This window comes from Lycium ferocissimum, chromosome 2 (assembly GCF_029784015.1).
Source record: "Lycium ferocissimum isolate CSIRO_LF1 chromosome 2, AGI_CSIRO_Lferr_CH_V1, whole genome shotgun sequence".
NCBI classification, from domain to species: domain Eukaryota; kingdom Viridiplantae; phylum Streptophyta; class Magnoliopsida; order Solanales; family Solanaceae; genus Lycium; species Lycium ferocissimum.
Window position 1 is genome coordinate 36,713,441 of NC_081343.1, and position 72,089 is coordinate 36,785,529.

General features: G+C 37.2%; 3 protein-coding genes across 5 annotated transcripts; 2 read left to right on the forward strand and 1 right to left on the reverse strand.

Moving 5' to 3' along the window:
• Positions 1–24,278: 24,278 nt before the first annotated feature.
• On the forward strand, positions 24,279–32,440 carry LOC132036023 (phosphoglycerate mutase-like protein 4). Its single transcript, XM_059426246.1, has 7 exons — positions 24,279–24,497; positions 25,090–25,210; positions 29,714–29,764; positions 30,325–30,435; positions 31,398–31,529; positions 31,953–32,028; positions 32,115–32,440. Exons 1-7 carry the CDS (start codon positions 24,316–24,318, stop codon positions 32,336–32,338), a joined length of 897 nt encoding a protein of 298 aa, XP_059282229.1. The 5' UTR covers positions 24,279–24,315; the 3' UTR covers positions 32,339–32,440.
• Positions 32,441–38,336: 5,896 nt separating this feature from the next.
• Positions 38,337–45,182, forward strand: LOC132036032 (CDPK-related protein kinase-like). Of its 3 annotated transcripts, XM_059426263.1 has the most exons (11): positions 38,340–39,003; positions 42,202–42,332; positions 42,553–42,594; positions 42,728–42,836; positions 42,935–43,013; positions 43,176–43,472; positions 43,556–43,668; positions 43,807–43,914; positions 44,004–44,066; positions 44,149–44,316; positions 44,593–45,182. In XM_059426263.1, the coding sequence occupies exons 1-11, from the start codon at positions 38,536–38,538 to the stop codon at positions 44,731–44,733; spliced, it is 1,719 nt and encodes a 572-aa protein (XP_059282246.1). In that variant the 5' UTR covers positions 38,340–38,535; the 3' UTR covers positions 44,734–45,182. The 3 variants fall into 3 exon arrangements, with proteins under 3 accessions (XP_059282239.1, XP_059282252.1, XP_059282246.1); XM_059426256.1 differs by having other exon boundaries at positions 38,337–39,003; positions 44,149–44,735; XM_059426269.1 differs by lacking the exon at positions 44,149–44,316 and having other exon boundaries at positions 38,338–39,003.
• A 9,540-nt stretch (positions 45,183–54,722) lies between these two features.
• On the reverse strand, positions 54,723–57,942 carry LOC132036051 (uncharacterized). Its single transcript, XM_059426282.1, has 5 exons — positions 57,317–57,942; positions 56,772–57,031; positions 56,111–56,204; positions 55,876–55,987; positions 54,723–55,153 (listed from the first exon to the last, which is right to left on the reverse strand). The coding sequence occupies exons 1-5, from the start codon at positions 57,450–57,452 to the stop codon at positions 54,961–54,963; spliced, it is 795 nt and encodes a 264-aa protein (XP_059282265.1). The 5' UTR covers positions 57,453–57,942; the 3' UTR covers positions 54,723–54,960.
• Between the last annotated feature and the right edge of the window lie 14,147 nt (positions 57,943–72,089).

Sequence of the window (72,089 nt, forward strand, 5' to 3'; positions counted from 1 at the left end):
ATCCCCAACCAATGGAATAGGATTTATGAACTAAAAGGGGGAAATTAGGGATCTAAAGGTCCCAACATGAAATTAAACCTCTAGGTGATCAATTCCCATCATTAGCAAGCTAGAATAATCAACAACACCCTATTTTGGACTCTAGGCAAACCCCCCAAATTTGGGTATAAACCCTAACTTTCAATTCCACAAATTAGACTCTAATTAGGAAGGAATTATCAAATAAAGGATTCTAATCATCAATTCAATGCTTAGAGAAGCTAACCCAACCAACAAATCATGATTTAGAAGCCTAGAAAGAATATTCATTAAACCGACTTTTAATCTTCCATCACTTAATGAACTAACAAGATAAAGAGATTCTAAAATGATTAGGGGAAATGGAATAGCAAAAAGATTAGAAGAACTTACCACCAAGAATACTCTAGAATTGCTCCCCCAAAGCTCAAATTTCGGAATAGGAATAAATGAGGAACTTAGGGTATTTAACACTTTATTTAATGAACTAACTGCCCGTCACCCGCTTTCGCGACGATATTACCGCTCCAGCGGCGCCGCCCCAGCTGTCCCATGACCACTACAGAAGTCATGCCCAAATGGCAAGGATCGCGCTTCAGCCCGGGGTGACCGCTATAGCGGCACATCGCCGGTGCTTTGGTCCGCCAAAGCGGGCACCAGACACCAGAAAATTTTCCAAGTTTCACAATTTAACCTGAATTTCAGACTAACTCCCGAGGCCATCTGCTTACAAAGCACATACACAGACACACATAAAAATATGCTAAAAATATACTCGTGGCCTCGGAATTCCAAACGGAGGTCTCGTTGACCAAGTCAACCCCCGATACCTCAATTCTAACTTTGCCACCCAAGTTCCAAAATGCACCCAAGTGCATTGGGAACCGAACCAGATATGCATACAAGTTCTAAATGACCATCCGGACCTCTCGGAATCGATGGATTTCCTAAAAAGGTTCGTTTACCCAAAAGTCAACTTTGAGTCAATTCTTTTTCGCTTTAAGCCAATTTTTCCCCAAAAGTCACCAAAATCAACCCGGACACCTCAGGAAGCGCATCAACGTCAAAAGTGAGCTAACCAAGCTCGAGAAAGGGTGAATACTATAACGAACAAGCGGGTCGTTACAAATTATTCTCTTCTTAGAGTTTTCTTTTCCCCCTCTCAACCAAGACATCAACAACGTTCTACATCTTTTTAATTTGAAACTAACTTTGGATTGTTCGAAGCCCTCTAATTGTTCATGCCAAGACCTTGCCACTAAATTATTAACAACAGCCTTTTCACTCTATCTTTTATCCAAATAGAAATGTCATTTTTTCCTTATAGGACTAGGTTCAGTATTTAGTAATAGAGGAGAATGATCTGAGGCCTCAGTATTTAAATGAGTTACTTGTGCCAAGTGAAATTCTACCTGCCATCCCGGTGACACAATAGTTGATAACATCCAAATCCACTCCTCAAATGAGAAAGTGTACAAGGTCATATGCAATATAATTTAACCAACTATGAGTTGGGGTCGAATCCCACAGGGAACAATATACTAGGCGATCAAGAAAGCAAGGAATTATCACCAGCTAAGCTAAGCCAAAAACTTTTTCGATATTTGATTTTTGATTTAAAAACTAACAAAGATAAAACTAACCTAGAAAGCCAGTAAATGATCAATGGCCACAAGCATGGATACAAGGAACTCTCAAGTAATGATCCAATATACTTTATGATTTTACAACTACGAGCAGGTTTATGTTAATAGATAATGATTGCTAAAATCTCATTGAAAGTCTTCCAACCAAATCAATGAATGTCACTCTAAGTTTTCCAAGCCTTAGAGTGTGATATTAGGCACAATCAATTTAACCTCAAGTAACTATTCTATTCCTAGCTCAAGTTATTAGATGAGGTTTAAAGCCTCAAATCCTTGCTATTTACTCTTTTCCTAACCCTGAACTCTCTTTTCCAAGCAAAATAAAGGTAACTAGGCACAAATAATGTTTGCAACCATTAAGAGACATGAAATCTTGAAGAATAAATAGAGAAACATTAACCCACTTCATTAGAAATAAAAATCATTCAATACATAAGCATAACAAGAGATATAATCCAACTTTGCAAATGAATATGTCCATAAACAAGATCAAAATGATGGAATAAAATGCTACACACTTAGATATACATTACAAAGCAAGAGTTGAAGAAATGGATAAAGAATTTCTCATTGTGTGCTTCCAAATCTTCAAACCCTAGGTGTAGTTTCTCGCTCCAAGCTTGAAAGATGGACAAAGATGTGGCATATTTCCCCTAAGTCTTCCTCTTATAATTCCCCCATTTTCCAAAGTCAAAATATGACAAAATAAGCCCCTAGCTTTCAGTTTTGCAAATCTGACCCGTTTTTGCATTTTTAGCCACTTTTTTCGTTTTCTTCAATTTGGCCTCTTTTGACTTGTTTTCACTTGTTTTCTCTCCCGATCACTTCTAAATCACATAAACCTATAAAACACAAGTAAACGACATTAAATTCACTACTTTATCAATCAAACATAGCAAAAATCTAAGATTAAAGAAGAGATAAGTTGGTAAAATACCAACTTATCAATAGCCCAATGTCTCTCCTGAATAATTCCATCGTTTTCCCTGAAACACCACCAAGTCCAGGGCTTCCCTTTAAATCCTTAATCCACTGCACCTATATCCCAGATGAAATTCTTATTAAAGTCTCTAAAGGAAGATAGTTCTCTAGTTCTCTATTTCTAACTCCTAACTTTTCAGAGTTATCAATAATGTCGTTAAAATCACCAACTATAATCCAAAGAGGGCCCCAATTAGTCGATTTTATACCAAATTCTTTCATTTGTTCTCTACAAATAACTCTATTAGTACTCAAATACACAAAAATGCACCAATATTTAGAATCAGCAAAATGATCATGCACCAAAGTTTTGATATAAAAATGTGAAGTGTGAGATTGACATACCTGAATTTCATCATTCCAGAACAAGATTAGGCCTCCAGATAAGCCTACAGGGTCCACAGTTGTAGAATAAGTCATGTTAAGTTGTCTTTGAACTCGCTTAACAGTGATGTTCGTATTTTTGGTTTCATATTTAGGGAGTGGAGACGTATTGTCTCCTTCAAAAAAGGAACTGTCAAGAATCCCCCAGCCTCGACAATTCCATAGCATAGCCCTCATTGTGTAGAGGGAAGTCATTTAGGGCCGGCCTCTCACTCCACCACAGTTTTGTTCTTTTTTGTTTCCATATCGGTAAGTAAAATAATAGGACCCTTTTATTTATCCCCTATATTTTGCACACCTTCTTCTGAAATAACAACATCATCAATGTTTTCATTTAAAATCTTTATCTCTTTATCATTATTCAAACCATCAGAATCTCCAATTAGTCTAGTCATCAGTTTTAATTTTTTCTTTTTCTCCCTTCATTATATTTGTCATTCATTAGTTGAGATGGATTAGTATTGCGTTTAAAGGGTCAATTGTTAAAGCGTGAGATGAGGCTTTATTATTTGGAATAAGATTAGTAGTACATACCTGGTACCTTTCTCTTGTATGACGATGATTTTGTATTGGGCAAAATACGAAGGATACAGCTGAACCAATACGGTTGAGACATATGGAATAAGGGATAAAACACTAAATGAGCCCGCATTGTTACTACCGGTTACGGAATCGTGGTACCGGAGGAAGCGACAGGTCCAGTGTGGCACTACACGTTCTCCGGACCGAGGCGCAACGTACGTCCATTATAAGGCGACAACGTTACGGACTCAATATTATTACCTTTTATTAGCCCTCTTCATTACCCATTATTGTCACTCATTAAAAGCTCAATATAAACAGGGCAGTGATATATGGAAAATGTGTCCCCTGCTCTAAATATAAATAGAGAAAGCCATTCCATTGTAAATGAGAGGAGATTCAAGCTAATATACTCAGTACTCACTAGTATACTCTGTGCAATTTATATTTTTAATTACTTATTTATCAAGTTCCGGAGCCACGGCCTACGTTGGACAAAGGAACCTCAGCCCGGAATTAGCATCAGCAACTCAGGCTATTTCTTACTCTTCACTGTATTTAAGCACATTTACATTATTTCAATATCAATATCTTAGTCATATTGGTTGCCCTGACCACGTATATAAATTCAATTGAACCGTTTTACGGATAAACAGTTTGGCGCCCACTGTTACGCCGGGACAGTTGTGGTTATCGTTGTCACCATCATTTGTTTCACTAACTTCGTTTAAGTTTTCCTGTTTCTTCCTCAATATCCATTTCAGGCATGACATGAGTTAATGGGAACCCAAAAGCTGTGGACTAACAGGCCAACCTCCCACTGGGACCAGATGGACAACCCCATCCAGATGGCCTGCAATCACCGCATGTAGAGAATCAAACCACGGAAGATAAGCATGACCTCGGCATCAGGGAAGACGAAATCCCTACCGACGAACCTATGGCGGAAACCATCCAGATCCTACGGGGACAATGCCACGGAGTGATGGCAGAAGTGGATCGTTTAAAACAAATCGTTGAAAACTTCATGGTAACATAGGCAGGCAGGGCTGCACCTCCCACCGGTACGCCTGCACCTGCAAACAATTTGAATGCCACCGATGTGCAAACAGTGGGAAGGAATGGAGATACCTCCAGAAGTGTACCGTCTCCTGGGGATCCTTTCCAAAATAAAGTCAAACGGTTCATGAGAGAGATCACCGAAAAGACGGACCAGACTTTCAAGGAGGCTGAGAAGAATTCGAAGGAGTTTCAGAAGCGCCTTAGTCAAATTCGTGGGGCACCTCCAGCCGTCGAAGGGCCCGATTCAAAGAAATACAACCAGCGGGCATACGCAAGCGAGGCGGCTCTAGAACCTATCCTGAAGTGGTTCCAGATGCCCGATATTCCCAAATACGATGGCACTACCGACCCGCAGGATCATATCACGACCTACTCTATAGAGATCAAAGGCAATAACTTACAAGAGAAGGGGATCGAGTCTATGGTGATCAAAAAGTTTGGCGAGACTCTCGCCCAGAGGTCCTTGACGTGGTACTCCCAGCTTGTGGAGCATTCGATGACATCATTTTGCCATGCTAACTGATGTTTTTATTAAAGCCCATGCCGGAGAAAGGAAGGTGAAGACCAAAAAGGCGGATATCTTCCACATCGCTCAGGGTGAATCAGAACGTCTTAGGGATTTCGTTACCCGATTCCAGAAGGAATGCATGCTGCTACCCGTCGTACCAGATGAATGGGCAGCCGAAGCTTTTACTAAGGGTTTGAATCCTTTGAGTTCAGACGCTTCCCGGAGGCTCAATGAAAGTCTCCTAGAGTTTCAAGCCATGACCTGGGAGGACGTGCACAATGGTTATGAATTTAAGATCCGAGTAGAAGATGACTTGCTGGGGGCTTTATCTTCAGCTTCCCCTGCGAAGGCAGACAAAGATTTCGAACCAGATCGAAACTCCTTAAAGAATCTTTTTCGGCCGTACCCTTCACCAGAAGCTACTAGTAGTGGGTCCGGTTACAGGTCATTAGAGAAGCCTGGGGAAGTAAAAAAGATAACTTCGGGAAGAACGAACGAGGGTTGCAGCCCAAGAATAACCAGTCTGGGTCCCCTCAGAAGGGGACGGAACATCCCAAGCTATTGGATTACCATTTCACCATTAGCGAATATCAGATGGTGGATGTTCTGAAGACCCATCCGGCTTGCGATCCGACCCAAGTCGAGAGATCAGACCCTCTGGTGCGAGTTTCACGGGACTAATGGGCATAAGACGATCGACTGCAGGTATCTCCGGGAGGAGGTGGACAACATGCTTGCCAGGGGACACCTTCGGGAGTACATGAGCGAGAGAGAAAGAAATAATTATGGCAGAGCCAACCCTACCGAGGAGAAGGATGCGCCAACCGCACCCCCGCACATAATCAACAAGATTTTTGGAGGAGCTATGATAGCGGGGACTAGCTTCACAGCGACAAGAAAGATGAAGATCTCGGTGACGCGAGAAAAAAGAACTCGAGATCTTTTAGAGGATAATGCGATTACCTTCTTCGACGAATACGCATCAGGCTTCGCTTTGCCTCATAAATGATGCTCTTGTCATCACTGTACTCATCGGGAGCTTTCAAGTTAAGCCAGTCATAATAGATCCGGGGAGTTATGCAAATATCCTCCGTTTAAAGGTGGTGGAAGAGATGGGGCTTCTGGAAAAGATAACACTGGCCGCTCGGACGGTGTCCGAGTTCAATATGGCTAGTGAGACCACCAAGGACGAAATTGATTTGCCCGTGGAAGCTGGTAGGGTCTCAAAATTGATGAAGTTTTGTGTGAATGGCGGTGATATGTAGTACAACGCTATTTTCGGGAGGCCCTGGCTCCATGACATGAAGGTCGTCCCCTCAACGTTTCATTTGCTGATTAAATTCCCTACTCCGGACGGGATCAAATAGATCCGAGGGGAACAATCGGCAAAGGATATGTTCATCGTAGAGGAGCTCACAGCCGTGGAAAGGCCAAACAAACTGGCCTTGTAGCAATTACAGAGCTAGGGACCCGCCCCAGACATAGATCAAAAGGCATCAACGGAAAGCAAAAATGATGAGAAGCATGGAGAGGTCGAAGATGATTATGGGGTCCTAAGGTATTTTCAGACGCTGGATGATTCGGACGCCACCAAATCCACTGCTAAGGAGTTAGAGCAGATTGCATTACATCCGGAGCTTCCAGAACGAAAGGTATACCTGGGCTAACTGTGATTGTTTTGCTTGGTCCAATAAGGGAAACAATACTTACTTACTTAAGGGATAACTGTGATTGTGTTGCTTGGTCCAATAAGGATATGACAGGTATCCCATCAGACGTAGCAACTCACAAGCTTGGACTAGATCTCAGCTTTCCGCCGGTGTGACAAAAGAAGCATCCCATAGCGGAAGTGCGCAACAGGTTTGTTAAGGAAGAAGTAACTCACTTGTTAAATATTGGGTCCATACGGGAAGTCCAGTTCCCGGACTGGCTCGTAAATGTGGTTGTAGTAACAAAAAAAGGTAATAAGTTTAGGATGTGTATAGATTTTAAAGATTTAAATAAAGCATGCCCGAAGGATTCGTTTTCGTTGCCTAGCATCGATCAAATGATTGATGCTATAGCCGGACACGAAGTAATAAGTTTTCTCGATGCTTACTCCGGGTATAACCAGATAAGGATGCACCCAGAGGATCAAGAGAAAACTTCCTTCATAACTAACTTTGGCACATATTGTTCTAACGTAATGCCTTTCGGATTAAAGAATGCCGGAGCCACTTATCAGAGGCTCGTAAATAAAATGTTTGAATAGCAAATAGGAAAAACCATGGAGTTGTATATAGATGATATGTTAGTTAAAGGTCTCCATGTAGGAGACCATATTAACCGTTTGCAGGAGACATTTGCCATCTTAAGGCAGTATAATATGAAATTAAACCCTGAGAAGTGTGTATTCGGAGTGGGGTCCGGTAAGTTCTTAGGTTTTCTTGTCTCTCAAAGGGGAATTGAAGGCCATCAAAGACATTCTGGACCCCACTCCGAATGTACTTTGGAAGATAAAGGCCATCGAAGACATTCCGAACACTTTGGAAGACGTGAAGGCAGTGCAACGGCTCACCGGTCGAATAGCCACTCTCAGCAGCTTCATATCGAGATCTTTGGAGAAGTTCCATAAATTATTTTCCCTGATCAAGAAGAAAAATGACTTTAAATGGACACCGGAGTGCCAAGAGGCGTTTCGCGACCTCAAAGCATACTTGTCTTCACTTACGCTTATGTCCAAACCAAATGACGGAGAGTTGTTGCTAGTTTATCTAGCGGTATTAGAGGTAGCCGTAAGTGATGTACTTGTTCGGGAGGACCAAGGTTTATTACGTGAGTCGAGTAATGTCAGGGGCCGAAACTCAGTACCCACTCTTAGAAAGGTTGGCTTTCACCTTGGTAATGGCCTCGCGTAAGCTCTGGCCTTATTTTCAATGCCACCTGATTGCCGTGGTGACCACCTTTCCTTTAAGGAACGTGCTCCACAAGCCCGAACTTTTAGGGCGATTGGCGAAGTGGGCGGTTGAGCTGAGCAAATTTGATATTGAGTACAAACCCCGCACTATAATCAAGTCCCAAGTCCCGGCTGACTTTGTCGTGGATTTTAGTTCAGGCGTGGCCCCCCAGGCTCAAAGGGAGGCTTCCCTAGTCCAAGGGGCTGAGTCCGAAGTATGGATGGTCTACACAGATGGGGCATCCAATGTAAAGGGCACAGGGCTAGGAGTTGTACTTCGTACCCCTACAGGGGATGTTCTGAGGCAGGCTATTAATAGCGTGCCTCTCAATAATAATGAAGCGGAGTATGAAGCTTTGATTGCAAGTCTAGAACTAGCCCGGGGACTTGGTGCGGAGATCATTTAGGCGAAATGCGATTTTCCTCTGGTGATGAATCAAGTTCACAGAGTGTTCGAGGCCAAGAAAGAACGAATGCTGAAGTACATGGAGAAAGTCCTGAGGTTGCTGGCTCGATTTTAGGAGTGGACAGTAGTGCATGTTCATCGAGAGGAGAATGTGGAAGCTGATGCATTGGCCAACTTAGGCTCGTCCACAGAGTCAGTAGGCCTGAACTCGAAATCTGTGGTCCTGTTGCTGCATTCGGCCTTGGATCAGCAAGGGTATGATAAACTCAATTCCACAAACCTCGTTTGGGATTGGCGGAATGAGTTCTTGGATTACCTCAATCACGGAAAGCTACCGGAGGATTCAAAGACTTCTAGGGCTTTACACTCAAAGTCGACCCGGTACTACGTCATTGGTGGTCTGCTCCATCACATGTGTTTTTCCAGCCTGATGGCAAGGTGCATAGGGCCGGAGGAGTTAGATTACATCATGCGAGAGGTTCACGAAGGCATCTATAGTAATCACTCCGGTGTAGATTCGCTCACAAAGAGGTTGCTCCGGGCTGGGTATTTTTAACCTCGAATGTAGGGGATGCCAAGGCGTTCGTCCAAAAGTGTGACAAGTTCCAGCGGTACGCCTAAATGTTGCATCAACCAGGCGAAGAATTGCACCCGATCATCTTACCCTAGCCATTTATGAAGTGGGGGATGGAGATAGTAGGTCAATTACCGACGGGACCAGGTCAGGTGCGGTTTGTGTTAATGGTAACGGATTCCTTCTCTAAATAGGTCGAGGCTGCTTATAAAAAGATCCGAGAGAAGGAAGTAATTGATTTCATTTGTAACCATATAATTTACCGGTTTGGGATCCCTAAGGAAATCACTTGTGACAATGGTCGCAATTCATTGGAGCCATGGTCACAAATTTTCTTGAGGAGTTGAACATTAAAAGGATCACTGCTTCTCCTTACCATCCCAGCTGAAATACCCAGGCTGAGTCAACGAACAAGACGATCATCTTGAACTTGAAGAAAAAGTTGGAAGATGCCAAAGGGGCATGGTCATCCAAGTTGCCAAAAGTACTGTGGGCTTATAGGACCATGGCAAAATCAAGCACCGGTGAGACTCCTTTCTCCCTGGTGTACGGAGCGGAGGCGTTGATTCCGGTGGAAGTCAGAGCTCCTAGTCCACGGTATGACTGGGCACAAGAACATGCCAATTTCGAAGCAATGTCAGTTCAACTAGATTTATTGGAGAACGTAGAGACCTTGCGTACGTCCGAATGGTAGCTCAGAAGCAACAAATGGAGAGATATTATAACCGTCACACTAACCTACGCCATTTCAAACTCGGGGACTTGGTGCTACGGAAGGTAACTCAAAGTACTCGAGACATAAATGCTAGAAAGTTAGGTCCGAACTGGGAAGGCCGGTACAAAGTAATCGGCATTGCCGGTAAGGGCTCGTACAAGCTGGAGGACGGAGACGGTAAGCAAGTTACAATTAATTAGAATGTAAGTTTCTGTTACACCTCGTAGTCATGTACGTGAAATCTATTGGGCAGTAGTTGGTTAAGATTAGACGTGGTGCATTCATCTTGTGGTTACGAGGGTTTGAGTTCATATAGTAACCTATGGAAGACTCGGGGACCAAACAAATCAAGGAAATTAAGTTTGTCGAAAAATTTGAAACAGGATTTTGAGTCAACTTTGAAGGGGCATATCTCCACGTGTGTTAGGAGTTTTAAGGTGTTTCAAAATCCTAAAATGAAGTTCGTCGAGTCTAGATTATAATGCAACAAACTGCTCGTCGATAGGATATCAGAGTAGAGAATTATAGACGCTACAAACTGAGCTGATGAAGCAGAAACAGAACTACACGATACCGCTACGGTACGGCTACGATGCAAGCTCTGATCTTGCGCTACAGTCGCCACCTCGGCCCCTATATAAAGGGTTAAAACCTTATTTTTTCATCCAAAACTCTTCTAAAAATTTCCAGAAAATTCAGCAAGTGAAGAGCTCTTACATCACATAAAAAGTGAGGATTTTGAGTCAATTTCAAGTTACGGCGTATTAATCAAGGTCCTGACAACGCGTAGTCTCGTTTATAATTTCACTCTGCGTTGGAGTTTACTGGGAAACAAAGTAAATATTGAAGATTTTGCTACTTTAGTAAATATAAGGCATGAATCCTTGAATTTCTTCCTTCATTAACCTTGATCAAGGAATAGTTGTAAGAATAAAAGTCATAGTTTGTTGTGTTGAGGTTGTTGGCTTATGGATGAAGTTTGAAGAGAAATTTGTATGAAATATATATATAATTGTCTTGTGGAATGTTGAGGATGTTGTTGTTAATGTTGTTGGTATTGTTTGGAAGTTGTTTTAGCATTTGGAGGAAGTCGACGATATATAGGGGAGGCCCCCAAATTTTCGTAACCTAAATTTAGTCTTCCATGATTAGTACTCATGAGTTGATGGAAAGGCGATGAAAATATGATTAATGATATATTTATCGATATATATATAGGCTCGGGTGAAGGGCAAGCCTCAATATAAGGAATTCTTTAAGTGGTGGCTCGACGGATAAGGTATGTAAGGTTTTCGTTTTCCTCTTCACTTGGCACGAATCCAATTAGTACATAAGCACGAGCGTTCCATAATGAATTCCATTTCATTCTTATGCTTTGTATTTTCAATCTTAAGGTTTTGTCGTTTGCTTGGTTTCAAGACATTATTTCGCTCATCGTCATCGATTAATCCTTTGGACTCGATATGAATTCCATGAACTATTCGGGGGTTAACGACCTTATGTCACCCCGAAAGACCAAGAATCAGATCCTTGATTTCCCATTCAAAAACTAGCCTCAGAACGTCGCTGCAGAAGGAAAAACAGAGTTCCGCACAGAAAGCTTCAGGACATTGCGCTTTCCTTCCGCATCGCGGAAGAAAAGCGGAAGCCCTCAGAACCTTGCGCTTTCCTTCCGCGATGGAACTCTGCGCAGTCCTTTATTTTCAGTTCAGTCCAATAATGATATATACGTATATATAGATGTATTGCACTATTTTACTACACCGTGCCGCGCTATAGTCGGCCGGGCATGGCGCGTAGATGCGCACACCACTGCAGTGGGCATGTTATGATGTTGCCCCGGACGCGGGAGGCCCGGACGCGGGCTAATGATGATAACATCGAGCCTTAATGGCCGGGCATGATTTTATATATGACACCGAGCCTTACGGCCGGCATGGATACTAATATATATATATATATATATATATATATATATATATATATATATATATATACACACACATATATATGAGCATACAAATGATTTCATCATGCATTGCATCTTGTGCCATTTCCAGATGTTCGGTTTTCCTTTGCCTGTATTAGTGTCACATTTTTTCTTAATTATGTTGTTTCCCTCCTGCCTTACATACTCAGTACTTTTATCCGTACTGACGTCCCATTGCACGGGACGCTGCATTTCGTGCTGCAGACTCTGACAGATTTATCGAGGAGCAACCCCAGTAGGGGACTCTCCCCGGATCCGGCGGTGTTAGCAAGTGCCACTACTCCGGGCTTGCTTTCTTTTGGGTACTTTCTGTTAGTTTAATATATGTATATAAGTATGCTCTTAGAGGCTCACGGACATTGTGGGATATGTAATTATTATGTGTGGCCTTGTCGGCCTTGTTTTGGCTTCTTGATATGTTTCTGACAGCCTTGTCGGCTTTATGATATACTTTATGTGTAGCGACCTTGCCGGTCACTTACGTACATGTGTGTTGAATTATTAAGTATTTTTCTATATTGCCTTTCCTTTTCGCGAGCAAATATTCTTTGAGTTCTGGCACGTGAAGGCCAAGTAACGGTTAAGTCAGGTGACTTTGGCCTACGGGTCGGAGCCTGTCATACTCCTCATCGGGGGTATGACAAATTGGTATCAGAGCAGTTCAGTCCTAGGGATGTCCATGAGCCGTGTCCAGTAGAGTCCTGGTTATCGATATGTCGTGCACCATATCTATAGCCAGGAGGCTACAGGGCATTTAGGAAGATACTTTTCTTCATGATCTAGATCGTGCGATAGAGCCAAGTTAAGAATGCAACTATCTAATCTTTCCGTGTTTAATTTTCAGCAATGCCTCCGAGAAAGAAGAAAGTCGACGTAGAATGCGGGCACCGCCGGGAAGGCCCGAGCAGTGTACCGCACCTGAGTTAGGGCATAGCGAGGCTCAGAGCACTACTCCTATGCATGCTACCTCTACCCCATCAGGTGCAGGAGAGCAAGAGAGGGCTCCGGCTCCTCAGCCTCCGGCTCTCCTCACCCCGTCGCTACGGAACGGGACTGCGAGACGCGGTCGCTTATTGACTAGATTGGTGGTCGCTCGGACTCGGCGCGGGGCAGGAATTTCGGATAGGGCTGTTAGTTCCCGTGTACGCGATTTTTATACTTTGGACCCTCCGGTGTTCACGGGGACAAACCCGAAGGATGACCCTCAGAATTTTATAGATCGAATGGGCCGCGCTTTGAGGGTAATGCATGCTTCTGACACAGAATCAGTGGAGTTAGCTTCATAGACTGTGGGACGTGGCTGCGATATGGTATGAGTCTTGGCAACAATCGAGAGGGCCGAACGCACCTCCAGCAGTGTGGTCGAATTTACCAGAGCCTTTTTAGATCATTATTTGCCTAAAATTTGAAGTTCGTAGAGCTAGAGCGGATGAATTTCTATTACTTCGCTGCGAATAATATGAGAGTTCGGGAATATAGTTTGAAGTTTAATTCCTTGGCCAGATATGCCCCGGCGATGGTAGCCGAGATGGAAGACAGGGTACATCGTTTTGTGACGGGACTTGGGCCTCACTTGATTAAGGATTGTATGACGGCTTCATTACAGGGTGGTATGGATATTGCTCGTATTCAGGCGTACGCTCAAAATTTGGAGGACCTTGAACGCCGACAGCGGACCAAGCAAGAATCGAGAAGGGGTCATAAGCGGGCCGGGCCGATCCGCGGGTTATTCGTGTGCTTATCGGGGAAGATTATAGGCCCCATTCTTATAGAAAATTCGATCCTTCAGTGACTAGTGCACTTTCCAGGTTCCAGAGGCAGCGTCATGATAGACCCAATTATTCTGGACCAAGTCGAGACTCGAAAGCGTCAGTTCCTTCTTCTTACAGAGAATCTGCCTGGCCGGTGCCTCCATTGCCCCGTTGTGATCGGTGCGGTAAGGGCCACTACGGCCGGTCGCCAAGGAATGGGGGTGTGTTACTCTTGTGGGCGGCTTTGGTCATGTTATGGGAAACGTCCGTCTTGTGGTAGAGAAGGCCCGGCTCGGCCGATGTTCGATCGCGGAGTTCTTCATCTTGTCTTCCGCCCTCCGGACAAGGTTCTTCTTCGACCCCCGTAGGTAGAGATAGGGGAAGGGGTCAAGCATCTGCTCCCGGCGGTAACCAGAATCGTATTTATGCACTTGCAGGACGGCAAGATCTTGAGTCGTCTCCAGATGTTGTGACAGGTATTTTATCCATTTGTTCTTATGATGTCTATGCATTGATCGACCCGGGTTCTACGCTATCTTATATCACACCTTACATTGCTGATAAATTTGGTATAAAGCCCGAATCTTTGTCCAAGCCTTTCTTAGTTTCTACTCCGGTCGGGGAACCTGTTATTGCAAGACGAATTTATCGTAGGTGTGTGGTTACGATATGTGGTCATCAAACGATTCTTTATGATCTAGTGGAGTTAGAAATGGTGGACTTTGACGCTATTATGGGAATGGATTGGCTAGCCTCTTGCTATGCCAATGTGGAATGTTGGTCCAAAATTGTGAAATTTCAGTTTCCGGGTGAACCAGTTCTTAAATGGATGGGCAATACCCCAGCACCAAGGGATAGGTTCATTTCCTACCTTAAGGAGTGAAAAATGATTTCCAAACGTTATATTTATCATTTGGTTCGAGTTAGGAGCACTGAAGCTGAACCGCCAACTTTGCAATCTGTTCCTGTAGTTAATGAATTTCAGGATGTATTCCCCGATGAATTACCAGGCCTCCCTCCCGAAAGGAAAATTGAATTTGCGATTGATGTGTATCCGGACACTCAACCCATCTCTATTCCCCCTTATCGTATGTCCCCCGCCGAGTTGCGCGAATTGAAGGTGCAATTACAGGACTTGCTAGACAAGAGCTTCATTAGGCCCAGCACTTCTCCGTGGGGAGCACTAGTATTATTTGTGCGCAAAAAGGATGGCTCACTAAGAATGTGTATTGACTACCAGCAATTGAATAAGGTGACTATTAAAAACAAATATCCATTGCCTAGAATTGATGATTTGTTTGACCAGCTATAGGGCGCTAAATGCTTCTCGAAGATTGACTTAAGGTCAGGGTATCATCAGCTACGGGTAAAAGGGGAAGACATTCCGAAGACAGCTTTTCGAACGAGATATGGGCATTTTGAATTCTTAGTTATGTCCTTCGGATTGACGAATGCTCCTACTGCATTTATGGCGCTAATGAATACTATATTCCGACCCTTCTTGGATATTTTTTTTATTGTATTCATCGACGATATCTTGGTATATTCTCGTTCGAAGAGGGAACGTGCTGATCACCTCCGAAAGGTATTGCAAACATTGCGAGATCAAAGGCTGTATACCAAATTTTCCAAATGTGAATTTTGGCTAACTTCAGTGGCTTTTCTAGGCCATATTGTGTCCGACGAAGGTATTAAAGTTGATGATCGGAAGATCGAAGCCGTTAAGAATTGGCCCCGACCAACAACCGCTTCGGAAGTCTGAAGTTTCTTGGGTCTTGCTGGATATTATCGAAGATTTGTAGAGGGATTTTCTTCTATAGCAGCTCCTCTTACAAAATTAACTCAGAAGGGGGCCAAGTTTCAATGGTCGAAGCACAAGCGGAGTTTCCGAAATTGAAAGATAAGTTGATATCCTTTCTGTCCTCACCCTTCCATAAGGCACCGAGGGTTACACCGTATCCGTGATGCGTCGCGCGCGGGCACGGATGTGTGTTGATGCAAAATGGTAAGGTGATTGCTTATGCCTCCCGACAACTACGGAAACATGAGCAAAATTATCCAACCCATGATCTAGAGCTGGCGGCAGTGATTCACCCTTTAAAGATATGGCGACATTATTTATATGGAGTTCATGTCGATATCTATACGGACCATAAAAGCCTTCAATATATATTTAGGCAAAAGGAATTGAATTTGAGGCAACGAAGATGGCTCGAATTGCTAAAGGATTACGATGTTGAGATTTTATATCACCCTGGCAAAGCTAATGTTGTAGCTGATGCCCTAAGTCGCAAATCAATGGGAAGCTTATTGCATGTGCCAGCAGAAAAATTGGAAATGACTAGAGAACTTCATCGCTTAGCAAATTTGGGAGTTCGCTTACTAGATTCGGAAGACACTGGAATTGCTTTACAGAATATATCCCAATCGACTCTTACCTCGGATGTAAAGACTCAACAATATGACGATCCAGCTTTAGTTAATATTAAAGAGGGAGTGCAGCAAAATCGGATCTCAGCCTTCGAACTGGATTCGAATGGGTTTCTCAAAAATCAAGGTCGATTGTGCGTTCCAAATGTAACTGGGCTTCGGGACAGGATCATGTATGTGTTCATTACTCCCGGTATTCAATTCATCCGGATCCACCAAGATGTATCATGACCTCAAAGGCTTTTACTTGGTGGAATGATATGAAGAAAAAGATATTGCTAACTTTGTGGCTCAATGCCCCACTTGCCAACAGGTAAAGATCGAACATCAGAAACCCAGTGGCTTATTACAAGAAATGGAGATCCCAGCATGGAAGTGGGAAGTGATTAATATGGATTTTGTCACGGGGTTGCCCCGTTCTCGCCGCAAATTCGACTCTATTTGGGTGATTGTTGATAGGTTAACTAAATCAGCCCATTTCTTGCCAGTAAGAACCACCTATCTTTATTTGAAGACTATGCTAGGCTGTATCTTAAGGAGATTGTACGCCTTCGGGCATTCCGCTGTCAATTATTTCGAACGGTCGGAAGTAGCGCGGTTTACGGTAAAGTTCTGGAAATCTTTTCAGGAAAGTCTTGGTACTCGAGTAAATCTTAGTACGGCTTTCCATCCGCAGTCAGACGGGCAAGCTGAGCGAACTATTCAGACTTTGGAAGATATGTTACGAGCCTGTATACTGGACTTCCAAGGAAGTTGGGATGATCATTTGCCTTTGATAGAGTTTGCTTATAACAATGGTTATCATGCCAGTATCAAAATGGCTCCGTATGAAGCTCTATATGGTAGGAAGTGTAGGTCCCCTGCCGGTTGGTTTGAGGTCGGAGAAGCAAACTTATTTGGGCCGACCTTGTTCATCGAGGCTATTGAAAGGTAAAGTTTATTCGGGAACGATTGCGTACGGCTCGAGTCGGCAAATCGTATGCGGATGTACGACGATGAGAATTAGAATTTCGAGTAGGTGATTGGGTGTTTCTGAAGATATCACCTATGAAAGGCGTGATGCGGTTTGGTAAGAAAGGGAAACTTAATCCCCGATACATTGGACCTTATAAGATCATCCGAAAGATAGGACGGGTGGCTTATGAATTGGAGCTACCAACAGAGCTACAAGCGGTTCATCCAGTTTTCCATGTGTCCATGCTTAGGAAGTGCATTGGAGATCCATCCAGAATCGTACCTGTTGATGATATACAAGTTACAGAAAATCTGACATATGAGGAAGAGCCAATTGCTATTCTCGATAGACAAGTTTGCAGACTCCGAAACAAAGACGTGGCTTCAGTGAAGGTTCTATGGAGGAGTAAAGATAGAGAAGAGATGACATGGGAAGCCAAAATAGAAATGAAGTCCAAGTATCCCCATTTATTCCCCGTCACAAATGATACTACTCCGAAAGAATCCTTGCAAGGTTCGGCTACATCCGCAAATCACGTACAAGGTAAGAATTATATTTAAACCCCCCTTGAAACTTAATAGGATGAGAAGTATTATTCTAATCACCGTGCAATCGCGCGTCATTAATTACCGTATCAGGCAAGACTGGTGGCTAGGATTGTGACTTGTAGGAGAGATACCTTACTAACGTTCCGTACAAATTATTAGCCCTCGGGTACTCCAACATTCGAGGACGAATGTTTTAAAAAGGGGGGAAGAATGTTACACCTCGTAGTCGTGTATGTGAAATCTATTGGGCAGTAGTTGGTTAAGATTAGACGTGGTGCATTCATCTTGTGGTTACGAGGGTTTGAGTTCATATAGTAACCTATGGAAGACTCGGGGACCAAACAAATCAAGGAAATTAAGTTTGTCGAAAAATTTGAAATAGGATTTTGAGTCAACTTTGGAGGGGCATATCTCCACGTGTGTTAGGAGTTTTAAGGTATTTTAAAATCCTAAAATGAAGTTCGTCGAGTCTAGATTATAATGCAACAAACCGCTCGTCGATAGGATATCGGAGTAGAGAACTATAGACGTTACAAACTGAGTTGATTTAAGCGAAAACAGCTCGCAACAAGATCCGCTACACAAGTCGGCTGCGATGCTGCGGTGATGATGTAGCTACGGTCGCCACCCTCGACCCTATATAAAGGGTTAAAACCTTATTTTTTCATCCAAAAATCTTCTCAAAATTTCAGAAAATTCAGCAAAGTGAAGAGTCTTACATCACATAAAAAGTGAGAATTTTGAGTCAATTTCAAGTTACGGTGTATTAATCAAGGTCACGACAACGCGTAGTCTCGTTTATAATTTCACTCTCGCGTTGGAGTTCTTGGGAAACAAAGTAAATATTGAAGATTTTGCTACTTTAGTAAATATAAGGTATGAATCCTTGAATTTCTTCCTTCATTAACCTTGATCAAGGAATAGTTGTAAGAATAAAAGTCATAATTTATTGTGTTGAGGTTGTTGGCTTACCACGGATGAAGTTTGAAAGAGAAATTTGTATGAAATATATATATAATTGTCTTGTGGAATGTTGAGGATGTTGTTGTTAATGTTGTTGGTATTGTTTGGAAGTTGTTTTAGCATTTGGAGGAAGTCGACGATATAGGGAGAGTCTTTGCCCAAATTTTCGTAACCTAAATTTAGTCTTCCATGATTAGTACTTATGAGTTGATGGAAAGGTGTTGAAAATATGATTAATGATATATTTCTCGATATATATATATAGGCTCGGGTGAAGGGCAAGCCTCGATATAAGGAATTCTTTAAGTGGTGGCTCGACGGATAAGGTATGTAAGGTTTTCGTTTCCCTCTTCACTTGGCACGAATCCAATTAGTACATAAGCACGAGCGTTCCATAACGAATTCCATTTCATTCTTATGCTTTGTATTTTCAATCTTAAGGTTTTGTCATTTGCTTGGTTTCAAGACATTATTTCACTCATCGTCATCAATTAATCCTTTGGACTCGATATGAATTCCATGAACTATTCGGGGGTTAACGACCTTATGTCACCCCGAAAGACCAAGAATCAGATCCTTGATTTCCCATTCAAAAACTAGCCTCAGAACGTTGCTGCGGAAGGAAAAACAGAGTTCTGCGCAGAAAGCTTCAGGACATTGCGCTTTCCTTCCGCATCGCGGAAGAAAAGCGGAAGCCCTCAGAACCTTGCGCTTTCCTTCCGCATCGCGGAAGGAAAGCGAAACTCTGCGCAGTCCTTTATTTTCAGTTCAGTCTAATAATAGTATATACGTATATATAGATGTATTGCACTATTTTACTACACCGTGCCGCGCTATAGTCAGCCGGGCATGGCGCGTAGATGCGCACACCACTGCAGTGGGCATGTTATGATGTTACCCCGGACGCGGGCTAATGATGATAACACCGAGCCTTAATGGCCGGGCATGATTTTACATATATGACACCGAGCCTTACGGCCGGGCATGGATACTATATATATGTGTATATATATATATATATACACATATATATGAGCATACAAATGATTTCATCATGCATTGTATCTTGTGCCATTTCCAGATGTTCGATTTTCCTTTGCCTGTATTAGTGTCACATTTTTTCTTAATTATGTTGTTTCCCTCCGCCTTACATACTCAGTACTTTTATCCGTCGACGTCCCGTTGGGACGCTGCATTTCGTCTTTGCGGACTCGACGCATTTATCGAGGAGCAACCCCAGTAGGACTCTCCAGATCTAGCGGTGTTAGCAAGTGCCACTACTCCGGGCTTGCTTTCTTTTGGGTACTTTACGTTAGTTTAATATATGTATATAAGTATGCTCTTAGAGGCTCACGGACATTGTGGGATATGTAATTATTATGTGTGGCCTTGTCGGCCTTGTTTTGGCTTCTTGATATGTTTCTAACAGCCTTGTCGGCTTTATGATATACTTTATGTGTAGCGACCTTGCCGGTCACTTACGTACATGCGTGTTGAATTATTAAGTATTTTTCTATGTTGCCTTTCCTTTCCGCGAGCAAATATTCTTTGAGTTCTGGCACGTGAAGTCCAAGTAACGGTTAAGTTAGGTGACTTCGGCCTACAGGTCGGAGCTTTGTCATACTCCTCATCGGGGGTGTGAACGGTTTCCTCAAAAGATATTATGCTTAACGGGAAAGCGTGGCATGTGGCGCTACACTCTTTTTCCCTTCACCCGATTTTTGTCCCAATTGGGTTTTATGGCAAGGTTTTTAATGAGGTCGTGCTACTTGTCGATATAAGGTTTCCCCGGAGGCATCGTATAATGTTTGGAACCTCATTCTTTGCTTCCAAACATTGGGGTGCTACACACACACACACACACACACACACACACGATATATATATATATATATATATATATATATATATATATATATATATATATATATATATATATTACGGCTTAGTAATTTGAATGTCACCACCGGGACTACACAGTTGAAGTTGTATTCAGACTGACCACACTAGATGGCAGTCGAAGTTCTGTTAAGCTCAAGGTAAAGCTAAGGAAATAAACGATTTCTTACAAATTTTCTTACTTTTGAAGTATTGTTGCCATGTTAAGCAAATTTCTTTGCCATGATAATCAAAGTACGGTAAACAGACATATTTAAACGTTATGCCAAACAGTACATTTGCGCCAAAACGGATAAGGAGACGTCCTTTCCTAAGCACTGAGACATAAGGGCCCTCTTTTATAACAATTAAAACCTCTAACAAAGAAGTTAAGTCCGAAAAAAAGTTTTAGGGACTTGTCCGCAAATAGTAAAAGTACGATTCGGACGAATATCGATTTCGGAAAAGACAATCGAAAATTGTCTTAGTTCGGACCCTTCAGGAGAAAGGGCCGGTAGCACCCAAAGACTCAGGAGTAAAAATCAAACAGTTAGGCCTGGTCTTCAAGGTAATTTGTTTGTTGTTCAAAAGGCAGTGTGAAAATAAAGTGCAAATCAAAATCAGAGCTTCAAGCAAGGGAATTATTATCAAACTGTCTCTTAAAAGCCCGAAGGCAAAACAAAAAATGAAATTGTTCAAAGGAAAAACATAGATGAAGGCGTGCAAGCCCTCAAGTGAATCAAGCATAGGCACGCAGGCCTGACAAGACTACGGGAAATCAAGGAGAAGGTGGTACACCCTCCTCAGGAGTGGGGCTCCTAGATCTTTGTTATCGCAACTACTTTCTTCCGACGATTTTAGGCTTTCCATGGCGGACTCAGCAGCTGCAAAGTCCACATTAGCATCTAGCAAGGCCTTCCCCAGATCTAATTTCTTGTCTAGAGCCTCCTGGAAAGTATCCTGGCGAGACTTTAGATAGCAAGATCCCGCATCAGATCGGCTGTATGATCCTGAGCAACCCAACGACGCTGTAGGTTTTCCCACTTTGCTCTAAGTCGGGCGCGAGAGGCTTCAGAACTTCTTTGCTGTCCCCGAGCAGCTTCTAGTTCACTCAACAGATGATGGACTCGCGCCTGGAGGGTTTGGAGGTAGGAATCTATGGCTTGCAGGGAATTTTTCTCTTCGTCCAGCCGGTGCTTAGTCTCATCATAGTTCTGACGGAGGGAATGCTTCAGGGATTCGAATTCACGGCATCTTATCCAGAGCATTTTGACTTCTCGACTTAATTGGCGATTCTCAGCAATTTTGGAGTCCGGCACCTGCAGTTTCCCTGCCTCAGCTATGGCGGAGGTGGTGGAGGCATGGCAAGTGAGGATTTGATTGGCAAGCTGATACAACATCTTTTTCAGACCATCAGGCCCTAGTTTAGCGGCTGAAGCCTCACTGGCTTTGTTGGTGTTGTAATGCAACAATGGAGGGTCGAGGCCTGCATGATCCGAAGGGTTCTTTGGGCCTCTTTGTCCAAAGGGAGCATCCGTTCCTGTCATCCCTGGTGTCGGAAGGTCCTTTTCTTCTCCCTCAACATTGATCACGCCTTGGCTGTCCTGTACCTTTCTGTAAACTTCAATAAAGCGGCGGGGAGTTCGCACACGGGAGCCTATTCCTTCAGCCGGAGTTTCGATAATCCTCAAAGGGCTTCGGACTCTATGTTTCGGCTTTCGGTATGGTGAGTGGCGGCAGTCATAATGTTAGAAGAAGTCGTGGCGCTAGACGGGATCTTCCGAGTTGAAGATCTTCGGGCAAAAATCCCTATTTGAAGTTAAAAGGTTCAGTCAGGAAAAGCAGAGGAATGTGAGGAAGTGGATTCAAACTAGATTTAAAGTCTTACCGTGATTTTTCCCTCTCCATCATGCAGCAGTCAAACTTTTCCAAGTCCTGGTTATTCCCGCGGTGATTCTCAGTAAATCCAGCACCCAATCAAACATACCCGACATGAAATCCAGGGCCACAGGGGCAACTGTAAGGTTTGAAAAGGTTACGCGGAGGCGAGTAAATTTTTGATTGAACAAAAGAAAAAAAAATAAGAGAGGCAGGATTTACGAACTACGAGTATAATTCCATGTTTCTAGAAAAGGGCTCCGGAGAAGGATGGTGGAGAAGATCTGTTTGTATCATAACGAACCGATCATACCAACCTCAGTCGAAGTCGTCCTCGACACTGGTAATCAAACTGCAAGAGCCCCGGGGATATAAGTGGATCATTCCGCCCCGGAAGAGGCGTGGGGAGTAAAGCTGCATCAGATAGTCAACAGAAAAAGCTAGCCCAGCACGGTCGGTGAGGTTTTGAATACAGTAGACAGTTCTCCACAGTTGGGGAGCAAGTTGGCCCAAGCAGACTTGGTACCTGCGGCAGAAGGCCTCGATCAAATACGTACCGGCAATTCGAATCCGATTGTGAAGGGATAAGTATGGACCATGGAAAACCCTTCGACTGCTTGAGTCATCCTACCCTCAGGGCCAACGATAAGGGTTATGATGACGGGACCCCAGTTGCAATCGTCATAGACTTGGGGTAGATCATCGGTAGTGATCAGGGACTTAATTTCTCCAACCGATTCGTGGCGAGTATCTATGAGAAAGTCTCCCCTATACACGCAGTCAATAGGAAAAGTTTATGTCGAAAGGGATCCTAGGTCAATTTCTAAGGTGATGTCAGGAATATTTTCGGTTAGGGAATTGCCACTAGAACGAGAGGAAGAAGGGGTTGAATATGCAGGGCTTTGTAATGATAAAGTGAATATGCAGGGCTTTGTAATGATAAAGCCATGGCTGAAGTTGGTTTTCTTTGCGAAGAAAGGTTTAAGGCTTTAATAAAAGAAGCTTGAACTTCGCATAAGGAAAGAAATAATTTACTTGAATGATGGGAAAGATTCTGAAGTTTTATAAGGAAGGAAGATCTTTCAAATTTCGTGAATCGTGGCATCAGCAGGGGATGTGAAACGCCAATCATCGCCAACCTCATTGATTTGTGGCGTTTGACATTTCGAGTGAAACATTGTAGCGTTCCAAGTTCCCGCATAATCGGAACAGGTTCAATACTCTTCCACTTCCCGAGAAAACCTATTCGAATCCCAAGAAGTGGGGGGACTATCTGTATTGGGCAAAATACGGAGGATACAGCTGAACCAATACGGTTGCGACACGTGGCATAAGGGATAAAACACTAAATGAGCCCTCATTGTTATTACCGGTTGCGGAATCGTGGTACCGGAGGAAGCGACAGGTCTGGTGTGGTGCTACACGTTCTCCGGACCAGGGGCGCAACAGTCGTCCTTTATAAGGCAGCTTAAGCGTTATAGATTCAATATTATTACATTTTATTAGCCCTCTTCATTACCCATTATTGTCACTCATTAAAAGCTCATTATGAGCAGGGGGGTGATATATGGAAAATGTGTCCCCTACTCTTAAGTATAAATAGAGATAGTCATTCCATTGTAAAGGAGATGAGATTCAAGCTAATATACTCAGTTCTCACTAGTATACTCTGTGCTATTTCTATTTTTAATTACTTATTTATCAAGTTCCGGAGCCACGACCTACCTTGACAAAAGAACCTCAGCCCGGAATTAGCATCGGCAACTCAGGCTATTTCTTACTCTTCATTGTGTTTACGCATATTTACATTTTTCAATATCTTAGTCATACTGGTTGCTATGATCCAGGTGTCCTTGACCACGTATATAAATTCAACTGAACTGTTTTACGGGTAAACAATTTTGTCGTGGATTTCCATCTTATCAGCGATTGTGGTAACATGATGTATACCGTCTTGCAACTCCTCCGTTTTAAGCTGGGCGCCTCCTCTGAAGGACATTCCCCTCAAAAAAATGACAAAAAGGGGTCGCCTCTTTTTTCAGCCCAACAAAAATTTTGCACCCATTTAGTGATATATTAGGCTGGCCCAGATCCATAAGCCCATCAAATTTTGGTTTTTCTTTTTTCAGGACTAGCAAAAGTTTACAAATCATGTAAAACTTGAGCAGGAGATGACATCATTAATAAAGCCTGACATTCATCTGATTCTCCGCCACTCTCAGAATTATCATTATTATTGTTGCTCAAAATTGTTACCAATTTCCAACCTTACTATTATATCGGCCTTGAGATTCAATTCGATCCCTTCTCTTCATTACAATACTAGGATTCCTATGGCTGATTCTACTTCTAGGTCTGCAATTACATTGTTTACCTTTCTTTTTATATAAGCATTTGCTATACGTGCACAATTATATATATATCAGACCCCCACTTGTGGGACTACACTGGGCATGTCGTATTTCTTTTTTAATAATTCGTAGCTAAATTGCTCATAGCTAACAGAACAACAACATACCCACTGTAATTTCACAAGTGGGGTCTGGGGAGGGTAGCTAACGGAATTTTATGATAATCTGGTGCTAAATAGGATTAATGACGGATTTACTGTTTAGATACGGAATTTTTCCATCGCTAATTCTTGTTTTCTTAGTAGTTACTATGATGCTTAGTAGTTAGAATTGCATTGTCATATATGCTGTTGATTTTCGTGCTCAGAACACATAGAGGTATATCCGATGTATAAGCAATTGATTTGATGCAAGTCAGAATATATGTGTATATTGGAAACTAACAGATTTTTTTTTTTTTTGAGAAGTTATGTAGTATATATAAGTTTTAAGATGTGCAATAACTGCCTTGAAATTTAGATCCTCGTTTTTATTTTTCCTATCATTATCTGCCGTAACTTGTGGTGTGAAGATTCTTTTACGTGTGTTAAACAGGGTTGTGCTGCAGTCTGAGTGTGGTGGAGATGGCAAATCTGAAAATGTGAGTCCTAATTTGACTGAGATTATTGTAGTACGTCATGGCGAGACAGAATGGAATGCCGATGGTAGAATTCAGGTAATTTCCTGCCTCGTATTAGCGTTCTGCTGTCTTTTTTTTTTTTTTTTTTTTTGAAGTATCGACATGCAAAACTTTATATTTTGAATTTTTGGAGTATTTCTAATCTAGGAAGCTCCTTTCTAATTAGTTTGCTATCTAGTCTCATTGTGGTAGAAAATTTAGTCCTTTATAAAATCATCATAGCAGATAGAATATGTTTAGTCTCTCATTGTGAAAGAAACTTGGTAATATTTTGTACTCATTATTGCTCGTATTTAGTCCATTGTCTATATTTGGGAACACATTGAGGAATCTGACTATCGAAGTTATAGTTCAACAGAAAATGCATACAAGAAGCATGTGAATGTATGCAAGTAAAAAAGCATTTCAAAAATTTGAAAAGGTATATATGTAGTCCCTTAATTGTAAATAAAAAGAAATCAACATGCACCTCTATGGATCTATGTATTGTTTTGCTCATATCTAGTCTTTCATCAAGGTAGTTTGACCTCTGTACCTCATTCTCAATTTGCAATAGTTTTCTGGTAACGAATGTAAATATTACCATTAACAAACAAAAATAAATACACCAAAAGAGTACCTAATCTCGTACCACCGCCTTATAGGAAGGTTATTAAGAGTGTTAGGCCTCCAACAGAGCTCTAGTTACACAAATTTCTCTGCATCAATGTACTACATCTCTGAGCCTTCCTGGACAATTTAACTAAGTCTAGTCTATCTACAAATTCCTTCTTAATCTGTGTCACCACTCTTTCTGTATTTACAGTGAGGCCTTTAAACAAAAGTTAATAAAACAGATTAGTATTAGCCATCACCAGAGAATGGTAAGGATTTGCATCAGAGATGCGGCGGGGGCTTTTGGACATCTGGTTGGTTATTAAGTTGTACTTTATGACCCACAGGGGTGGCTCGGTTGGTTGAGCATGAGACTTCCATAGTGGAGGTCTCAGCTTCGAAACCCCCTACTACAACAGGGGATTTTCCTTATGGGTCGAGCTCATCGCATGGGGCTTGCCTAGTGCGGGTTATCTCTTCTGTGTGGTTTGAGGGCTGTTACACAGGAGCGGGGTTTACCCTGTGCGCACCCGAAGGGTAGCGGCTGCGGGTTCACTTGTCATCAAAAAACTACAAGCTGAGCTTTGTGTAACTTATATTCTTTTTCTTTTCTTTTTTTAATTTTCTTTTCTAACTGTTAAAATACTGGTGTCATCCTTATTTACATCCATGTGACTATAGATCTTTGGAGAGTGAGGTCCTATTGTTAAATCACCTCAAAGTTGGTTGGAAAATTATAGATGAAATACTATGAAGTTGCTCTTGTTAATAAACATAACGGACTTAATGTGTAATTTCTCTTTTCATAAATATGATCAAGTTTTACAATTTCAAAAGGAAAATGTGACCCTGTTTTTCAGCTCTTATGTATATTCACATCATATTACATCTTTTTGCAAAACAAATGAATTCCGGTGATTGGATACTTCATAATGCAAAATATAGGTAAGGTGAAACTTTTTAGCTAGACTATCTACCATGTGCTCTGGTTTTAACATTTTCGAAATTTCTTTTCTCTAATTTTGAGCTGCCTCGTTTACCTCTCCCCTAACTCATATGGTAGACTTAAATTACCTAATTCACTGGGGATGATAGCAGGTTTTTAAGAACCTCACTGAGATTGGTGCATTGCAGATGAAGGATCCTATCTGAACAAAGAGGATATATTAGTTCCATTTTACATTAGACCATAATCAAGCAATTTTCTCTTAATAAGAAGACTCTTATTTAATTTTGGGATTACACTAACCACTCAATTTCGATGTGTCATTTCGAAGACCTTTCCTGCATCTACATCCTTTAAGTAACAATTCAAACATGTTACATTACCAGTATAAAATACCAGCAATCACCTTTATCATTGCATTTAGTTTTTAATTTTCTTTCAATTGCAGAGTGCTTAATTGTCTATTCATTTGATCACTAGAGTATCCACAGGCATAAGGTCTTGTAATGCACCTTGCTTATTTGTATGAAAGTGAAAGAAAAGTACGTTTACCTTTTAACTTGACCTAAGTATAGCGATTTTACTTTTATGATTCAAGTTTCTTTGTATAGCCTGGTGAAAATTGTAAACCTAGAGTATTGTGTTAAGTATTAATATCTGTTTACAAATTTAGGTGCAGAAAGTTTCCTCTATTATTGAAGAATTAAAAGCTTGTACTATATTTTGGAGTTTCCGTCTATGTTGCTCGGACTCGGGTGCGGGTGTCGGATACGGGTACGGATCTAGAGGTCGGATTCGTCACGATCTAAATTTTAAGATACGAGGGTACGGATCACAGTACGGATACGGGTGCGGGGATTCGGCAAAAAATAATTCAAAATCCTAAAAATAGAGTTATAAAACCTAAATTTTGAGATATTATGTGGAAAGCTTGAGGAGAAAATATTGATCAAGAGGAGAATCTCGGAAGGAGATAAAAGGAAAAGGAGTAACATAGAAATTTCTATATACAAGTTATTCCATTTTCTTCAATTTCACCATAGCTTTTTGTTTTGATTACATAAATCATTGAATCTGTCCGGAATTTCTCCCTTGAGTTTGGTCAAAGTACCCAAAATTGGTTGACTAGATCGGGTACGGATCCCACACCCACACCCACACCCATGTCGTGTCGACACGGGTGCGGCACCGAAAGTGAAGAGTCCGAGCAACATAGGTTTCCGTAACAAAAAATTAAAAAGAAATAAATATATATGGCAATGTAAAGGATATGGACGTTTCGACGTCCAAAATTCCACTGACAACATCCCCCAGAAACATATAAGCCCAACTTGCCTCAGAAATGGTTTGGAAAAGATGGAAGACTGGAGGTCATTCAGAAAGGGCTGTGACAGGGAAACTGTTCATAGTAGGGTATATACACATATCTTGGCCAAATAGCTGTTTAGCCAGGTGCACAAAGCATCGGGTGTTAGCAGCGTCCGGGGAAGGACCGCACCCTGATGTTGACAGCCTACCCTAATTCAAGTATTAGAGGCTGCTTCCACAGCTCGAACCCATAACCTATAGGTCACACGGAGACAACTTTACCTTTGCTCCAAGGCTCTCCTTCAATTTGAAAATTTGTGTCAGTGTTTTTAGTGGGAAGATGTCAACGGTGTAATGCTCATTAAGATTGTAGATGATAAAGTGCAACTTTATAAAGCATAAACGGCATATTGCAAAACCAGAGGATTTTTTTTTTGGTTCGAAAGGAAGAGGATCCCAGGAAATTTATTCGAACCTAATTCTTCCGAAATTTTCTATTCCAATAAACGGCCTTGTAGCTTGTATGGCAGCCCCTTTGGCCGACCTAGGCAGCTTCCTAGGACTCTCTAGAGTCCTCTAAGATGCCACCACTCCTTTGTGCTTCCATGGCCTCTAGTGTTCTTGGCATTGTCTTGGCCACTCTTCCACATGCACCCTCGTGCTCCCACGATACTCCTGGCTGATCTTCCCCAAGAGCTCACATCGACGGGAAGGTTTGGCACCTCGATGTCGGCTCTTCGCTACCTGGGGCTGTAGTATGTTCCAAGGGATCTCTCACTCTTGGGTTTTTCTTTTTCAAGTGCCACACCCATAGTAAGCCACAACTCTTTTTCAAGTATTATAAGAAGGGTGCGTGATATTTATTTTTTATTGTTTTCATATTTCATCATCAATTTTTGTATAAGATAAGTTGATTGAAGAAGTTTTATTTAATTAATAAAATTTCCTCTCTTTTTTTTTTTTTTTTTTTTTTTGATAAGGTAAAGTTTTATTTAAAAAACAGTATCAAGATGATACTGCGAAAGTACAAAGAAAATGCAGGCTAGATTACATTAGAAACCTAAGCAGTCTAACATGTCATCTAAATTCATCACAACATTTCCGTCTTTCCAATAGTACATGTTATGCATACAACTATATTTCACGGACTGCAACTGCTCCTTTTTGCCTTCGAAACACCTCTTATTCCTTTCTATCCATATAGTCCAAGCTATGCTAAGAGGAATGGCACTCCATATCTTCTTTAGGGATGCATCTGGACATGCAAAACCAGAGGAAATACGGGAAGAAAAAATTTAAAAACCCAAATCTAAGGTGGTTGAAAGTCCTTTTGGGTGGGCTTTGTCTAGTGGTAAGAACGCAACTTGTGATGTGTGGGTTAGGACTTAGGTGGACGTCATGGGTTCAAACCTTATCAAAAACAAAAGTTTTTAGTGAAGAAGGGTGGGTTGGACCCATTATCTGCAGAGTCCTACCGTTCGCCACGGGGCCTGGGAGATTTCTCGGTTATGAAAAAAGTTTTTTGATGTTTGGGTGCAATATGTTGCATAATCTTCTCTATTGGAGAAATTGTATTCACTTAGAACTTCTTGTAAATCTTAAGCATTTGGCTTTTTATGGGTAATTCTATTACAATATATGGATCATAAAAGAGGATGCGATAACTGATGCGTGTTTCATTTATTAACCAGGGGCATTTAGATGTCGAATTGAACGACATCGGGAGACAGCAAGCTATGGCGGTAAGTATATGTAGGACAATATTTTGTTTGTAAATTCTGTATTTCACTTAAATGCTTTGAACTTTTGGCATTGATGTACACTAACACTCCAAATAATTTTTTGACATGGGCACTTCTGCATTTTATTTTAAATATATATGAAATTTAAAAGAGAAGAAAGATGTATGGCTCAGCTCTTGTCTCAAGTACCAAGTTGGTTCTCTCCTTTTCTCTGTCTATCCGTTTCACTGACAATCTTTCCCTCCATTAGTGGTTATAGGTATCTTTTCTCACATCTTTATAAGTCAATAATGAGTAATTTGCTTATATTAACATATTTTATTGTGAAAAGATTCAAGTCCTCAGATACCACTTGTTAAGGGAGATAATCTATACCTTTCCCTGTTTCATTTTCTTTGTTTTTATTGTTGGGGTGGGGGGTTGGGGTGGTCAAGGTTTCCCAGCCTAAAAACTTAAAGGGCCTTATATGAACTTCAATCTTTCTTTTCTTTCATTTTCGTTTTTTTTTTCATTTTCTATTTGTGGGTTTTGGTACAACACCTGAAGTTAATTTATTCAAGGTGGCAGCCCGGCTCTCCAAGGAGACAAGGATCTCTGCCATATATTCATCGGACTTGAAACGGGCCCATGAGACTGCAGAGACAATAGCAAGGAGTTGTGGGGATCTAGAGGTATGAATTCAGTATGGATTTATATTGTCAGAATTCAAGCAGATTACAGTCATAATTTCAAATTCACTGTATTATTCACGTCATGTCCAAATATGGAAAGAGATTTTTGGTCGTTACTCAATTGGATAATGTGATAAATGAGAAGCATCTGGAGGTTTTTCTATTTATTAGTTAGTAGATGGAAGAAAGTTTTCAGCATTGTTTCATGATACCTATTTTATTTTTACAACCGGTTTCTTTTATCATTTGTTTTCAAACTATATTTTTTCCTGAATACTCTTGTTTTTTCAGAAATTAATCTGCTCTATCAGTTCTGTTTCCACTGTTTAAAGACTCATTCTGGAATTGCTCCTGCTTTTATCTTTCGCCCTTTTCTAATTCTCCGAGTATTTAGCTTTACATTTCCTGTGAACGCTTCACACAATTAAGCTATTGTTGCTTCACTTCTTTTTCTTCTTGTTAATGTGATTGTTATAAGCGTGAAGAGAGAGTAGTGATTGCATATTATGTTGTTGTCCTCCATTAGGTTTGTGTAAGAGCAGAATTGTATAACATAGCTCTTAATAAGAATGCAAAGGGTCAGTTCTGGAAACTGCTCTTCCGTAGTTCCATATATGGGGTAGTCAGTCAGAATGTTACAGGCAATAATACGAGGTATTATATGCTTAAGAGGCTTAGAAAGGGTTAGGGCTCTGTGTAACTGATATTCAAGATCTATGGTATTATGTATCTTCTATCCCGTCAAGCTTAGATTTACGAGGCAATATACGCTCATTAACAATGTTAAGGAGCTCATGCCCGTCCAATGTGGAACAGATGCAATTGTGTGAGTTTGACAAGGATATGAGGGAGGGAGTGGGAGCTGAGGGTTTGATATCTGAGATTTTTATTAGTAAAGCTGACTAGCCAACACATTGGAGTAAATTTAATTACTTTTATGTTATGGTTTTTGCTTGATATAGGTCATTAAAGATCCAGACCTTCGAGAGAGACATCTAGGAGATCTTCAAGGTATTTCTCTCCGTGAAGCAGCCAAAAGTCAACCAATGGCTTATAAGGCTTTTCTGTCTGACCGAAATGATCAAGAAATTCCAGTAAGTACTCCTTTTCTCCTATAAAAATCCAAGAAGACAGGAAAAAAGAAGTAGAAGAGCGCTCCATGTGTTGTTACTGCCATGATCAGCATTATCCTAATTTATTTGAATAAACTTGTAGTCATTGTGAATATAAGTTTTCTTCAATCTGCTTCTTTTATTTCTTCTTCTGGCAATTCAATCTGGCTTCGTCACATAAGCATGCCATAAGTGTGAGCTCTAAATTGGCAAATTAACCTAAAATCCATAATCAAGGAAGTTTAACTGCCAGAGGTAGAATCAAATTAGAATCAGGACTCCGAGGACATAGGATCAAGTACCCACTCCAAGACAAGAAAAAGAGGGGAAGGAACAGAGACTGCATGATCTTGTCTGTTTTATGAAGGGTTTGCATGTATTCATTTTCCCACCCCTTATTTGCAGGGTAGCGGAGAAAGTTTAGATCAGCTTTATCAACGCTGCACTTCTTGTGTTCAAAGGATTGCCAAGAAGCACAGAGGTATGTTTTAACTATTGGATTGATAAATGAGTGCTATATCATAAAGATAACTTGGTGCATATGAAATTTGTTTATTCACGATGTAGGAGAACGAGTGGTTATTGTATCTCATGGGGGTGCAATCAGAGCACTTCACAGTCGGGCATCCCCACATAGGAGGTCTAAAAGTAAGATCTGGAATACATCCGTTGGTATACTTCACTTGTCTGATAAGGATGCATGGACCATTAAACTCTGGGCCGATGTAAGTCATCTCAACAAGACAAAATTTCTGGACTCAGGTTTTGGTGGGGACAAAACTTCCGGTTAATTTTGCATGCCACACTCAACATTTGGGTTGCTGGCAAAGAGGTACTTAACATTGTTTGCCATAAATGGAAATATATAATTATCTTTGTAACCCTTTGTTAGTGGCCAACAAGGCTATTAGACAGTGGATACCCATTCTCCTGTTTCTTTTGTTGTATTCAAGTCTATTTCTTCTTTTAATAGCTTGAGGCAATATCTTGGAAATCTAGGTCATTGTGATCCGTTTATGGGACTCAATAATTCGCTTCTCTTTTCTTACCTCGATCCATGTGGGATCGATAGTTCTTCCTCACTTTACTCCATGTAATTCAAACCTTACAACCTACTCTTTGGCGGTGGAGGCAACTAACAATAACTTTACTCTCTTTTTTTCTGCCCCCTATTGTTGTTGGTTATTGCTCGATTCTGTTAATTACTAGCATTTTTTTGGCCATGCCTTGCGATTTAAGAAAAAATAAGTATGGCTGTCAGATACGGACAGTTGCAGCTCCTTGATAAGCATAAAGTCTAGAATGGGGATAAGATGATGAAACTCAGAAGATAGTTTGACATTATGCAGAAGGCTATATTCCTTCTGACTTGCAATTAGGACATTGGCATATTTGCATCATTGACAGTGTCTTCAGCGGAATGATTCTGCATGAATTTTGTATTAGTCAATGCTTGTAAGACGACAAAAAGTTTTTGTTGTTGAATCATTCGAATGTAGTAAATACTTGCAGCATAAGTTATTTATGTATATTATATTATCAGTATACTGTGATGTTTGAACAAATAGACATTTGTGTCAAACTCCGAATAGGAATTAATTAGACCAAGTATTATGACAAAACAAACTTCGAAATATTTAGTCAGTAAATGAGCAATCAAATACCATTGGTACCAACTAACGCTCTTTTATGGACGATCAACGTACGTGGTAGAGTCGTAAGAAATTCCTGTTTCTGTATAATTTGTAAGTCCCAAGCAATCATTTGAAGATAAATCTGAGAAAACTTGCCCAGTGTTGTCACAATTAAAGGTAAGAAGTCCAAAATGAAAAAGTTCATCACTTCTGGTCCCAATCCTCCCACCAAAAGGATTAAAGTAGAGATTTGACAGCTTAAAGTCTTAAAGGCAGCTTAGTTGTGCCAAATATATTGGAAAATGACCCTAGTGGTGCTGGGTCACCTGCACCACGACATCTGGACATAGTGTATATACAGTATACTTGTTGATTTAAAATCTTAAATTCGTCTTAATAAATCATTTCCTTCTTGGAGTAATATATATATATATATATATAGAGATGGTTGTTACATATCATTTCATAATGTATCGTATAATATTACTTTATTATATTGTGTTATATTGTACTATATTGTTTTGATAAATACGTTTGGCTAAATTATATCAAAACAAACATTATATTTAACTAACAACACAATACAATACAATAAGTAACAACCATCCAAACAAGCTGTAAAGGATGGAGAACTCTTGGAGATAAAATCCCGCTCTCCGATTTTCAGCTTTCGTTTTGTCTTATTTAGTTATCTTTACTTTTCACAATTCCGTGGGTTCCTTTTTCTGCCAATGCATGCATACCTTTTGCAAGAAAATGAATTTCTTAAATTAAGTCCACTATCGAAAAGATAAAGAGCTTGTTAAGGTAAAGAAAAAGAAGTGAAGAAAACAAACAAAGCATAGAAAAATGGACCAAAGGGATAAAGTAGGGTAGAAGAACTCCATGGACCACATTGTCATGGCTACAATTTGCTCATAGCGAAGAAAGATTGAGAGGGACAATGAAACCAATAGGACGGTTGTGGCTATTAGTTTGTCCCTATCAAATTCCCCACCTTATAACACCATCATTTTTTCGAGGGTCTCATCACTATACTTAGAATTGTAATTCTAATATTATATATTATACATGTCAAGTAAGCAAAATACATCTTCATCTTCCTACAAGACTAGATACCCTTTAAGAGATGATGCATCTCATCCATTGCCATCTACTCAAATTATATACTAGTATAAAGTAAAACAACTTTTATATTTTTATAGTCTTACTAAATTTACACCTATTATCACAACAAGATGCAATAGAATCCAATGGTAATTCGCGAACTGTTCATTTCAAGTATCGGTAAGATAAGAGCCATGAATTAGCAATGTGTCATTTGTTGCTTAATATAAGAAAATACTTTCTAGAAGGCAAAAAAAAAAACAATTTATTTTCTTGACTACGGATTTATGAAAGCTCACTTACTAGTTTGAAGTTGAAAAATTGATTTCATGCCAATTTCAAACTAAGTTGGAGTAGATCCTAAAGAGATATCACTTGCTTATGAATTTATCTTGAGTTGAAATCTTTTGACTCAATTTTATTCCAATTTTGTCAAGATAGCAACCCATTTTTCACCTTGAATTGTGACTTTTGCACTACGTTAATAATTGTTCTTTATTAGGAGGAAGAATCATGAATCCATCTTCTTTGGAAAAAAATAAAAAATAATAAGAAAGAAGAAGAAGAAGAAGAAGGAGGAAGTCAGCACCAATTCCGACAATGACAATATCCAAAAATGGTTTTAGAGTACACAAGTGGAACTCGAAAGACGATGATTATTATACTTTGTAAATCAGATCCAAATACTTGGCCGGCGGCAACATATATAGTGGCAGACAATTCTACCTCTCATTTCTTCTATCTATGTCCTTCCAATGGATCTGCATCCTACTTGCAATCTGCATTTTTATCAGATAAATTGATAGCTCTCTTCTTAACATGTACTCCCTGCCTTAGTTTAACTAAATACATAGTTTTTTAAGAAAATAAATGAGACTTTTGAGTTTTATGATCTTAAATTAAAGATGTGTATAATGTAACAAAATACCATGTGAATATTGACATCTTAAACATATGATGTTAAATATAGGGGCAAAAAAAAGAATTACTAAATATAGAAAATAATATTCTTTCGAACTAAAAAAAAAAAAAAAAAAAAAAAAAAAAAAAAAAAAAGCAAAACGTTAAAATTAACACAAAGGAAGTATACACCTCCTCGGTCTAAATAAGAATAGCAGAAAAAAGTTAAAAGAGTTTTCAGAGTATGAAAGTTAGGACGTCTTATTTTGGATCTAAATTAGGACATCAAATCTCTAATTTTATTTTTGAAATAAAATGTAAGAGGACTACATATTATATTAGTGCATTTTAATGTAAAGAAAATGATATTGAATGATCTATCTCAAGCTACACGCAGTACTTCTGTCGTTAATACCAAGATGCAATTATTTCTCGATGAATGGTGGTGACAAGAAAAATCTCAATTTGTTACAATAACTTGCATTTCTCAAAACTTAAATTAGACGAAACTTGGTTGACGTTTTGTTTATTTGCTTTACTTTTTTGTGGGTTTCGGAGGGGTATTTTCCCTTGAAGGTGGGGGACAAGCACGAGTGAGATTCTGTAGTTGAATAGTTCAGATTTGCTTTACTTTTCAAAGAGCTTTAGTGTCTAGATACTTTGACAACTTTTTTTATGAATCATGAATGTATAACTTAATGTACATGCATTTCCTGTAAGATGTTTCTCTTGCTCGAGAATGTATGGAGGATTTGATGACTAGTAATAATCAGGAATAAACAGAAATAATTCAACGAGGCAAAGTCAATCATTATCTAAAATTAACACACACATTAGCTGTTGCACCTAGCTGTTTTAAGAAAAATTTAACTCGCCATATTTTTCGGTACTTACATTACATGCAAAATATGTATGTTTAGTAATATGTATTTCAACTTTAAATTGAGACTTTAACTCCATTAAATTATTTAATTTGACGTAAATGCTAAATGCAAGTATGTACTACTGTTTTCTTGGTTGTTCGAGGACTATTTTCTTTCTTTTATCTACTTTTTCTGCTTTTAATAAATTGAGATATGACATCTAGAGATATGAAAGTCATCTGTTTCAGGCCACAACCTTATTTTACCAAGTTATAATTGTCTCTAAAATTTTCAACCGAAGGACTACGGATTATTTTTTCAAGTGTATGTTGTTCGTACGGCTTGTTCTCATATTTTGTTCTGTCTTTTTTCTCTAGGTGAAACTGCAGGACATAATTGTAGTTGAACTTACATTGTGTAGTAAAATTATAGATATATTAGATGGAGCCATATGAATAACCGATGATTGTTCTAAATCTTTTTTCCTTTTCCATATATGCATCAGTATCTTATAAGCTGTATCATTAACATAATGAAATTTATAATGAATAAAAAAATAAAGGTCAACTCGACAAAGGTTTATTAAAAAGATGATGAGATGCTATTTTAAGAGGTACGTATGATGGAAAACATCATCTAATCTTCAAGAAGATATGGACATTTAAGGTCGTCAGAGTCAACCATCAAACCCTATGAAGATGCATTACTATGCTTACCTACTTCTAGAAAACTAATTATTGTCAGTACAAGGTATAGGATCTACATAGAACATGGTACTCTATCATATCACCTAACAAAAAGGCCATTTATATATAGTTAATTAATTACAACAACAATTGCTTTATCTCTCAAAATAAATCTACATTTTTGTTTTAAAAGACAGTTTTCTTAAACCAAAAAAATCTACACGATATTTCCAAAAACAAATTCAAACATAACTCCTTGTTAGAAATCTCTTCCGCGAGCGAAGGAAATGCATTTCTGATAATAATGATATTATTGGACAAGTTCTAAGGGAATAACTTTTATTTATTTAAGTATTTCCTTGCTATATGACGACTAAGAAAGTTGAAAGCTAATTTCCTTGATTTTTTTTTTCATTAGCTAACAGGGTTCATGGTTTAGTTAAAAACCGAACCAAACCACAAATTGAACCAAGCCAATTAAATAAACCCATAGTTGTTTGGGTTTGGTCTAGTTTAATTTTGAATTTTAAAAAATCGATAATATTTGGTTTGGTTTGGTTTTATTAAAAACAAACCGACAAAATAATATAGACAATTTTATAATTATATGTACACAATATACTATTTTTTATAAATAATTTTAAATACTTTGTTTACTCTTTCATCAAAATGTTCTTTATTTCTATTAGGCTAATGAACTTTATACATTAAGCCTGTTTTTTCTTAAAAGAAATCATGAATCCAAATTCATTTATTCAAAGAAACAACTATGAGATTTACCTAAAAAAGTTGTACTTTTTATAAACTTTATTCACTTGATAAAGCTTATATATCATGAAAATTATAGCTCCCACAATAAAATGGTAATAACAGATTAATTATAAGTTGGAAAAGGTCTTTCCTAATCATAGGGAAAAAAAATGAAAGAGAAATACCATTAAAAACCGAAAACCCAAGTCAAACCAAACCAAACCGATAGATATGTATTATATTCGGTTTGGTTTGGTTTGAATTTACTCCCTCCGTCTCAAAAAGATTGTCTTAGTTAGACTTGGCACAGAGTTTAAGAAATAAAGGAAGATTTTGAAATGTGTGGTCCAAAACAAGCCTTAGATATTTGCGTGGCTGTAAATCATCTCATATCGTTAAATTATTTCTAAATATGTAGGTACAATCTTTTTTACAAACTAAAAAAAAAAAGATAATCTTTTTTGGCATGTATGAAGGAGTAATAATTAAAAAACCGACTAATTAATTTGATTTTAATTTTAACCAAAAACCGACCCAAACCGATCGATGAACACCCTCACCTAACTTCCTTGGCCAACATTTAAATCGCAAAAGGGAACTCGATTCTCATTTCTGTCATTCTGTTCTTGTCTTTTTAATAATAATATAGAATAAAAAGAATAAATCCAAACATTAAAAAGTTAATAAAAACAAACTGTTTTAAATTAAAATCTCAAGTCCCATTACTTCTGATGCCACATAAATTGAAATAGAAATAGAAGAAATAGTTAATTAATGGTTAGATAACTGGATTATCCAACCAGCCGGTATAAATACACTTACACATCACATCACATAACATGGCCCGTCTTTTTGGTTTTCAGTTTTGTCATCTTTTATAAAAGCAAATATATTCAGTTCAGCCTTATTTTAATTTCCAGCTGAAAAGCCAACGTCTCTCCTTCTCCTCCAACTCCATACACCAAAACCAAGAAAACAAATGCCATTTTCAGCTTTGAGCTATTCCTAGTATTTCCTGCTAAAGTATATTGCTGTTTTTGGGGGATCAATGGGTGGTTGCACATCAAAACAACCCTCCCAAGAACACCCCAATGATCTTTACGCTCCCAATGAAAATGCTATTCCAGTTGAAGCTAAACCCGAAACTGAAGCCGGTAAAAAGTCTCCGTTTTTCCCATTCTACAGTCCAAGTCCAGCACATTCTTTATTCTCTAAAAAGTCATCTCCGGGGAATCCTACTCCCCGGAGATTCTTTCAACCGCCATCTCCGGCCAAACACATACGTGCTCTGCTGGCACGACGACAAGGTTCAGTGAAACCAAATGTAATTCTTGAGGGCAATGAATATGAGGGACTTGATAAGAGTTTTGGGTTTTTGAAGAATTTTGGAAATAAGTATGAAGTTGGTGAGGAAATTGGGAGAGGGCATTTTGGGTATACTTGTAAAGCTTACTTCAAGAAAGGTGCTCAACTTAAGGGACAGGAACTTGCTGTTAAAGTCATACCAAAAGCAAAGGTTTGGAGTTTTTGTATACTTTACTATTTAGTCCGTTTAAAAAAGAATGTCCTTTCCTTTTCTTACAACTTATAATTATAATTTTTTACGTGACATGTTTAAGACCACATGCAGAGGCGGATCTAGAATTTGAAGGCGGCGGGTGTCACTATTTTCTTCAATGTACATCTTGTTAGAAACATATATTTGGGTCGGGTCCATCTCTTTTTAATTTATTCGGGTCAAATTAATAGGCTTTTTTTTATTTGCAAATATAAAAATTACATCTCAAAAATCAAGAAACGAACATAATTAGCATCTTAAACAAGGAATCACACTCATTAACACCCATTAACAATAGAAGTAAAATCAATATTTTCACCAGGGACTTGCATCTCTTATGTATATTAAAAAAAATGAATTTGCACAAGTAAAATAACATCTTCAATAAGAGAATTAAACCAATCAAAATAAGAAAAATAATAGAAAAACTCTTCAATAGGTAAATACACCCCATAAGTAAATGTAGAATTAGATAAACTACAAGTTCTCAAAAATAAATCATAAATTTCATGTTTTTTCTAAGCAGTGATTACGAAATTTCCATCACAATTTAAGTAGTAAAAGTGATTTAAATTGAAATTATACGTACTCTAATTCATTTCTCATTTTATTATTAAGTACTCCAATTCATTTCTCATGTTATTTATTACTTATTAAGAGTGTCCCAAGTCAAATCTAGACAAGTAAACATGGACGGAGGGAGTAATAAACAAAAGAAATTATAAAAAAAAAAAATTGAATTTTGATCCAATCCAAAATTTCCATTGAGACCCAAATTTTTCGATTTAAATACTCACATATTTGAGATTAAGAGAAATGCTTAATTTAAGGGATTTTGAAATTTCTATCTGTGTTCTTGCTAGAGCTCACAGATAAAATAATAGAAAAGAGGAAAGGCAATATAAATAATAAAAAGATAAATAGAAAATTGAGAGGGCCGAAAAGGGAATTACTGGTACAAAGGAAGTAAAAAGCGCAAAAAAAATAGGAGTCGAAAAATATTCAAGATAGATTCAAACTTGTGTCAGCCAGCCGTGACACCTTTGTCTAATTTACGATTGGGGGTGGCAGGATCAAATATTTAACCTAATTTAAGCAAATTACAACATAAATATATAAAAAATTTATTAATCAAGAGGGTGCCATGCCACCCCCACCCTAAAGGGTGGATTCGCCTCTGACCACATGATGGTTATTTTGGTACATTTTATATATTTTTAGTTTAAGATCACAAAATTCAAAAGTATACTTTACTTTTTTAAACTCCGTACCAAGTCAAAACCAGACAATCAAATTGAGTATAGTTTTCATTTTGTATGAAGTTGGGTGATTTGTTTGATCTTTGAGTTTGTGGTTAATTGAATTAGCTTTGCTTACTGCTTCTTGGTTTATAGTGGTTAGATCTGCTTAGTAGGGAGTAGTCTTTGATCCACCTTTGTTAATACTCCCTCGATATGAAGTTTAATTATTACTCCCTACGTCACAATTTAAGTGTCTTACTTTTCTTTTTGGTCTGTCATAAAAAGGGTGCCCCTTTCTATATTTATTAAGTTTACAATTCAAACATCTACGTGACAAGTTTAAAACCACAAGGTTCAAACGACATTTTAATATATTACACACATCTTTTATTCAAGATCACAAGATTCAAAAATATCTTTTTATTTCTTAAACTTTGTGTACAGTCAAATTAAGACACTTAAATTGCTACGGAGGAAGTAATTGAAAATGTCTAAAATGTTAGGTTAATAGGAAAAACATCCCAGTAAAGCAAAAGTTTGAATAATTAAATGGTGTCTAATATTTTGGAATGGTCCAAAATAGAAAAAATAGAGGGAGTATTATTTTTGTCTCTTATTTCTATTCTTCCTGATGTAAAGTTTAAATCTTTTTGAGTTTGGAAGAATGCTGAATCCAGTAACTGTGAATTAGGGATAACTTGTAAACCTTATCAAATGGATCCTTCATGTACTGTTTGTCTCGGGTTGGCTGATTATGTAAGTTCGGAGCTGATAAAGCGAGGAAAGGAGGAAGCCACATGCAGCTTGTAATATATTGGCATGATTTTTGGTGTTTCTAATTAATCTTAAAGATCCTATGAATTTTCGTAGGAAGCACATTTATCGTTTGCAGACCACTAGAGTTTTGAGACTAATGAAATGTTATTTGTTCAATTCTCCATTTGATGCACTAAAAGTAGCATTAACTGTGATCCCCCTCCCCCGGGGGGTGGGGGGAGCTTTGGTCTGGTGGTAAAAGCGCAACATGTGATGTGTGAGTTAGACGTACGTCAGGGATTCGAACCCTGCCTCAAACAAAAGCCTGGCATGTAAGTGAAGGTAGAGGGGCAGACCCATTATCCACCAAGTTTATATGTGTTAAGAAAAGAGTAGCATTAACTGTGAACAAATAAATATTTTACCCTGTGTTTGGGGGAATTGGACAAGTTTGGGCAGCTGAGTGGAGTAAAAGAGGAGGGGTAGAAAGTAGGCAGAAGTAAATCAAATCCCCTTAAGTTTCTGAACTTCGAAAAGTAAATGGAGAGAAGGAGCTAATCTGTTATATTTGCCTTCCAGTTGCACCAAAGTTGTGGAAGAGGTCATCACAAGGTAGTAAAGCAACCAGCTCCGACCAATCCCTTTTTCCCCTCCCTTCAACAACATTCATATCATAGAGTTTACAGGTTCATATTGCTTAACAAGTGCATTATGAATTTCTATTATGAGAGAGGCAAAAAGCTTCTTTAATAATGCTCATGATAAGTTCAAATCCCAGCAGAGGCAAAAACACACTATGGTTATTTTAAAAAATGCTTATGATTGCTCTATCTATATCATCAGGGTCAGCTGGCATTATGTAAGGTGGACCTTTTTTATGCTCCTGTAGTTGGAATCATTAGTCTTTTATTTTTGAAAGATGCATTTATCAGAATATTTTGCATGCATGTTTCTCTCACCAGTTTGGTGGAAAATAACTGCTGTTGGCCAGTACTTATCTCAAAAAAATAGAAGAAAGAAAATTGGTGTTGATTAAGCTGCATTCTCGTATTTCTGGCATTTTACTTAAGCGTTGACTAAAGTCGGGGCATCTTTGGGTTGTATTTCTTCTCAGTATTTTTCTGAATTATCTGATACTGATCTTTACTTCTCTTTCCAGATGACTACGGCGATAGCCATTGAGGACGTGAGAAGAGAGGTGAAGATATTAAGAGCTTTAACGGGACATGACAATCTAGTAAAATTTTATGATGCATACGAAGATCACGAAAATGTCTACATAGTGATGGAGTAAGCTTTAGTCACTCAACTGCTATTGCATTTGTATCTGTTGATGGCATATAGAAGTATACTTTGCATGCATTATCAATCTGGGTCAAGTGGCATCACTAGACAGTTTCTTTCTTTAATGTTTCAGTAAAATATGGGTTTGATTATCACATTTTTAGTGTGCTGTTTGACTTGCTAATTTTCTTGTTCTCTAGAGCTGATCAATCTCGTTGAATTTCAGGTTATGTGAAGGGGGCGAGCTTTTAGATAGGATACTTTCAAGGTAGTCCTGGTGTTGATATGAATAAAAAATTCTTTTATTTTTCGACCTCATCAGTTTTGACTGTTAGCAATCTTTTTGATGAGATCAAGAGCATGTCAATAGTATTAATAAGTAGCATCCTTCTGTGCTGCAGAGGTGGAAAATACACAGAAAATGATGCAAAAGCTGTGTTGATACAAATATTGAAAGTCGTTGCATTTTGCCATCTCCAAGGTGTGGTGCACCGGGATCTTAAACCAGAGGTGCAAAAGTATAACTTGTTTAAGAAGATTTGCTATCTGCTTTGTTTTCAGCCTTTGTATAACTCTTTCAGCTCTAACTGGACTTTTTAATGGACCAGAATTTCTTGTTCATGTCCAAGGACGAAAATGCACAACTTAAAGCCATAGACTTTGGGTTGTCCGATTTTGTGAAGCCAGGTTCGTCGACTTGCACTCCCGATATTAATGCTAATACTTTGTGCCTCTGGGAACCCCTCCTTGAAGAAAAAGAACATAAATAAAGGAGAAGAAAAAGAAAAGGAACTGGCTGTGAGTAGCTCCACAAACTTGCGATTAACGTGCAAACATATTCTTTTGCAGATGAAAGGCTAAATGATATTGTTGGAAGTGCATATTATGTAGCGCCAGAAGTTCTACACAGATCTTATAGTACAGAGGCTGATGTGTGGAGTATAGGTGTTATTGCATATATCTTGCTGTGTGGCAGCCGTCCCTTTTGGGCTCGAACAGAGTCTGGGATATTTAGGGCCGTTCTCAAAGCTGATCCAGGTTTTGACGAACAGCCTTGGCCAACATTGTCTTCTGAAGCAAAAGACTTTGTGAAACGTCTCTTGAATAAGGATCCACGTAAAAGAATGACAGCAGCACAGGCCTTGGGTGAGTTTCTTGTGTCAACAACTTAGAGAAGGGCAATTCTGTACTTTATTTTTCTGAAACTGCTGGAAGACTTGCTGTCTCAGGTCATCCTTGGATAAAGAACAGTCATGACATAGAAGTGCCTTTGGATATACTGATATTCAAACTCATGAAGACTTACATGCATTCATCTGCTCTTCGGAAAGCTGCTCTACGGGTGGGTGTATGATGCAATAGAAAGCTCTTTTGTTCTCTATTATTATTGAGTAGCTCTGGTGTTTGCTTTCTATTTTTTATTTACTTTTACATTTGACTTTCGTGTGGCTCTAATTTTCCATCATTGGAATTTTTGCAGGCTTTGTCAAAGACTTTGACTGTAGATGAGCTGGTCCATTTGAAGCAGCAGTTTGCACTGCTGGAACCAAACAAAACTGGCACCATAAACTTGGATAACATTAAAGCGGTTTGTCTTCTGAAAAATTCAATAGGTGACTAATCATTTCTACGATTTTGCAAAGGTTCCTGACCTTTAGGATCGTATGATCTCTCCAGGCCCTGATGAAAAATGCAACAGATGCCATGAAGGAGGCACGCATTCATGATTTTGTTGCTTCAGTATGCTCTCTGTCCATCACATTTAGAAATGTTACCTAATTGAACTTGTGATGCTAAATTTTCTTTTCCCTTGTCATGGCAGCTTAATGCACTGCAATACAGAAGGATGGATTTTGAGGAATTCTGTGCTGCTGCATTAAGTGTATATCAGCTTGAGGCTCTTGACCAATGGGAACAACATGCGCGCTGTGCATATGAAATTTTTGAGAAAGATGGCAACAGAGCAATTATGATAGAAGAATTAGCTTCAGTAATTTTGAATTTTCATGCTTATTTATTTTCTAATAATTTTAGTTTTATCTCTCTGTCCTTATCTCCTATAAAAGAATCTCTTTTTTTTACTTCTACTTTTGGGACGGATCGGAACATTATCCTTCTCTGCCTTTCTTTGGAATGACGGGAGCATTACTCCTTTTCCTTCTTTTTTCTTTCTTTTTTCATTTCTTCCTTTTCATTGGGGGAGGACTGGAAGCATGCAAGTAATTAGGAAGAGAACCTAACTGGTACTTTTGAATTGCTGGTTCAGGAACTTGGTCTTGGTCCATCTGTTCCTGTTCACGCTGTTCTTCATGACTGGATCAGACACACTGATGGAAAGCTTAGTTTTCTTGGTTTTGCAAAGTTGTTGCATGGTGTGTCAAGCCGCTCAATAACGAAAATCCAATGATTCCAGCTGCTCGGTTCAGGAAAGTTCAATGAGTCCTTCAGTGCACTCATGCCTCATTTCATTGCTGATGCATTTTTGGCAATTACATGAGTAGCACATGAGTTGGTTAAGATCAACTTCGGCCCCTCTGGAGCTTCATATACCTGCAGTGTTCTGTAATGCAGTTACTTTCAGGACCAGTATGCGGTTCATGAGGGATGAATTCCTAGAAGAGGATGGTTTTATCTAGCATTGACGCCATGGCATATAGAGTAGTTTTTTTTCATGTAAATCAATACTTAGTTTCTGGTTGGTTGCAGGTGAGTCTCTCAGCTGGTTACTGGACACTTATACAAGATTGTTCTAACCTATTAGACTGCCCTAACCCCTACAAATGCATTTGTATGATTGTATCATCATGTTTGTAAACATACCGTTTATAGCTGAAAAAATTCCCTTACTTTCTTGCTTCGCAAACCTCAACCAAACTGGAGTGATGATCGTAGGTTGTACCTGCTAGTACTTGTTTCCTCCTTTGTTCTGTTGATGCTGGGAAAGCTATGAAGTTTTTGAATACATTACTTCCAAAGGTTAGTTTGTTTCGCACCATAGATCCTCTGAAGTTTAGTATCTTTGCTGAATAGCATTCTGATATGTTCCAATCTATCTCACAGTGAACATTGAGATTTAACTCAAAAACATTAGATATGAGATGTCTTTCCGGCGTTTAAACATAAACTTCATCCACGATTTCATTTACGTATGTCCTCAACTACTGGATTCCGCCTCAGGCAGATTAATGCGAATGCAAGTGATAGACAGTAATATCATCACATAAACTTCTTTCTTAGATAAGTGGACCTCATAGAACTGGGTAACAAACAACAATCCAGTGGCACAATAAAAATGTACGAGTTATGAATGAATGTTGACAAAAGAAAACAAAAAGCACTTCAAGCTCCATCACACAGTCCCTTAGATTCCATGGAGCTGCAATAAAGAGTAACTCTCCACTTCAAGCTTTTTAATCCCATTGTCACAGCACCATTGTATGCCAGTCCTCAATGGGTAATGGATCATATAATCACTGAACCGGGCAATTTGCAGTATTGTCCTGCGCTGGGGTTGGTCTTTAATTTTTGTCCCTCAAAATGGTGGTCTTTAACTTTTTCCCTTCGAGGAAGAAATTTGAGCCTTAAGGCAGAATTTGCATGGGCAGAATTCTGTCTTTAAGACAGAAATTTGCAAATTCTGTCCATGAGCTTTCTGCTTGTAAGGCAGAATTTTGCAACTTCTGCCTTGCGAATTTTTTTATTTTTATTTTTTATTTTTACTGAGCTGGGGTTCGAAACCGCAACCTCGGGGTATTAGGCGAAGGGAAAAACTTAAAGACCACCAATTTGAAGGGAAAAAATTAAAGACCACCCCAAATGAAGGACAATCCGCGTAAAAAAAATGGAAAAGGACACTGTGTGTTCACTCAGCCAAACTAATCCCACATTTAACCAATGTTTGGGCTTCATCACACCAGGAGTCCGGTCGGCCCAAATTAATGCCAAAAAATGGCCAGCCGGCCCAACAACCCAAGCGCTTAAAAAAAAAGACTTTTTGTCGCCACAAAAACGTCTCCGCTAAAGGGCTGCTATAGAAAAATCAAACTTTTTAGTGGCAATTAAAAAAGTCGCCACTAAAGGTTAAATATCCCAAAACATGTATAATATGTGTATATTTAGTAAGAAATATCCCAAAATATGTATAATATGTGTATATTTAGTAAGTATATACAAGAATGATACATTTTTATATACATATGTTGGATGTTTAACCTTTAGTGGCGACTTTTTTAATTGCCACTAAAAAGCCTGATTTTTCTTTAGTAGCCCTTAAGTCGCCACAAAATGTCTGGTTTTTTAAAGTGCCTGAACTTTTAGTGGCGACTTTTTAAATAAAAGTCGCCACAAAAGACTTGCTACAAATTTTGGCTAGAGGATGGAAATAGTTTACGGGCTAATTTTTGGGTTTGGGAATAGATGGGCCAACGTGTGGGATTATTTGAGAAAATTACATCATTAGTCAAGGTATTAGACTTATGAACATAGAGCCCGTTTGGATTGGCTTATAAGTTGGCTTATAAATTTTTTTTGACTTTTTTGAGTGTTTGGTAAGCTTACTTAAAGTCATTTTGTGCTTAAAATAAGCTCAAAAAAATAATTGGACCCATTTGACTTAGTTTATCTAAAAAAGCTTATAAAAAATTTGAAAGCAAATTTATAATTTTGAAAAGAGCTTATAAGCCAAAAAAATAAGTTGGACTACCCCAACTTATTTTTTTTTTATAAATTCGCAAACATTTTTAGCCTATAAGCCAATCCAAACGGGCTCATAATTATCACAACTTTTAATGTTCATCAAAAATAGCAGCTTTATCAATTTTTTGGCATAATTAAATACGGCAATTAACCCCACTAGGGATTCATGTCTAAATTTCATCCCACTAATAAGGGATTCACATTTATTCTCTTATTCTTATCTTTATCCTTTATTTTTTCATTTCTCTTTGTTCTTTAACTAAAGTACACCCAATTATTTTTAATTCTCTCTCTTGTTCAATAAACTAATACACCGTAATTACTTAAGAAATTTCACACTCCTGAATCTCAAGTCCCATTTTTACTGATTTTTTGTTGTTCCGACTCTTTCTTAGTACTTTACATGGAATTACACTGAGCATCCACACATACAAAATAATACCTACAATATACGAATATAATTTATTATACGGTGTATAATAAAATTATATGAGTATATAAAATTTTATATATTGTGTATAATCAAATTATACGAGTTATATCTAATTTATTATAATAGGTGTAACAAAATATACTACTAATAATATTCTGTGTATAATATTTTTATTATACTACATATAATAAAAATCGCAAGTCGTATCCAAAAACAAGCCATGAACACTGAAACTATTGTAACTTATGTTCAATATCTCATTCCCATCATGTTCAATCAAAGTTGTGATTTTATTTTTCATGGATATATGAACAATGAAAGGAGACTAGAATAGGAAGAAGTAGAAAAGGTAAAAAGAAAAATGCTGGGAAATTTTTATTCAAAATATGAAGGAAGTATGAAATGGTAAAAAAGTAGTTACAAGTATATGCCTGAACAAAAAGATAGGGATTGACTTTACTCATGCAGAAATGGTTTCCTTATATATAGCAATTTGGTTTACTATAAAACACTTTACCTGCCATGTAAAGTTCATTTAATTTACCTGCTAAGAGAATATAAATATTATTATGTCATTGTCTACTTACGTTTTTTTCCCTTTATTTATGACCCAGGCCATTTGTGTCCTTCCCCCCCCCCCCCCCCCCCCCCAAACCAAAAAAAAGCACTGAACCTTCACTCTAGTTTGACCTTTTGTGGGCTTCAGCCCTGTTAAAGTCACGGGCTAGAAGTCTTCCTTGTCTTCTTAATTACAAGGAGTAATTCTTTGTATTCAAGGAGAAAAAATTCAAAATATTATCCTTGTTGTAAATTAAATTATTATTTTGGATGTCCATAATTTTTAGGTGTAATTTCCACCATTAGTTTGGTAATTAACTCTCACACCTCCATGATCACCCACACCTCCATAACCTTCCCCACAATCTTCCCCATAATTTCAATTGTTAATTTTATATTCACGACACCATTTGATGTTCCTCAATGTATTCCTATAAAAGGTATTGAGAATCAGACACTTGAACACACTTAGAGGAATAAGAAATCTCTCCTCTCTTGTATGTCTTTACATTTATTGTTTGCTCTCACTTTATAACAATCCTTGGTTTATTCATGTAAGGTTTCACTTTCCACCTCATTTTAATGTCTATAACCAACTACATCAGCATTACAGTGAGGTTTGTGGCAATTGAATAATCGACGAATCATAACAGAAAAACATCAATTACTTTCTTTCTTCGCCAGATCTCTCTATTGTTGTGGTTCCTTCACCATTCAACCAAAAAAAAAAAAAAATCAAATTGTTATTAATCAATTTAGGACGTCCAACAAGTTAATTTAGAGAGCATGTCATTATTCCCAGACACCGTGGTGTAAATCATAGTGTCATATTCTCTCTGTACTAGAACAAAAAATAATGTACACTATTTCTGGGATGTCCAAGAATCTAGGTGGAGTCGAGAAAAATGATAAGATCCTATAGTGGAGCCTCTCGTGTCGAAGCAATAACTAACTTTATTAATGAATAATGACATGATATTACAAAAGTTTAGTACATTCAGAATAAAATCTCACGTACTAATGCATTATTGCGGATATAATTAATATTAATCAATAAGGAAAAATATCAAGAAATCAATAAATTATTCCAGATATATAGTACGCTAACCAATTAAAGCATTCTAATAAATAAACTTGCGGGTAGGGGTGTTCATGGTTCGGTTTGAGTCGGTTATCATTTAAAAAATGACCAAATCAACTTATTCGGTTTTTCAAATGTTCAAATCAAATCAAATCAATTAAGTTGGTTTTTCATTGCTTAGGTTTTTGTCGGGTTTTTTGGTTTTTTGTCGGTTTTTATGACAATATATGTCCGACAATATATATCCAAGCACATATTAAATTGACTATTTTCTAGCACAACACTACCAAATCAATTACTCCTATTTGAGAAAAGAAAGAAATATAAACCTAATCAAGTTATATATGTACTTTGTCCAAAAATTTGTATGCATCATCTAAGAATTTATCCAATTTCAAGGAATATAAAAAAAAAAGTTCTTACAATGAATTTGTTTTTGGGCAATAAATTAAAGATCTAGTTGTGATATACCAAGATATCTTGATGAATAATTAAAGGACTCAAAACAAGTTACTTTGAACAAGAAATGGATTTTTAGAATTATCAAAATAACAAATCAAAATAGAAAGTAAATACAAAAATTGGATTACTATAAAGGCAAAAACATATATTATGAATCAAGAGTGCAAAAGATTAATATCGTAAAATTTCAAACTTTTTCTATATATATATATATATATATATATATATATATATATATATATATATATTATCGGTTTGGTTTGGTTATTTTGGTTATTTTTGTAGAGAAATATATCAGAAGAAAACTTAAATCGGGAAGACCTTCTGCTAGCCCAAGATCGTTAACTAAGATCGAAAGATTCAACTAAAGAAGAGGAAGCTTTGGAAATGAAGTGTTTACTTGAATTGCTTTGAAGTGGACTGTGTTGGGTTAACTTGGCTTAATTACAAATGTTCAAGGTCACTCTTATTTATACTTGTCTAGTAATGGTTCTAGATATTATTCTAGATACATCCGTAAGAAAAATCTAGTTACTCTTATCTCCTACCACTATTCTAGACTATCATGATATTATTCTAGATACAAAAGGATCTAGATAATTCTACCCTCAACTACAAATATCTAAGTATCTAGAATTTCTAGACACTTCCTAAGTATCTATATCAAAGATATTACAACATAACTTTCTAGAAACTCTTCTAACTATCTATGATATTTATTCTTCCAAAAAATTACTTTAATTTTTCACACACCCCCTTAAAGTAATTTTTTTGGAAGCTATCCTGAACTTGTCGTGGAAGAACTCAGACGAAGCTTTTGGACATGCCTTGGTGAAGATCTCAATAATACTTTCTCGACACTTCTTCCTTCTTCAAATGATGATGGTTTTCCGCTAATAATTGGGCCTCCAAAGAAACGTGAATATGTCTTGATAAAATTTTCAGCTTTGTAGCGGGCAGACTTGCCACTATTTCTTTTTGGCCTTTGCGAACCACATGACTCATCTTCATGCTGAACTTTACATTCTTGAGTTTCCAGACTCCTCCTTTCTCTTAGCTCCTTAACAATTGTGTTATCCGGAAGCTTTGAGTCGGTGACGATCTGACCATGAATTTCCTTCGAAGCCTCAATACCAGCATAGGATCCACCACTAGATTCCCTTTCCAGCTCCTCAATAAATTGTTTGGCAGCTTCTGAGCCTCCAAAAATCATACCATTTGTATCTCCATCTAAAATTGAGCCTTCAAGGTCAGTCTCTTCATTTAGTTGATCTTTTGCTTCTCCATTTGCTTCTAGTATTTCCTCTGAACCAGTAATTGATCTTGATATGTCAGATGATTGACCAGAGACTTCAACTTTCACTATATCTCCCTTAATGCTTTGTCTGAAAATGTCACCATTGACATGTATAGTTTCAGACACTGCCGGCTCATGTTCTACTTCAACATCCTTCACGTCTAGACTTTTATTACTAGTTTCAGGATCTGCTTCGTTGATTTCCTCAGTAGCAGCTACCACATCACCAGTCTGAACGTCTTCAGAATTTTCTTGCTTCTTGTTGATGACACCAGTACCTTCCTTCTCCACGTGATGGACCGTATTATCGCTGTCACAATGACATCACAACCATTGTTTTCTTGGAAGTTGAAAATTTTAGATTCATCTTCAGTGAGATGGTGCCCACATCCTGAATCCACGATCCAGCCTCTTTCGAAATTGAGAGAAGCCAAGGCGTCTACTACTCGAGTCTCAGCTACGAAGCACCTTCCCTAGTCTTCTTCTTGAGGAGCTCTCTCAGTTTGAGCCATGTTTCTTTCCTTGGCTCGGCAAAATCTTTTTATGTGTCCTACTTCACCACATCGATAACATTTAATAGTCTTCTTACCATTATTAGAAGACTCTTCCTTCTGTCTTGGGGAGCTTGACCCTCATGGAATTGAGAATGTGTCATCTCTCTTGAGCCACTTCGCTTTTATCTTCCTTTAAAATTCCTCTTGTTAGATGCAAGAATATTTCCTTCCCCTTCTTTAGAACATACACTAGCCATCTGTTTGACTAGTAGCTCCTGTGATGACAACAAATTCTCAAACTCCTCCAAGGATGGTTGTTGAGCCCATCATTGAATTGATGTAACAAAAGGAATATATTCTAACTTCAAACCACGAATGATAATTCTTCTCATTCATGCTTCAGAGATAGCCTCATCCGGATTTAATAATGAGATCTCTGAACATAAGTTCTTAATCTTCAAAAAATATTCGGCAATAGAAAGATTACCTTGAATGGTGTTAGCCAATTCATTTTCCAAGATCTGTAGCCGCGTTTCATCCTTCTTATTGAGCAAACGATCAAGGATCCTCCAAATTTCATGAGCTGATTTGCACCTTATAATATGATCAAACAAGTTGTGAGAGATGGACCTCTTCAGGATGAACTCCGCCTTCTCATTAATTTGCTTCCACTTCTTGTATGCTTATTCTTTTTTAAAGTCCGTCATAGGAGAACTTGTGTAACTACCATTAACAACATCCCACAAGGTATGACTCCATACATGTCTTCCATACCTTGTAATTGACCGATTCAACAACTCCATCCCCGGTCCATTAACACGCCGCTAAATCCATTTAGAGAAACCACTGAATCTACCACTAACCCGATCTTGAAATAAAATTCAAGCCAACTACGGCTATGGCTCGATACCATGTAGAGAAATATAGCAAGAAAACTTAAATCGGGAAGACTACAACAAGATCGAAAGATTCAACTAAAGGTAAGTTTTGGAAAGGAAGTGTTTACTTGAATTGCTTTGAAGGATCACAGTTAAGTTAACTTTAATTACAAATGTTCAAGTTTCACTCCTATTTATACTTGTCTAGTGATGGTTCTAGATATTATTCGTATACATCCATGTTAAAAAATCTAGCTTACTCTTATCTCCTACCACTATTCTAGACTATCATGATATTATTCTAGATACAAAAGGATCTAGATAATTCTACCCTCAACTACAAATATCTAAGTATCTAGAATTTCTAGACATTTCCTAAGTATCTATATCAAAGATATTACAACATAACTTTCTAGAAACTCTTCTAAATATCTATGATATTTATTCTTCCAAAAAATTAACTTTAATTTTTCACAATTTTTTACTTAAAATCAAAATCAAATCAAATTTTATCGATTTATAAAATGAAAAATCACAATCAAATCAAATCAAATTAAAAAATGTCGGTTTTTTTCGTCTTATTGGTTCAATTTTTTATTTGGTTTGGTTTTCGATTTTCCGTAAACAACTCTACTTGCGGATAAGAGAGATCTGAATCTAATCATTTAGATTGCGTTAGGCGACAAAAACAATATTATTGGCGGACCACAAAATGACGGCTAATTCTTTTCCTTTGGTCCAATATCGTAAGTCACATTTCATAAACATATCGTTATGTCATTTTACTGGGGCCGGCTTCTGCCCTGTTTTTTGGCCTTTAAGACAATACGTTTGCGTTAGCCGTTAAGTAATGATTGAAGGAATTAAATTGCAAATGACAGAGTAATGTACGAAAAAGTGCTTTTGTGTGTTCTTCAATAGGACACGAATCCCCCTTATTACCGTGCAACACCTGTCCCCCCCACCATATGCCTTTTCTCTAATTGGATTCGTTAAAAAAAAAAAAAAAAAAAAAAAAACAAACAAACAAACAAACAAACAAACTTATTTACTTCCTTTGTCTTAATTCATATGGCACACTTTCTTTTTTAATTTATCCAAAAAAGAATGTCACATTTTTATATTTAGAAACAATTTAACTTTATGAGATGATTTACAGTCACACATTTACCTAAAGCTTGTTTTGGACCAATCCTTTCTTTCTTAATTTCTGTGACTAGTCAAATAGTGTCGCATAAATTGGGATGAAGGTGATATATGTTTTTCTAAAAGGTTTTAACTTACATACGTACGTGTATACTTAAGCATGTATAACGCGAGCTAATACACATAGAGGTGTTTGGATTAGCCTTTAGTGGGAATAGTGTGACTTCTCTTGTTTTATACATAAGAAATGCGTGCATAAAGGAGATCTCCTTTCCTTTTATTCATAGCGTAATACACATTGAGATGTCGATGACATTCCTTTAGATTCTCACATATTTATTTTTTATATAACGAACAAATTATTTGAATAAATAAGGGATAAGGACACAAATGGCCAACCGGGTGAAATTGTTGACACCCGGTGGCCCAAGAATTTTAAAAGTCATTTTTAGCCTTTTCAAAATAATTCCATTTTCTAGCCATGTTTCAAATAATCCCAAAGATATGTATATAAACTGTATCATTTCTGTATATGTATCACTACTTTATATGTATAGAAAACGTATTATACGTATAGAAACTGTATCATTGTTGTATAGAAGATGTATCACTACTGTATATGTATAGAAAATGTATTAAACGTATAGAAACCGTATCATTGTTGTATAGAAGATGTATCACTACTGTATATGTATAGAAAAATGTATCACACATATAGAAACTGTATCATTGTTGTATAGGAGATGTATCACCACTGTATATGTTTAGAAAAAATGTATCATGCGTACAGAAATTGTATGATTATCATATAGAATATGAATCCCTAAAGTATATGTATAGAAAATATATCATTGTTGTATAATTTGTGTATAATAAATGTATAATCAACGTTTAATTTCTGTTTAATAAATGCATACTTACTAATTATACACGTTTTGAGATATTTCTTGAAGGTTCAATTAACGTATACTTACTAATTATACACATATTATACATGTTTTGTGATATTTTTTGAAGGTTCAATCCCTAAAGTCCTGTTCTTTTGTTAGCGAACCTTTTAGTAACGACTTTAGTCACCACAAAAAGTCTGAATTCTTTTTGTAGTGTGGGCTGGGCGGCTAGCACCCGGGAATGGTATGAGCCAAACGGCCAGCTCGGGTATTAAGCCCAAAATGGGGCCTTTTTGGGCTTTTCTTTTGGGCAGGTGGTTTCACCGTATCTTTTTCCCAATAAAGTAAGTCAAACAATAACATGATAATGTATAATTGGTGAAATTACACCGATTGTAAAAGAAAATTACATTATTAGTGTATACAAGTTAAATCCAACTTTTATTACATTGCCAAACCAAATTGAATGTCGCAATATATATTGCCACAATTAATCACTCACACTTTAATAACCAAAATGTCTATGTTTACATTTCACATTCACAACAGTCCTTTTTGTGATTTATAAGCACAACAATGGTAATGATGCAGTTTACCTTACGTATCATGCCAATTTGTAGTTGACAAAAACTATAATAAAGTAAAAAAAGAAGGATATATCACACCTTTACAAGCCAGAAATACAAGTTGTTCCTTTGAACTACATGTATCTTTGATTGGAGGGATGAAGATCAATCTCTTGGGTCCATGCGGATCGATCTTGAATGTGCAAATGCCAGTAGGTCTGGGCCAGCCCATCTGGGTCCATCCACCCCTCCCCGGCGCCACCGCTGGTTTGTTGGTGCTGTTGTTCCCCAACCAACAACCTCTGTTGTGAACTTGATGATGCCATTCTGCATATTTCAATTTATACTATAGTCAAGATTTAAGTTTTAATATTGTCAGGTGACGTTAAGGTAAGTACAAGTTATTTGGTTACCTGAAAAGAAAATTAATATCTAGTACTAGTAGTAATTACAAGTAATATATAATTACATGTTTAGTGGTACAAATCTTTATATTGTCCGTATAATTAAATCATACCAACAATATTTAATTTCAGGTCGTTTACCTCCATATTACCAATATGTAATGTACAATTTGTACTTTATTAGGCTAATATTAGCATGCATGGAGCTTATTCATTCGCTTGGGAGGAACAAACAAGCACTTTCTGGAAGTTAAGTCTGAAATCTCAGTATTAGCTTGGGCAATCAAGACAAAAACAAAGTTAACTTTCCCTCATAAAGCTAGCTATCTAGTGATCTCAAGAATCGTCTAATTTATGAACTCCTTCAAAATTTACGTTACTGTCTCAGGAAGACTGCAAGTTTTTAATAGTACTATAGCCAGATGGCACAATGCAATCCAAAAGGCAAAATAGATTCCAAGAAGATATCCTAACTTTGCCAGGAATGAGTTGTCATTGTTCCATAGGTAAATACAGCCATAAGATTCCTGCATCTTGTGGTAGGAGGAATGTCGAATCCTGGAGAGGCAGTTTGAGAAATTCTAGAGGAAATTAAACAATCCAAGTGGGCATATATTAAAAAAGTCGTAAAGCAAACAGACTAACCTGGGTGTGCCTACGATACCATGGATGACGACATGCGCCACGTGTACTCCAAGAGGTTGAAACTCCTTTGCTAGACATTGAGATAAGGCTCTCATTGCAAACTTTCCACAGCCTGACATATTTTTTTTGCCTCACTTTTGTATCATCAATCAAATTGAGTTGTAGATTTCAAGTGCAACAAAATGAGAACAGTTAAACAAAATCAAATCATCAAACCAAGAAAATTATCACGTACATATATCAGAATAACCGGCAATGCCACTAAGAGAAGCTGAACAACCAGTGAAAAGAATTGTCCCTCTTCCTCTTTCCACCATACCTGGAAGTACCTGAGATTTTTAATTCCAAAATGGCCCAAGGATCATTATTGAACTGACCAGGAGTCAACTCAAAAATTTCAAGTATATTAGATTGGGCAATGCACCAAAAATTAACTCGATTGATCCAATTACCAAATCAATAGCAATGAATATTGAGTTCAACGTCTAAATATTGATAGTGGAAAAATAATTTTTATATTATCAGATCACTTAAAATATTTACAGGTAATGTGTTCACAGTGACTCGAAAAATAAATCATGTTTCGTGCTACAACAAATTAAACTGCACTAAGTACCTAGAAATTTTTATAGTTGGCATCAAAGGGGGATCTAGTAGTATGATGCGAGTTTATTTAAACCATAACTTATAGCCTAGACATCGATTTATTTGTGCAAAACCTACTAAAATTGCTGAAAATATTGAAATCTAGAACTCAAACAAGGTGATGGAGTTAGTAATTAGAACCCAAATCCTGAATCCATAGAATTAAAATCTCGAATTCGCCTCTGATTCGCATACATAGGTTAATCCATGAACATAATTAGCAATATGTGTACTATAAAAAAATTTGAGACCTGTTGAGCGCAGTGAAAGGCGCCGACGGAGGAGACAGCAAGAGATTTCTCAAAGTGTTCAACTTTAATGTCAGTGAAGTTAGTAGGGTGCCAAGATGTTGGCTGGTATGCATTGTAAACCAAAACTTCCACAAACCCAAGTGATAGAACTCCCTCAAATGCCTCTCTTATGCTTCGAGAATCTGAACAATCTATCCTGATCGCAAACACCTGCGCTTTCTCTTCTCGAGCTATCTCATCAGCAAATCTTGATAATCTACCTGTTCCAGTAAATTGCACTATATATCACCATATTGCTTTATCGCCAAATGCGAGCTTTCTAGTTAGCTATACCAAGTGATAGAAGCAAATCTACGATACATTTCAGTATCTTCAGAATGAGAGTGTTTTATTCTATGTATAATGTTTACCCTTTTTTTTTCCATTTTTTTTTTTCACATGTATATATATTATTCGAGCCCAAAACAAGAAATCAGTTGAACTCATAGAAAGGACTCTAGATCCAGAGATGTAAGAAAGAGAGGTTGATAGGGAAGAGTACTAACCTAAGTCACGGGCGAGGATAGCAACAGTATAGCCTTCATGGGCGAACTTACGAGCGATAGAACGGCCGAGTTTCGGCCCCACACCAACAATGGCAGCAATGCCTCTTGATGAGGCTGAACTCGCCATGTTCCGCATCTTCTAATTTAGCCCTCAATATCTCTCGTTTCAATTTTATCGGATGTCCCAAATGTCGGTGTCTATGGACATAGATAAATTCACCACAAAATCAAATGCTTCTTAATTAATCCAGTTTCTTTCTTCTTCTCTTCTTGATCGTGTAGATAGAACTCAAGAGTTACCTGGGGGATATGATTCTGAACTTTGCTGCCTCCTACAGTAACAACAAGTGTAGGATTAATTTGCAAGTTTCTACAAATGCAAGCGATAATCCGATAGATATTTATGTGGCGTACAACAAGCTTTACCTCTTTGGCAAGCTCGTACGTGTACTATATAAAAAAACATGGACAAAAATACTGCACAGTGCTTACTAGCTAATGATTGCGCTACTGACAAGCATGAATCGCATTAATAACTGCCCATGGCCCCCATGCTAAAAGTCAATAGTACAACAGTATCAACTGGAGAAAAACTCCTAACTTGTTATGGGATTTCATAACATCATCGTAACTTTTTGCAGTGAAGTATTTACTTTTCTAATCCCTCCCGATCAATTTATGTGAACCTATATTGATGGATGCGGAATTTAGGAAAAAAAAATTTAAAAAAATTGTGTTCAAATAAAAACATCAATTTTAAGTTTAAAGGAAAAAATTAAGTTATATTATTTTCGTATTTAGGGAGAGATCATTTTTTTCAAAATAGACCAAAAGAAAATAGGGTCAAATAAACTAGATGTAATATATAGTATATAGATGTATATAAAAAAACTAAGTTCTTATTTACTTTCGCTTCGAAAGTCAAAGTGAACTATATTCTGCATTTCGTACTCTTTTTGGTTAATGTATACACGCTCCATGTAAATGCAAATGCTTTAAGGAACTCAGTTTCATATGTACAGTCGAATGTCGATTAGGCCTCAATTCTAAATGGTCGCGATTTAACTATATGCCAAACCATAGATCAGTTTCGAAGTTGATAATATTTTATGACAAATTGAGTTCTTCACATCTTAAAGTTATCCATATTCGAACCTAATACACTGTAAGTAGGGGTGTACAAAGTAATAACAAACCGCACCAAACCGATAAACTGAGTCAAACCGAAAAAAAAACCCGACTAGTGATTTGGTTTGACTTGGTTTGGTGTTGAAAAAAAAAAACCGGATCATAATTGGTTTGGTTTGGTTTTAGCTAAAAAAAGTCAAACCGAACCAAACCAACCCGACATTACATGTATTCAATTTTAAAAATATTTTATACATAAAAATATTTATTTGTAATGTAATTTATAAATATTTCTTAAATTTTTTCGTAGTTTTTTTTATCTAATATCATATTATTCAAGCTTGAACTTAGAATTTTGAATGTGAATAAGTTTTATATCCTGTGGATGTTAGTAACTCATATAAAGTCCAAACAAAAACCAACTCAAGACTAATACTAACAAAAGAAATTCAATTTGCCACTAGGAATGACAATAATGTTGGATATCTATTCTTTAATTTTGCATAATTGGTTTAGAGAGTGAAAATACATAACTTAAGTTTTTTTTTTTTCTTGTCATGTAATTAATACTTATTAGCCGTACTTATTTTAGCATGACTTAGTATTTTTAGATTATGGTCATTTTCTTTATGGCTTATTAATTAGCAATATTTATTTTAACCGATTTTTTTATCTTTTAATTTGTTGAATATTTTAATACAATGTCATCGCTCTTCTCACATTTTGTGTTATTTTCTTATGAAACACCTTAATTATATAGTTCTATCTTACTAAGACTAAAGAAATATTTGAAGTAAAAATTATATGTTTTGTATCAAGACTATTCCAAAAAAAAAACCCGAATATCCCGAGAAAATACGAGGTTGAAAAACCCGAATTTTATTGGTTTGGTTTGGTGTATAAATTTAAAAACCCGACACAATTAGTTTGGTTTGGTGTTTAAAAAATCCGAACCAACCCGGTCCATGTACACCCCTAGACTTATGTAAGTGAGTAACGAGTTATTAAACCCTAAGTGGGTGTATAAGCTTGTCGAAAAGCTACATCAACCTAACTGGGCACTGGCTAATACGAGTTTGGATAGATAATTTTATTTTTCCATTTTGGTTAAATGTAATATAACCTTTATTTTGTTGGCCTAACAATTTCATTTTTTTTGGTACCTAACAATTTCATTGCTATACTATTATTTCATATGATGTTTTGCTTCTCCAACTCTCAAATTTGTGCAGGGCATCTTTGCAGTAACTTAGGTCTTTTAATCTAAAATTAAATCTTGCACCATTTTTCTACGCCAATGCGTGTTGTTATAATTGTTGATTTCCTAAATAAGAGTATGTCATCAGTATAATCCTATTTTCGTGTTGTTCTTTATCTTCCTTTTAACCACCACGTTTTCCTTTCATTCTTTAATTTATTAACTCTCCAACCAATTTCTTTAACCCTGAGTTGTTATGAAATAAATTTGTAACAAAAATATATAGACGAATATCATATATAAGTATATTAAATTATCATGAAATAACAAGGGAAAATAATACATGAAGGGAACTTTTTGAATACTAAAATTATTTCAAATAATGGTTTTGTTTTTGTACTTAATAATACTTTACGGGAATTTAATATACCGATAATATTTTTTTTAGCATTTAGGGCCAAACAGGCACTAAATAAATCAGGAGGAAACATACAAGTCACATCTATATAATTTACTTTTTACAAATATGATTAAGGAGCTCTATATAGTAGTAATGCTACTTTGCAAATACTTTTCCTATGTGTAAAGTCAAATTCCAAAGTAATTTGCATATATTCCATCGGTTGACTAGCTACATTATTTCCTTGGATGTATACTACACTAGTGTCATTTGGCCCCAAGTACAAAGCTAAGTTCTCGCCCAAACCAACGTTACAAATTAAATTTGTCGATATTTCCTTACTTTTTTCTACTCTTACTTCTTTATTTTGTAGTATCAGTTTGACATTTTCTAAAAAATTCTAAAATGTTAAAGTACAAAAAGGTATCTAAAAGTTAAAGGAAAATATCTTTCTTAGTTTATATATTAGACTTTTTAAAATTAAAATCAAACAAATGAAAGTTTTTCTAATTTCTATTTTACTGAATTTTTTTGAGATTAGTCTCTGATGATCCAAATTGAGCTTTTCGTCGGTTAAATTAATTTTATTTATTTCTCTGAATTGAACCCATATTAGCTAAATTATTTCTTTGCAAAAAGATATTACAATATTAATTTAATGTCAAAAAAATTTAATGCTACAATATTGTTGTGTGATGAAATCAATAAAGTTAAATTATAAAATAAATATAAACAATTAAAAGCATTGGTATTGCAAGATACTTTTGTAGATATTTTTCAAGTTAAATCATATAAAAAAAATATTGAAAAGTCAATTTAATTAAATTATTCTTATTTTAAGCTTTCGTTTTCCTTTCAGAAGATGCATATTAAAAAAATAATGTTTGTTCCTTTCTTAATTTAGTGAACCTTTTTATGGAATCAACATTGTAATAACTTTTTCATGTTGAACTTAACTATTTTATCCTAAATTATATAAAGTATTTACTATCATGTCTTTCGTAAAATATTTTAATATTAAAGAAAGTGAAAATATACTTTTTACAATTGTTTAGTATTATTACTCTTTGAAGATCAAATTGTATTTTCTTTAACTACATTTTTTTCTTCTTCATATTTTCAGAATATATATGATAATAATGCTTTACCGTTCTTAATTTAATATAGTCATTTATTAGGAAAATTTTATGTTAAAAGTGTGCACATGTAAAATTAGATTAATTAAACCGCACTTCGGAATTCATTTTTTGATTGAGACGGAAGGACTATAGTTTACATTTCTGATACATTTTAAAAATATTTAACAATCATATAAGTTATTTTTCGCAATAAATTTTGCTAACAGAAAATAAATAACTGCAATCATAAAACAAATATAAGAAAAAATCATTTTATTGATTAGTTTGTGAGTACAACTCTGGATGTATCCCTTGATTCTAATCTCTGTGTTGTTCGCCTTGATTCGAGGGCCAATTTAGCGTCTTTCTCGAATGTAGGATGGACTTGCGTTGATGTGTTGAATCTTAGAAGAACTTTGAGCAGCACTTTGGATTGTTCTTGGGGGAAGACGTCTCTTGAACTCTCCTTCTTGTTGAAGACCCTTGGAGAAGACTTATGTAGATGTCGTTTCTCTCCTTTGCCTCCAGTTAAGATGTTGTGCCACTTTTCAAGATTTCAAGATGTCTTTAAAATGGGATGTATGACCCCTTTATATAGGTGTGAGCCAGAGCTTGGGGTATTTTGGTCTCCAAGTAATTCTAGCGGACCTTGGGCTTGAAGAACATGGATTGGGCTTCTCTTGTCAATTTGATGGACTAACCCAATTGCAATTTGAAATTCATTCAAGTCATGTAATTATTTTGACTTAAATAATTAATCCGACTTTATGAACCAAAATTTGACTTGGTCAACATGTCGATAACTTAGAATTTAATCCAAAATTTGTATGGATTAATTCAAGTAAATTTTCGATGTCTACAGATGCCCCCTACTTCAAGACTTGTCGAGGTGTCGGCTTGCCAAAATTGTAGACAAAACTTGAAGTACCCGTGAAGACCACTTTTTTTTTTTTGGGTCTTCGTACTAAATTTCCTTGAGACTTGTTTTTGGTGACTTTATTGAAATATGGCTTGAGAGTTAATGTTACTTGAATTTGAACAACCAAAAAAGAGACAACTCTCTTCCGTCAATTTTGGGAAAAAAATTATTGCCTCAATTTTTTTGATCAATATTCAAATATCAAAGTTGTATTATAACTCCATATGGCAATGAAACCTTCCACATATGTTTCCATGTAGAGCCATAATCATTCCATCGCAAACTTGGTAAGGAACTAATTTAATGCACGTGACACCAAGAAAATATTGCTCTTCTTTCACTCTTTTTTGAGTAATCGATTTGATTTCATTTCCTTGTTGAACACCAGTCAAGTATCTATTTTTTCCTTTTGTTTTCTTGAAGACATTAATCACTCCAAGCCAAATTTGGAGAAAATAAATTCTCATCCAACTTAATCTTGGTAAGCCCTCACGCAACCAACTAAGAAATTCTATTTAAGAAGATGCTGTGCATTGAGAATTCTCACATCTGCTTTTAGTTCTTGATATCCCATCAGATGAAACCTTCTATTACTACTTGAGCAAATCCTTTTTTTAGAGCTTGTATTGAACTTTGGAGAAGATATGCACTTCTGGCCCATGATCTCATAGCTTCGCACAATCTCACTGAAAACTCCATATTTTGATATTGGAGTGTCCAAATGACGAGAGGCTTGATTCTGTAAAAAGAAGATATCCAAGGCTACAACATATCCAAAAATAAAAACAAAACTCCTTCCGGATTGACGGGAATTAATTTTTAAAGTTAAGCTCCATATCTGCAATTTCTTCTGACAGTTTCACGCAGTCTCACCAAAACGAATGTATATCAATGTAGGTGCGTCCAAATGACATGAGCCTTGATTCTGAATATGTTACACTCATAGAAATACAACATATCCAAAAATCACAATCGAACTCTTTCTGGATTGACGGGAATTAATTTTTGAATTTGGTCTCTAGATCTGGCGGTTCTTCAGATAGTTTCGTGTAGTCTCACCAAAACATCCGTATCTTGGCATAGGAGCAGAAGAATGAAGAGAGGATGCTGCACTCATTGGACTGTGACATATCCAAAAATCAACACTGAACTCCTTCTGGATTGACAAGAATAATTTTTTGAAGATGGTCTCCAAATCTAGGTCATTCTTCTCTACGACCAAGATGCGGTCACTAAAACTCCGTATCGTGATATTGGAGTGTCCAAATGACGAGTGGAAAGAAGACACTAAAGGCTACAACATATCCAAAAATCAACTTGAAACTCCTTCCGGATTGTCTAGAATAAATTTTCAAATTTGGTGACACAATGTGGCACTTCGACGTCTGACAACATTCATGGACGCTATTTTTTTTCTTTCTTTCTTCTTTGTAGGTTTTCACGAGGGTGTAAATGGTCTCAATATAAGACCGAGAAGATGTACGCGATGTCACCACCCTCTCTTGAAGCCATAAAGAGCAACGGCCTTCAAAGTTCATCCATTGTTGATTGGCGCGGAACTACTTGGAATGTTCATCCGTCCGATTTTGATAAAACTTATTGCATTACTCTGTCCAACTCTGCTGAGAAACTATTTGGCTCATCCTTCGTTTATGAGTTTTCTACTTCGGCGAAGAACCACTTGGTGCTTCAACCTTCCTTGCGGCCCTACAACTTTTGGCAAGACATCACTTGGCATCTTGCTGTCACGTATTTGGATGGACTTCACTCCTCTTGGGAGAAATACTTGGTGCATCCACCTTTCCTGAGGCGTCAGAGAGATCACTTAAAGTATCCACCTTCCTTGTGATGTTGACGGAATAATCTTATGTGAGATCACCTTCTCACAATTTTGTGAAGGCGTGGGGAGAATGACTCGTGATTTAACCCTTGGCATTGACAACCTCTTCTTTTGACTTAGTGAAGAAGTGCAAGGAGCCGGCGTCCTTCTCGCGGCATGGAGTGTTTCATACTTCAAAAGTTGGTGGAGAAGTACAATGATATAATGTTCATCATCCGGCACTGAAGCATTCTGGCGTCGTCGTTGTGGATTTTTTTTTTTTTGCAGGTGTACGAAGGAGCACAAACGGTCTCAATATCAGACCAAGAAGACGTCCACGTGATAGGTGAAGAACCAATTGGTGTCACTCTTCGAGTATTTTTCGCAGAAATAACTTGAAGCCTCCAATTTCCTTATGACGTTCGTAGAACAATTACATGGTGTATCTCATCCTGGCATCTTAACGAGATTGACACTTGGAGTACCTCTTTCTGACATCTTCGACAAGCTAAAACATGGCACATCATATCTCTCCCTTTCGTGGCTTGGCGAGCGCGACACTTGCAGTGATACGTCTTTCATATTTTGGCTATTATATTGAAGGATGAGTTTTTTTTTTTAACTCATTTTTTTGACTCATGTGACTGCACTTAGAAGAAAATTCTAAATTGCCTATGTACCTCGATGAAGAGGATCAAGTCATTACGTAATTCAGAAAAAGTATTTTATTTGAGTTTTTTTTTTTTTTTTTTTTTTTTTTTTATATATAGTTTATATTTGTGCACCATGGAGTGTTGAAACATGCAGTTTAAGCTCATGCAAAAAGGAACGTTGCAACTTACAGTTTAGGCTCATGCGGTGAGGAGCATTGTGATATGGAGTTTAAGCTCATGCATCGAGGAGCATTTTGGGAAAGAACACCAATAGTGTAACTGGATTTTGAACCCTTCATGATGAAGCATTGTTGCACCAACTCTTGACATCGGACTTTATGCTTTTCCATGTTTGCAGATGCTTTGTGGTTGCTTTTGCCTTTGGGATTTGTTGCTTCAAAGCTTTTTGACGCATATGTCTTTTGTCAGAAGCCAAAGTCCAAGATTCACCATCTTTTTTGTTGGAGTGGTCATCCACCTTGCAAATGCTTGGAAGTTTCAATGTTGGTACTTGGCGGTTCAAAGCTCCCAAATTGTAGCACGACTTTTCCTTCTTCAATCTTTGGAGATGCAATAGAAGGGCTAAATCTTTGAGTTTCTAGCATCGGACTCTTCTTGTTGCGCATATACGCACTAGCATGATTTGCCTCGGCTATATCTTCATCATCAATGATTATTTTTTCATCCCTAACCAATGTCATAATCTTCTCTTTCAGGATGAAACATTTTTCAGTAGGATGACTGATGATGCGATGAAATTTGCAATACTTGGGATCGTTGACTTTTTGACTTCATCGGGTCGTTTTGATGGAGGAAGTTCAATGACCTTCTTGTTCAAAAACTCGTCAAGAATTGAAGGGACATCAGAGTTAGGAAAAGGGTACACTTTTTCTTCTAACTCCTTCAATGTTGGATGCCGCTTTTCTTCTGGAGGATGTTGAGTTGCAACTTTTTCCTTCATTTTTTGTTTAGCGGGAACTTTTATAGATATTGTTCCTACCGCCATGGTTTCTTCAGTTTGGTGCCTTGATGGTCGCTTGAATTCTTTCCCTTCCTTCCTAGGATCGAAAAAATGTGAAGCCTTTCCATGAGTCACAATGCTCAACTCCATGTCATGTGCTCGCGTTGCCAATTCTTCAAAAGTTCGTGGCTTAAGTACTTGGAGAATGCATGCAAGGCTCCAATGCATTCCTTGGATGCACATTTCAACAACAGACATTTCTGAGAGACGATCTTTACAGTCTAAACTCAATGCTCGCCAGCGGTTGATGTAGTCAATCACGGGTTCATCCTTTCGTTGCTTGGTGGCTGTCAACTCTATCATGCTTATCGTTTGATGTGTGTTGTACAAGTAATTGAGGAACTCCTTTTCAAGTTGCTCCCAACCGTCGATTGATTCTCTCTCGAGATCGGTGTACCAATCAAAGGTGTTTCCTTTCAACGAGCGAACAAGCTGTTTGACAAGAAGATCGCCATATGTACCAGCATTGCTGCAAGTCTCCAAAAAATGTGCGACGTGTTGTCTTGGGTTTCCTCTCTATGAGTCTAATTGTTACAGCTTTGGTGGTTGATATCCAATCGGCATAGGTAGACAGTCGATTCGCTTAGTGTAGGGTTTAGAGTAGTACAATGAGCTTTGTGATGGTCCATCATGTGGAGCCCTGATGGTGTTTGTCATCATGTCTTGCAGTTGTTGGATAGACAACATCGCAACTGAATCAACTTGATTTGCACTTTGATAGTTGGGCATCTTGGTGGCAGATTCAACCTCTTTTTCTTGTGGTGTTGGGATGTGAGTTGACTCTCCAGCGCTGTAGAGTTCCAACTTGTTCATCAATTAGGCTATTTGAAGATCTTTGTCCTTCACGGATTTCTTCAACGCCTCAATAGTTTGCATTATCATGACGAGTTGTTCCTTTGTGTTGGTCGCATTGGTCATCATGGCACTTTCCACGTTTGAAGTTGAAGCATCCACCAAGTCCTCGGACTCGTAGAAGTTAGAGTAGGCTTGAGAAACTTCTCCAGACAACGAAAGTGAGGTTTTGCCCCCAGATCTTGCAGTCGCCATCGCCGGTTTGGCTTTGTCTAATGTCTCCAAGGAGATGAAACACTTCGATTCCTCCAAACCACCAGCTTTGAACATGCTACAAGTCATTGGGCAAGCAACAATAATAACACTTGTGGATGAAACATCGAAGCTTTTCTCAAAGGCCATCACAGTAGTAGATCTCTGAATTTGCAGATTTGATTTTGGAGATGAAGAGATGAAGAGCAGAGTTGGTCCCACTGGGAGTGCCAAAAATCTGTTCGCAATAAATTTTGCTAGCAGAAAATAAATAACTGCAATCATAAAACAAATATAAGAAAAAATCATTTTATTGATTAGTTTGTGAGTACAACTATGGATGTATCCCTTAATTTTAATCTCCGTGTTGTTCGCCTTGATTCGAGGGCCAATATAGCGTCTTTTTCAAATGTACGATGGACTTGTTTTGATATGCTGAATCTTAGAAGAACTTTGAGCAGCACTTTGGATTGTTCTTGAGGGAAGACGTCTCTTGAACTCTCCTTCTTGTTGAAGACCTTTGGAGAAGACCTATGTAGATGTCGTTGCTCTCCTTTGCCTCCAGTTAAGATGTTGTGCCACGTTTCAAGATTTTAAGATGTCTTTAAAATGGGATATATGACCCCTTTATATAGGTGTGAGCTAGAGCTTGAGGTATTTTGGTCTCCAAGTAATTCTAGCGGACCTTGAGCTTGAAGAACATGGATTGGGCGCTCTCTTGTCAACTTGATGGACTAACCCAAATGTAATTTGAAATTCATTCAAGTCATGTAATTATTTTGACTTAAATAATTAATCCGACTTTATTAACCAAAATTTGACTTGGTTAACATGTCAATAACTTAGAATTTAATCCAAATTTTGTATGGATTAATTCAATTAAAATTTCGATGTCTACAATTATTTGTGGTCATTCTTTTAATTTAAAACTTAATAGTATTCTAAGTGAAATCTTTGCTAACTACTTATGTTTGCAAGCACGTACAACACAAAATTACAGGAGAAAATAAAATTTACGCATAATCGGATGAATAAAAATTAAAAATAGCATCAATAAATAATAAATAATATTATAACAATAATATTTCAATTCAATAATTAAGCTTACATTAAGATATAAATTGAATACTTTCACATAAAAGAAAGACTCAAATATATATATGAGTGTTCTTTGTGGGGGCCACTATGACCTTTTTCATGACATCATTAATTTTAGTGGCATGAAAAAAGTCCTTAAAGATCTTAAATTTACCACAGTGAGTGAGAACTTACAATGTAATTAAAGCTTAAATTAGGGGTAAAATGAATTAAAAAATTCATGTGAGGGCTACAAAACTTTGAGATTCTCCCATATATATAGTAATAAAGTAAAATACATTTAGTACGATAACCAGTTAAGGGCCAGGACAGATGCGTGCTTTTGGGGGCTGGATAGGACTTATTTTAATTTTTGTTCTAATAAAAAATATGTCTTATTATTTTATTATTTTATAATTGATCGTATAATATATATATATAATAAAAAAAGTTATGTTATGAATTGTTATCTATATATTGTGGATGTCTATCTTTAAGAGAAAAAGTAGGGTTAGTGATTTTGGAATCAAGTCAGTTTTTTCCCTATAAATATAGATGTTCTCCTTCATTGTAAATCCATCTCTCAAGAGAAATAAAGAATTCTCCTCTCTTTCTCCACAATATTCTTCTTGCTTGCTTTATTATTTTATAACAAGTTACACTATCTATACAGATGAAAGTTTAACTTGATTAATACAACCTGCCTCTTAAAACATCTTTTAGGGCCACATAACAAAGCATATGTGAAATTTTAAAAAGAACATATTATTAATATTCTTTTCATGCTATCAACATATATTAAAAATAAAATTAAAACATGCCGCGAAAAAATCTTATCTTTTGTTTAACCATTAATATTCAAAAGTTACTGACTCAATCAATTCGAATTATCATCATGCAGGACATAAATAAAATGAAAATTGTTTTCAACTTAGAGTTTCTCTATTTCATGGTTCAAAGCCACGAACTTAAGACTTAGTACTGATTGAGGATCGAGCAGACCAATACATCTCACTAAATTCCTTGGAGGTGTCTTATGAAAAATATAGAGGATAAAACATTTAAGAGAAAAGTTTTAATGTATGTTTATTATGTAAAATAGCGAATATATACTTTTGCAAAAAAAATCACATTTTTTTAAATTAAATTGGGCAGATCAATTCGTGCATTTTATTTATTTCCTGCTCGGTGTCCGGTATTCATATTGAAGCCCGACTAAATTCGAATACGCAGCCGTATAGGGTCTGTTTGAGGGAAGCGCTTCCTACGAAGTATTTTTTTTCATATTCAGATTTCGAACTCGAAACCTCGGAAGGAGCAACCTCATCCGCTGCACAACATTCTTTAGTGATTTCGTGCATTATTTTGTGTCGTCGTAATGAAATGGAATCCAATTATTGGAGAGGATTGGTAGAGCATAAAGTTTACACTTTAAAGGTTCAAATATCATGTGTGGTCGACTCGTTGACTAATAGCCTGTTTGGCCAAGCTTATTTTTTCCCCAAAAGTACTTATTTTTTCAATAAGTGCTTATTTTAAAAAAAGCGAAGCGTTTGGCCAAGCTTTTGGGAGAAAATAAGTGCTTTTGGGGAGTAACGTAATAGCTTTTCGAAGCTTAAAAAATAGTTTTTGCCCAAAAACACTTTTTTTAAACGTACTTTTGAGAAAAATACACTTAGAAGCACTTTTTAAAACTTGGCCAAACACTAATTGCTTCTCAAAAGTACTTTTTAAATTAATTGGCCAAACACAAACTGCTTTTAGCCAAAAGTACTTTTTTGAAAAGTGCTTTTGAAAAAAAATACTTTTTAAAATAAGTTGTTTTTATAAACTTGGCCAAACAGGCTATAAAATGAAGTCTCTGATACTTTTCCAATTCCCCCTTTATTCCTCTCAACTTTTCCACGTAACGCCTTAAGCAAGAAAAGAAGCGATCCTTCCGTGGCCAAAAGTAAAACAGCATCTCCTCTATACCCACTCTTTTCTTTTAGTTTGGTTCTAATGGATTGGATTAAATAAAAGAAGAATAGAAGGGGACTGCCACCTGGCACTGTCCTTTTCTTCAAAATCGGCAAGTTTTCTTTATCCATATCTTTTCTTTTTATTTTTTTATTTCTTATTTTATTATATCCATATCGGGGATTTGCCGCGCAGTTAACCTATGGATGTCACTTTTAACCCTTTAATATACAGTTAACATATGGATATAGCTTTGTTATATATCAAGATATCTTGACGATAATTAAATTAAATAATGATGAATAATTAATTAGCGGAAATGTAGTGCACCGGGCTATCAGAGGCCGAGTCAGGATTTGAAACTTGTGGATTTGAGATACTTAATTAAATGCAAGTTTACTTGGGTTAAAAATAATTTATACATATTCAATGAATTTTTCAAGATAAATACGGGATAACTGAAAGTTCTTTGGGTTGGAACCCATGCAGCGTATCTTTGGCTCCACCCCGCGGCCGCCCTTACGCTGGGTATATTGTTGTAATGATGAATAATTAAATACTCAAAAATAAGTTATTTGAACATGAAATAGATTCTTTGAATTATCAACATGAGAATGACAAATCAAACTAGAAAATAAAAGACAATTACTTAGATTATTATAAATGCAAACACATAGATTGCAAAACAACAGTGCAAAAGCTTAATATGTAAGTAGAATTAAAAAAATATATATATAAACACACACACGTATATATATATATATAGACACACACACACACACTAAGCGTGATCGGCCCGTGTTGAGTCCGGGCCCAAACTCAAGGTAGAAAAGTACTCCATCTGTCCCAATTTGTGTGACACACTTTTCTTTTTAGTCTGTCAAAAAAAGAATGATACATTTCCTTATTTGAAACCAATTTGATTTTAAACTTTACCCTTGTACGCTTTACGAGATGATCTATAACCACACAAATATCTTTGGCTTATTTTAGACCACAACATTCAAAAGTTTTCCTTTATTTCTTAAACTCTGTGCCTAGTCAAACTATATCACATAAATTGAGACGGAGGGAGTAATACTTTTGACGTTCGTAAATTTCCACCAAATCTCTTATTTCACTTGATTAAAAACAATTGAATGAATTCAAATCAGGGAAATATGTTTTTCGGAAACTGTTTCTTCTTGTTGTTAGACAAACTCCGAATTCTCCAACAGGTTTTCCAATTTTGTATTCCTGTTTTGTGAATCCAGAATTGATACAACATAAGCCATATGTAAGATACCTACCTAAAACTCAGATTAACACAACAAAGAAGCAAATTAAATTCCTGTGTTATTTCAACTCACAAGACATGTTTTTCAAAGCCAAAAAGCTTCACTTTTCTTAATATGATGATTTTGACCTTTAGAATGACAAATTCTAGTTTCATATAAGGATCTAGTACTAATATGTATAGAAACTGATAGATGGAGAGCAAGGAAGTATTGGTTAAAACTTTGTTGTGATAGTCAAATGGACCACCCGTTTCCTCTATTTTACAATTTTTAATTTTCCGTCCGTCTCAATTTTTTTTGGGTTTGAAAAAAAAAAAAAAGATTGCATTTTCTTATATTTAGTAAGTTTTTCAATTCTAAAATTCTACATAACAAATTCAAAGATGAACTACACATATCTTTAATTTAAGACCACAAATTTAAAAATCTCCCTTTTATTTCTTAAACTCCATGTCAAATCAAACTAAGAAACTTTAGATTGTGGGGAGGGAATAATACATATTTCAAGAGGAAACATTTTTTGGAACAAAAGTACCTTTAGTGCAGTAAAATACTGCGCTATAGGAGGCAACATAAATTCCCAACGGGTTCCACCACTGGTCCCCTACACGACCAAAAAAAAAAATTCAAAACGCCATTGGAGGCGTTTTCAAGGTGGTCCTCACTTCAAATAACGTCATTTTCTATTAATTTTAGTCGGGAAAGTTTAGATTCTCGGTATAGTCAAGTCAAGGAGCAAGATTCTAAGCTCGAATTTTGGAAAAAAGCGGCGTACAACTCGATTAAAACAACCCTACAAAAATCTTCGATTAAGGTTTTTCTATTATGAACTTTTGTTAGTATTTTGTTATATACATTATATTCTAAGCATGTTTAACATTTAATCGTCGTTAATTTCCAAAAAAAAATAAAAAAAATTGTTCTTGATCAGGCTGGGCAGTAGCTTTTGCTACTGTTCAGTTTTTTTTTTTGGCTAATTTATTATTTGTTATATGTTTATGAATTGTTAATTTGTTAAATGTTTATGAATTGTTAATTTGTTAAATGTTTATGAATTGTTAATTTGTTATATGCTTATGAATTGTTAATTTTTTATATGTTTATGAATTGTTAATTTGTTAATAGTTTATGAATTTTTTAAGTTAGTAATGTACTATTTT

Excerpts from the sequence above, each read along its gene's own strand:
- LOC132036023 (XM_059426246.1), top strand. The coding sequence starts at position 24,316 with ATGACATCATTAATAAAGCCTGACATTCATCTGATTCTCCGCCACTCT. Across the intron at positions 29,765-30,324 it reads GGAGACAGCAAGCTATGGCG|GTGGCAGCCCGGCTCTCCAA; the intron begins GTAAGTATATGT and ends AATTTATTCAAG. Across the intron at positions 32,029-32,114 it reads GATTGCCAAGAAGCACAGAG|GAGAACGAGTGGTTATTGTA; the intron begins GTATGTTTTAAC and ends TTCACGATGTAG.
- LOC132036032 (XM_059426256.1), top strand. The coding sequence starts at position 38,536 with ATGGGTGGTTGCACATCAAAACAACCCTCCCAAGAACACCCCAATGAT. Across the intron at positions 43,014-43,175 it reads GTCCGATTTTGTGAAGCCAG|ATGAAAGGCTAAATGATATT; the intron begins GTTCGTCGACTT and ends ATTCTTTTGCAG. Across the intron at positions 44,067-44,148 it reads TTCATGATTTTGTTGCTTCA|CTTAATGCACTGCAATACAG; the intron begins GTATGCTCTCTG and ends TTGTCATGGCAG.
- LOC132036051 (XM_059426282.1), bottom strand. The coding sequence starts at position 57,452 with ATGCGGAACATGGCGAGTTCAGCCTCATCAAGAGGCATTGCTGCCATT. Across the intron at positions 56,205-56,771 it reads CCTTTCACTGCGCTCAACAG|GTACTTCCAGGTATGGTGGA; the intron begins GTCTCAAATTTT and ends TAAAAATCTCAG. Across the intron at positions 55,988-56,110 it reads TGCCGGTTATTCTGATATAT|GCTGTGGAAAGTTTGCAATG; the intron begins GTACGTGATAAT and ends AAAATATGTCAG.